Consider the following 72,089-nt stretch of genomic DNA (forward strand, 5'->3'; position numbering starts at 1 on the left):
TATTTCCAGGCTCTAATAATGCCTCTTGCTATCATTGAAATGAGCTTAATGTCAAAATCAGCTATTTTCAAATTTAATGATGTTTTATTTTTAAATATTTATACATTAAATTATTCTATTGCTATCAATACATCATTTTCAAATTGTATTTATTAAAACTGAACTTATTATGTCCATTTCTGCACTCCAGAGAACAGGCACTAGAGGACCCAAAACTATTGGTTTTAGAAACAAAAGAAAAAATGAGACAAAAAGATGAGAACAATACAGGCCTCATATTAGCAACGAATAATTTCACAGTGCTGAATTTTTGCAGTTTCAACATATTGCTTGAAGTTGCTTGAAGCTAATAACTTTTCGTAGAGTCTCTATTATTTGGAAGGAATATGATAGAGTTGCATAAAATGAGAAAACAATCAAAACATATGTACAAATATATTTTCATTAAAATCCTGAAAACATACCCATAACTCTTACATCAGTATTTCTACAATTTGTCACAAGGTTGTAGCTAGTATTTATTACTTTTTCTTTCATTACACATTTTATATACCCTTTGTCTTTAAACAGTACCTTGACTGGTCTTGCTTGGCAGGATGACTCAAATGTATTCTCCTAAAGCACCTGGTCTAGTACAATCCCTCTGTTGAGGGATTTCAGTTGTATATTGGTTTTTATCACATGGCTTGGGTGTATTAACCAGTCTCTCCATGGGATTCCCTGCATTCTTTATATACTTCTCCTTAAATCTATCATTTAGCAGTGATCAGGATCTATCAGCCTAACCAGTACAGAAACTCTCTTATTTGCCTGATGATTTACTGACCTGAAGAGACCAAAGTAGACAGGTGACAGACTCAACATCTTGTTTAATAGAAATATATCAGCGTCCCCTGTTGGCTGCACTCCTTTCTGGAGAATCTGGAGAATTTCGACCTCTAGGCTAAGAAAACCTCTAACTGTGGTCATGGAAAGCAAAAAATTCACTGTTGGGCTCTAGAAGTAACAGTGAGCAAAGCGAAGTCTTTTCTACCTCTATCCTTTGGTTCTTAGATCCACGAATTCAGGCTATGAGACTGTACTGTTTCTTCACTTAGCAACAGCAGCCTGAAATATATTATAGTCAAGGAAGGTATTGCCATCTTGTTGCACTAACACACAATCTTCCAAAGACCATTTAACTATTTTGTCAGGCCATCTTTTTCAATATAATGGCATAATGGTTAATTTTATGTGTCAACCTGACTGGGCCACAGGGTGCCCAAATATTGGATTAAATACTATTCCTTGTGTTTCTCTGAGGGTGTTTCTGGGTGAGATTAACATTTAAATCAACATGAGTAAAGCAGATTGTCTTTCTCAACATGGTTGGGCCTCATCTGATCCATTGAAGGCTTGCATACAATAAACGGGGCTCAATAAGGGAGAATTTACTCTCCTTGCCTGTCTTTAAGTGGGTCATCAGTCTTTTTTCCTATCTTCACACATGAAAGGGGATGTGAACTCAAATTGGATCTTATAACACCTTGAATTCCTAAAAGATGAGCACTATACCATGCTTTATTTGTTCCTGTCTGAACTCCTTCAGAAGCAAGCATGACAGTGAATAAGATATTCTGTACATCGACAATGGTTGTTTCTGTAGAAGCACTGTTATCAGGAAAGGAAAACCAATATGCAGACTAAATATTTACTCCAATGAGAGTACTTTGAACACCACAAAGTACTGCCACTTCGACGATGGAAGTGATCTAACCTGCTATGCGATATCTGATTGACATTTCTACATGATGGTACCGTATCTGGGGTTGAGTGCTGATTTCTGCTGACTCGGCAGGGATTGTAGCCAAAGAGCTTTTGTTATTGGGCTTGGTTTGCCCATGGAAAGCCTCCATCTTAGCCACTAAAGCCACTTCATTAAAACCCTCTGGACAAGGATGGGGTGGCTAGGGAAAGAAGCTGACTGATAACCAAAGACTGTACATATCTTTTCTCTATCTTTTCTATTTGGCTATTAATATTCAAACTAAAAGGTCTTGGATGTCATGCAAAATCTATACTTGCTCTTTGCTTAATCCTGTAGAGTTTCACAACATGTTTGCAGAGCTTAATATTCTGCCAAAGATTCAAGGTGACCCTTGTTCATATTTCTGAAGCTATCTGTAGAGCTTCCTCCTTTTAGTATTCTTATTCACATATTCTCAGACTGCAGCTTACTTGAACTCTGACCTCTGTCATTTTGGTGTGTTACAGAATTCCTGAAAATTTTCACAGGTACGAAAGCTGGGGCAATAGCAGGGTTCACTTTGTTTCCTTTCTGTAAAGGATTAAAGGCTATGGTAGGTACACATATATCTACGTATACGCAATACATGTGTATGTATGTAGTATCCATTGCGCTTGGAAGAAGTCCCAAACAAGCACATTTTATACATTTTTTTTTTTTTAACTCTCAGTGGCACATGAATCAGTCATATTTCTACAGTGGTCAAGGTGATTAAGTTTGTGTAGTATATAGTATAAACTGCGTTTATTCATCTTTAAAAAAGGAAACAATGCCAGGACTTGTAAATTAATTTGATGTTTTCTTTTTCTACTATATTTAATTAAAACTTTTAACATTTAAAAACTTTTCCCTGGAATACACTTCAAAAAAATACAACCATGTCTAAGTTATTGCATGTCACACAATAAATGATATCTTATAACAAAGTTGCAGGGGAGAGATTGAGTTTGATCTTGAGTGAGTATTTATATGAGATGCAAATACACTGTTTCATCATGAATTTTCTAATCATCTTCCTTCCAAGTATTACCATCCAGGAAAATCCTATCCATTACCTAAGAAACCACGTGAATCTGTACCTTTTGCCATCTCTTTTTCCTAGGAAAATTAAAGATTGGGCGAACTATTTAATATTCTTCCCACTGGGAGAAATTTTCTTTTATCACTGTTTTTTAATGTCACCTGGGAGAAGGGCTTTACTAGAACCATGTGTGAAAAAGACCCTTATGAACTTCTTTCTCAGTCAGCTAGTCATAGGGAAATCCATATGAGGTCATAATTCAAGACTGAGAAAAAAAAAGTAATCTACCATAAGTAGGGATTATGGCATCAGGAACCACTTACTTATGTAACTTACCAGCATGTTCAGGTCCTACGTGAGGACAGTTATATGTATCACTAACATGATGAAGTACCTATATTTATGACTCAGTGGGTCAAGCAACATCATTTAGATTACTGGTATTTCATTATTTGCTAGTACATGGTTAAGAACTCATTTTTTACTAAGGCTTGGTGGCTAACCAGAAACTGTTTTGCAAAAGGAGAATATTTCTCTATATACAAAACTATGCCTCAAAAATTCTAAAGGGAGTGCATTATGATTCATCTACATAAATTCACAGAGCAAAAGTTTAATACTATGTGATTTAGTGACCTGGCATTATCTGAAAATGTATGTGATTGTAATGCTAAATTATGCACAGTATAGTTAGTGTCCTATTGTGCAAGCAATAGAATAATTGGGAAGCAAAATAATAGATACAAATCAATGTTTTTATGATCTAATTAAGGAAGTCAAGAGAGTTATGCTGTTAATGGTAACCTAAGTATATTTTAACATATCAAGTTATAAAAATGAATATATTTGTAAAAGTCAGGAGTTCCTTTGGGATAAATGAAAAGGTTGATGTTATTTGAACAACCTTTGTGATGCCTTCTGTGTTAAGGTTATGTTATGCAAACCTCAATAGTAGTTCACCCAGAAAATTATCACTAAAAATAGAAAATAATATTTGCAGGTTAAAACAGGAGATAATACATGTTCAATACATAAATTTCATTTTGGTGTAGAAAGTAAGGGCAAAATTGTCTAAAGAGTATGTCGTTACTATATATCTCTACTTTGCTTAATGTGATGTATATGACAAAATAATCCATATATTTCCATAATAGCAGGGTATATTTGGTTTGATGTTGCAGCTGTCAAAATATATATGATGAAACACTCATTCGGTTAAGCATGGTTTTCTCTGGGAGAATTAAGGAAATACTCTACAATTTCCTTTATTGAAGTAAAGGATATAGAAACAAAAACTGTATAGGCCCACTATATTCAAGTTTAACCTGAAATGTGTATCATGTCTTATACATGCTGTTGTGCATACCTATATTTATGATTTACTTAAGAAATGTAATATTCTATTTTAAAAAACCATTTATTTACCAAGTTTATCTTAGAGGACTAAAGCTAAGGAGAGACTTTCTTAACCTGACAGAGTACCCAAAACCTAAACCAAAAATCATCCTTTATGACAGTGATTTAAAAAGTCTACAGAAGTCAAAAACAATAAAATAAGTTGCTATCAATATTCCTTTTTCTCTAAGGCTATAAAGGAAGAAAACAAGTTGCTTTTTTTTTGTAGCTCGTATATTTTTCTGCATACAATATCTAAGATAAATTGCAGAAAAACTTAGAACAAATGGAGATAGTCGACTTAGCTTACCTGAATTAAATCAGCACATGAAGTCAGAGTTTTCTGGAACTATGTGCCAGCAACAATCATAAGGAAAAAATAATTATTACAAAAAGATTATCCTTTTTGAAATGGTGATGAAATACATTAATTTTCAAGAATAAATCCAATGAAACTTAGCAAAACCATTGAGAAAAAATATTTTAAAAAATCTAGTGAAACATAAAAAGGCTGAATAAATATAAAAATATAAAGTGTTCATAAAAATATGTACATTTTTCTAATTAATCTCTAAATGCATCATTCTAATTATAATTCTCATATGGTTTTGTGATGGTAGTCAAAGTGTACCTAATATTTATTTGAAACAATAAGAGGCCCCAAATAACAATGGCAATTTTGAAGAACAGGAAGAAGAAAATTGTACCTATGAGGCTTATTATAAAGTAGTAATTATTAAAATGTTATGTTATTGGTTTAACTGAGGAAAAATAGATAACTAGAACACCATATGGATCACAGAAGCAGATTTTTGAATGTGTGGGAAAATCAGAGCTGACATAAGTCACTACAAGGGAATAATAAATGTGTGATATTTATTGAGGCTTTCTTTATTGGTGAATACATGTTTACTGTTTTCTAAACATTCAGTAGGTTCATTGGAAAGATAGTTAAACCAACTGATGACCGAAGAATACATGCTAAACATATGAAGCTTTTAACTATGTTGGTCAATCATTGGGTAAGTATGGTGAAATATCTACTTTGTCGGTGGAATGGTCATTTTTTCCTTGTAGTTGAATTTAATTTTGCTGTATTTGCTTTAAATTTTTTCTGTTAAATTTATGCTTTAAAGTCTTAATGAATGAAACACTTTTATAGTGTCTCTTACTCCATACTGGTTTTCTTAAAGAATATTATTTATTTGATGAAGAAAGAATAATATGTATTGTAGTTAATATTTGCCTGATATAACTTTTAATATTCCTTTGCTTTCAACATCTGTGTGTTCTTATGCTATAGTTTTCTTTGAAAATCACATGTAATTTTAAAAAATGTAAACATAGATAAAAATAGAAATGTAGATACAGTATGAAATTCTGTGACTTTTAAGGAATTAGATCTAAGCCATTTATATTTATTGTGATTACTGATCTATTTGCATTGTCTATCATTTTGTATGCTAATTATACATTTTCTTCATTTTCTATCTTTCTTGTGTTCTTGTGATTGAAAATTAATATGATTTTTTGCTTTTTCTGGTCATTTCTTTTGTTCCTTCTTACATATTCCATTATTTTCTTTATTAATTTATAATCACATATATATTCATTCTATTTTTTAGTTAATTTATTTTCCAATTAGTTGACATACAATATTATATTAGTTTCATATATACAACATATTGATTAGACCTGTATATACCTTATAAAGTGAGCACCCCAATAAGTCTAGCATCCATCTGACACCATGCATAATTACAATATTATTGACTATATTCTCTATACTGCTACTTTCCATCCCATGACTATTTTTATAACTGAAAATATGTACTTCTTAATCCCTTTTACTTTTTTCACCCAATCCCAAAGGCCCCACTCATGTCTGGTGACCATCAACTTGTTCTCTGTAACAATGAGTTTGTTTCTGTTTTGTTCATTTATTTTGTTAGATTACATGTATAAGTGTTAGAATATTTTTAACTGAAAAGGGAAGTTAGTATTATGGCATACATATTTTTAGAGGTTAATTGCCTATATTCGACAATATAGAAATACATATAGTGATTTTACTTACAAAATAATGGATAGTGCAGCTTGATGAAATTTTGGCAACTTAATATAGTTATACTATATAATGTTGCTTTTAACATATAATTTTTCTTATCTTTTGATTTATTTTTACTATAGAAAGAAATATCATTGCCATATGAGTTAACATTTGCTTTCGTAAATGTCCTGTGACATTTCCATTTAAGTATAATACTATTGGAGAGTATTATTAGATCTTCACATGAAATAATTATGCTGGCTAAAATATTGAATTTATTAGAATTATAATAGTATTTGGAAATACATTATTTATTGTATATGTGAATGTAAGATACCAACATATAACCATAGCTCTAAATTCATATTATATCACCTTTTTAGGCATCAAGCATTGGAAAATCACCCTTTGATCCATTTTATCAACTGATGGAAATTAGTTATAATATCGCTTGCAATATTTTGACACTCATAATTTTAAGTTCATATTTAAATCTCCCGGACACAAACACAACACCAATAATTACTTTCCAATACAGGAACTTAAATGATACAAATTTCTTCTCAGATAATTTTGAGAAAATTCTATTATATATATACTCCCTCATATTACAGAAAATAAAAACATGCCTATCTAAAAGTATATTTAGTGTAACTATATTATTTATATTTATTACATCATAGAAATTTTATTTTAAAAATAATTTTTCTCTAATATTTAGAAATATATTTACTTCATTTATATTGTACATGATCAACAAATTATTTAAAATCCTCAACTTTCATTAAAATATTATCTCTTATATTATGCCAATGTATTATTCCTTATATTATGTGTGATATATATTAGAATGGAAATTTTACAATTTCCAAGGAGTAGCTAATATGTTGAATTATATTGAATATGTAATGACAGATCCCATTTAAAATGGACATAAAGTAAATTAAGCCTAACTTTTCTCTAGAATCACTTGTGTTCTGATTTTCTTTGACCTGGAATAGTACTAGTCTTCCTATTGCTTTACTTAGTTTCCACCCTTTTTTCTTTCAATTTTATTTGAAACCAAGGTTAGTCTTGCTATATCAGTTCTCTACAGAGTGAAAAATGGCTTATGAGAAAGTAGAGAATCTATTTGGGGTTAAAGATATAGCTTAAAAGGAAACATCTAAAGACAAAATGTTGGAAAGGACCAAAAGCTTTATGTGTAACCCTTAAAAAAAAATAAAGAAAGGTCACACAGATACTAAAACTATATACAAGATGATGTCAATTTTGATGGAAAGTTCTTTTAGAGCCTGAGTTGGAGAATTATGGGTAATGGTAATTTTAAGAGAGTTCTTGCTTATTGTTACATCAGAACTGTGTTATATATTCTACAATATGCAACATTTTCACTTATAATATCCCTATAATATCCCCCATTGCTTTAGCTGTTCAAGTGTCTAAAATCTGATTATTTCAACAACAGCTCTTATAAAATCAATGATAATAATTTAATTTATAAAGTTTTGTGATTTTTATATGTGAATGAATAAGGGAATGAGAAGCAAATAACAGAGCTCTTTGCTCCCAGTGCCTAAACCAAAATGAAATATGTTTGAAATGCATGCACTTTTTTCTACAACACAGTTTTATAGCTGTATAGTTTGCAAGCATGACATTAATAACATGAGAATAGTAAGGTTTGAACATGGATGTCACCTGATATAGGAAAAAAACATAACCGAATATTTTAGTTTCTTTGGGTTGCATAATAATGTGCCACAAAATGGGTAACTTAAAACAACACAAATTTATTCTCTGACAATTCTGGAAGGCAGAAGTCTGAAATTAAGGTGGCAGCAGGGCTGTACTCTCTCGGCAGGCTCTAGGGAAGAATCTCTCCTTGCCTCTTCCTACCTTTTGGTCGTTACTGACAGCTTTTGGCATTCTTTCCCTAGATGTTCCATTACTGCGATTTCTGCCTCTGTCCTCACATGATTGTGTTCCTTCTGTGTGTGTACAAATTTCTCTCATAAAGATATCAGTCATTGGATTTAGGTCTCCTTCTAATCCAGCATGACCTTCTCTTAACTTGATTACAATTGTAAAGACCTTATTTCCAAATAAGGTCACATTCACAGATATTGAAGATTAGGACTTGACTATATCTTTCTGAAGAACGCGATTCAACCCAGTACTGAAAGTTATAAGTATATCTTTGGAATTTGATGTTTTTGACTCTTTGACAAGTGAGTTTTACCTTTCTCAATATTTGGAAGGTTCCGAGTCAAAGTTATATCAGGAATCCAATCTAGTTCATGAGTATTATATTAACATTTCTATATGAAATTATATATTGATACTCATTTTCATATGCCTCTTTGAGGGTAAATTTATGGCCTTTAAGAAATGGGCATGCAAAGAAGAGTGAATCACTCACTTTTCAGACTGGATTGTTAAAAATTAAGCTTTGCCCAAAATCACAAAAATATAATTTTATCTTATTGCATTTTTTCTTGCCATCTTTTCTAATATCCTTCATTCCCTTTCTTCCATCTGTAGACATTTGTCTATTAATACACAGGCTAATAATTGTGTGAAGGTTATGATAAAATAAAAGTGTTTTTACCTTTAACAAAAGTGCAGACTAAGAGTGGAAAAAGGGAGAGGGATGTGATGCATTAAAATGTCAATATAGTTTTTAAGATTTGTGATAGAAAAAATAATTTCATGAGAATATATAGTAAGTACATCTTAGATGGGTGGGATGGAGGTCTTCCTGGAACAGTTGATAACTGAGCTGAGTTTTTAAAAGAAAGGGTAATCAACATCTGAAAAGACAAAAACTTGTGAAACTACTTCGAAAACACAGGAAAATATTTTGCTGGTGTGTAGGAAGTGAGTACTCTTGAGATGAAACAGGCAAGTGCTAGATTCCGAAAGGCCTTATTTATACTGTGAATGCGTATTTTTCTGTTACTTTCATTAATTAAATAACTTAGTCCTAAAGAAAAAAAAATAAAAAAATAAAATGAATTGTAAAAATGTTTTTGTTAAGGAAAAGTTCGATATATTCCCAGAAGTGCCAACTTACAGTCCAGCTGACCTTCGGTATTACTATCTATACACACTATTGGTCTAACTACATCAGCTTTCTTTTGTTGCTTTTATTATCACCTGAAATTTCTTTCTCCTTTATTTTTATTCAAATTTTACCCTTTTCAAAACATTAATGTTTTCAAATAAACTTTATATCTTGTCAGTTTTACATTTATAGAAAAAATGCAAAGATAATGCAGATATTTCCCATATACCCCACTGCCGGTTTCCCTATTATTAATATTTTACATCGTTGTTCTTGCTCTTATTAGGGCATTTGCAAAACAGAGCGAACCCTCTTTGGTCTTCACAGACTGGATTTGTACAGGGTAAAATCTATACACCACTCAGACTGGGTAGAGAACCTGGAGGTTCTCAACCCTTTTCTAGGGATATGTTTCTTTGGGCTTTAGTTTATAGCTTCCCAATTAGAGAGATTTACCCGTTTCTTTTTCAGGAGCTCGTATTCTCTTTTTCCCTCTAGTGTCCATCCACGGTACTGCATCATCTGGTGTGGCTACAAACCGCTCAACTCTCATGGGCTGTGGGCCTCTCAAAGTACTCCAGTTTCCCATCAGCACTCATCAGGGCAATCAGCTTCCCCAAGAGCTGGGACGTTTGACGTCCATCTCTTTGTCTCTCGACGGAGAAGCCAGGAGTCCCTCCCTTTTATCCGAATGAGCTGAGTTTTACCACCTTGAGGTAAGGGCCCTCTTGGGTAAAAGCTAACACCTTTTTGTATCTAGTTCAGTGCGGCATTTCTTGGAGTTGCGCTCGTTTCTGGAGCTCTTATAAAGGCTTTCTGGGTCATATCAGTTGTTACTCAGTTACTCTGGAGGAATGAGGTCTAGAGCTACCTCTCCTACCCTTTAGCTGACTTTAGGAAGAGTTTCTTTCTTTTTATTTCTTTTTTCTTTTTCTTTTTTCTTTTCTTTTTTTTTTTTTTTTTTTTTTTTTTTTTTTTTTTTTGAGGCCTTTCTCCTTGACTTGCAGGGTCTTGCTTATCACTGTGTCCTCACCTGGCCTTCCCTAGGTCAGTGTTGTCTGTGTCCACCCATGACTTGCCTTTACCTTAATGACTTACTTAAAGGCCTTATCTCCAATGTAGTCACATTGTGAGATACTAGCGGTTAGAACTTCAAAGTATGAACTTTGGAGAAACACAGTAGTGCTTAACAAAGCCTGAAAAAATACGTCTTTGGTAAATATAGAAATAAAAGGACTAATCACTTTGGACCTTGTAATTGTCAATAATAAAATAAGACTTCTGTAACAAAAGTAAAATAGAAAGGAAGATCTCATTGTAGTAAGTATTCAGTATGCATTAAGAACAATTTTAATGCATAATAGATCTCTGAGCTGTATAATTAACCAAAATGCTGAAAGATATCAGTAAAACAAGTAAATTGATAAACAAGGAGAGCTATCTGCGAATGAAAACTCAGGGCCTGTAGTTTTGTTTTTGGCCTTTGACCCAGGAAGATGTAGCTCCATAATCTTCGGAGCATGTATTTGCTTTTGATGGCCACTTTAAATCTATAAATGGTCTATAATAGTAATTACTATTCACAAATAGTAATGGTGAAATTGAATAAAACAGAAGCTATATACCTGAATATTTGAGGTGAAAGAATTCCCCAGTGACCTTTAAAAGCCTACACCTCACTGTGTTTAGCCTCTAGCCCATGGTAATTCAGTATCTCCCTTTGCAAAACAGAAAGACTTCATTGTGACTACTAAAATCTCATTGCTCTCTCTATTGAATTTAATCAATCAGTAATAGTCCCATCTTTAAGGGAAGAACACAGAATAGAAGAAATTATTTTAGGGTAGAAGTTTCAACTCTTGTACTTTTCTTTCTTTAAGCCAGTCTTGGATAATATTAATTTCAGTGTTGAAGCAGTTCATTCATGATGAGAAAAGTAATTTGAGTTTTAGTTTGAGAGACACATTTTCTCTGTTGCATATTGGAAGTAGTCACTCACCTTCAAATAACAGCTGCTAAGATCCAGGGAAGAATTTGGAAATACACTTTCACATGGCTAATGTAAACTGTTTTCCTCATTCTTTATTGCAGAGAATATCTGCATAAAAAAAAAAAAAAAGGAATCCTTATTTCTCTAGAATTTATTAGTAATTGCTGTTTTACTACCTGTTATAGTAATTTTTTTCAAAACTGGTAGCTTTGGACAGACTTGGACTTGCAAAAATGCTTTCATTTTGACGCAAATATGTTATCTCAAGCTCTTTTTTGTGTTAGTACTTCAATGACATAAGATTTCTCAGTAATATTTATGTGAGATACCTTTATGCCATTATTTATTTTCAACATTCAGTTGTTTTAGTTTATGCCCATAGTAAGCGATGTTGATGACATATTATTTTATTATTTTAAAAATATTTTTTTTTAAATTGCCATATATCTATCATCTCCTTTGATCTTCTCAGTAACTTAATAAGGTAGTTGTTCTTTTCATTACCGATGAAGAGATTGAGGCATTAACATCCAAATTTTGACCTGCTGATAAAATCTGCTAGACATTGCCTCTTCAGGCATTATAGTTAGAAAATTAAAGAAATGTAATAAAAAGATGAGTAATGCAAAAAAAAAATTGTCATTTTTTTAACATTGGTTGCAATATCCTTGAGGAAGGAGGCTGTTTTCTTGGTTACTATTATACTGCCAGCATCCAGTACACTATTTTCATCAAATATATGTTCTATTTTTTGAAGGCTTACAGAGTATACTGTATAAACTGACATTTTGAGGTGGTACTAAAGAGTGAAGTATTATTAATTAATATTAATAACAAGAAAAAAGAAAGTTATATAAATAATATTTTATTCTAAATTGAATAAAATAATATTAAGAAGTATAAGCTACATTGAGAATTGTGCTAAAAACTGTGAAAAGCAGAGCTCATAAATCTCCAAAAGTAATTCAGTCTAATGCAAATATTATACCCGACTTTTTCATTTTGTGCAACCTGTTAGGTAACTTCAAGAAAACTGCAATTGTTAAATTATAACACCATTTAAAAAACACTTCTGATGGAGATATCCTTAAAAGCACAAAATGGATGCATTATTTTAATTTCTGAAATTAAAAAAAAAAAAGGCGGGATTTAATTATAGCCCCTTCTACACAGCATGACTTGACTGAGCACTAAGAACCAGACACAATAGAGAAGTTGCCAAGTGACTGCACATAAGTCCTTTATGTGTGGTCTTAGAAGTCCCTTTGGGGTAATGACTGAAACAAGGGCTGCTACTGTAGTTCTGCTAATGATATGTTTCTTAATCTGGGTGCAAGGTTCATTGTTATATTAATTTTGTGAAAATTATTGTTGCTGTATGTTTAGGGTTTGTGAACTTATATAGGCTGCACATCAATAAAAATGTGGTATATAAGTATTTTGGTAGAATTTTAAATATTTGCATAGCACTTAAAAATATATCCAATTTTAAAAGCTCAAATAAGTAACATACAAAGAACTAATACCTGTATAAGATCTTTTCCTTAAAACTCTACATTATATCTCTATGACTCTTTAGTTTTCTCCATTTAAAACTTCACCCAGTATCCCCTAGGATAATCAATAATAATATAAAACAAAAGTAAATACAGTTATTTGTAAAATGTATTAATTAAAACATCACCTCCTAATTTTTAATTAAAAGGAAATTCATGAATATTTTCATTTGCTTTAGTTGGTTTCCTTTTCATGTCTTGATCTAAATTCTGAAAAGTAGGACATAAAAGAGCACAGAAATAAAGAGAAAAAATAGAATTAGTTTTTTCTTTCATTGTCTTATGTTGTATAACATGCAAAACAGGAGTGGGGTTGAAGCTTAAATACAATTTATCTTTTCTTGCAAAATGTATTATTGGTCTTCTGTATTAAAGTTACTTTTCAGGCCTAGTATATTTGGTTACATTGAATGCATTGAACTTGATTCATATCGTTATAAAAACTTCAGAAATGTTTGTGAGCTGAATCTTCCCACATGAAACTATTTTTCAGCTTTCAGTACTTAAAAGAAAAAATCTAAATCAGATGCCTGCATTTAAAAGTCAAAGGATTTCACATAAATACTTAGAATTTTTCCTAAACTATCTGAAGTTATTTTTATACAGTTGCAAGATTTGCTTAACTTGAATTGTGTATATTTTTGCCATTAAGTTGTATTGTTTATCACTAGTCCATTATAGCCCCACCCAATCACCAGTGCCTATTTTATTAACATACTATTTTTATCTTTACTCATTTATTTTTATTATTATTTTTACTTAATGTATTGAGGTGACTTTATTAGTACAATTATATAGGTTTCAAATGTGCAGTTCTATAATACATTATCTGTATGTTGCATTGTGTGTTCACCACTCAAAGTCAAATCTCCTTCCGTCCTTTACTCATTTATAGTGCCTCCCTACCTCCAAGCATTTTAAATCGTGTAACGTTATAGACTATATAGATGATGTGTGGTCTGTTAGGGCTGCTATAACAAAATACCACAGACTGGGTGGTTTAAGTAACAAAATTTATATTACCAAAGTTCCGTAGGGTACAAATCCATGAAAAAGGTATTGTCAAAGTCAGTTTCTGGTGAGGTTCCTCTTCCTGCCTTGTAGAAATGTGCCTTCTTACTCTGTCCGGGCTGAGCCTTTCCTGTGTGTGCGTGAAGAGAGATTTCTGGTGACTCTTTTATAAGGACACAAGTTCTATTGTGTCAGGGCCCCACTCTCCATGACCTCATTTATCCTCAGGTACCTTGGCAAAGGCCCCATCTCCAAATGCAGTCACACTGAGTTTTGAACCTTCGACGTATGAATTTGAAGGGGGACACAACCAGTACAGAACAATAATATTATTTATATTCTGTATATATCATAACAGAAGTGATCATCACTGATAGCCATTTAGCATAGTTTTCTCAGTAATATCTTTTAAAAATATATTCAATGTTCACTAGCATCTTTCACCCTAGATTTTATAGCCATCTTTTAGTTCAACAGATATTTGTTGCATTGTTTTGTGTCCAAATAATGCTGTCGTATAAGTTGGAATATCTCATGAATAAAAAGAGAAAAAACCAACAATCAGGGATCTTACATTTTACTGAGGAGGAGAGATCCAATGAACAAAATAAATGAGAAACATGTTAAACATGTTAACATGTTAAAATGTAGTAAGTACTATAGTAATAAGTATAGAAAATACAATAAAAAATATCTATAGAAAAATAAAGGGAGAAGGGTACATAATGATGAAGGTAGAGTTACAGGGTGCAATTTAAAATAAGAGTAGCCAGGTAAATTACCTTTGGAAAGGTATAATTGAAGAGAATTGAAAGAGATGAGGGACTGAGTCATGTGAGTATTTGGAGGAAGAATATTCTAGACAGAGGAACTGTAATTGCAAAGGCTGTAGTGCGGGTGCATACTTGGCATATGAGAATAGCATAGAGTCCAGGGTGGCTAGAGCTGAGTGAATGGCTGAGAGAAAGCTGGGGAGATGACAGAGAAGCATCATCGGGACCTTGTAAGTTTTTCCTGCTAGATTACCTCAGAAAGACCTCGGAAGTGTGATCAGTGGTTTCTTGCATGGTCAAAATTGTCTTTGCATTCATAATTTTGTTGAACCAAAATGTGTCTAGGTAAAAAATTATTTGGTCATACTTTTCTTAAGGATATTTGAAGATGTTCTTCCATTGTGTTCTGTTGTGGAGTTTTTCTATGGAAAAGTTTGATGATAGTCTCATTTTCCTCCCACTTTTTGAATGAAAGTTTATTTTGCCAGATTTCCCAGAGAATTATTCCTTTATTTGTGAAATCAACGAACTTAAAAAAAAAAAAAACTGTAGGATACAATGTACTATTTTATTTAAATTTGGGTAATTAAAATTATGTTTACATTTTAGTTTTCCTCTTTGAACCTTTCATTGTGCATGTATTGGAGGTTCTTTGGCCATTTTACATATTACTATTGTCTTTCTAATCCTTTTTAACTTTTTATTATATATCATTTTTATTATATATCATTAATTTATTCATTCTTGTTTTCTGTATCTCCTCCTCTGTTTTGAGAAGTGTTTATTCTGCCGGGTGCAACTTATTTTACTTTCATTTGTGTAATGACTATATCATTTACCTTTTCTTCTTGGTGCCCTTCTAGTTAACATTTGATTTTCTCTGCCTTTGCCATGGCATTTGTTTACAAGGACTATTGTAACTCTGCTTTATATTCTTGCCTCATCGAGGCAACTGTGTGTATGTGTACATGTGTGGGGTGAGGTGTTTAGGTGTATTTATTTTTACATTCCTGGAGAATTACTTGGCCATGATTTTTCAGGATCCATGAAATGATTTTTCTAGTGATTGTCTTTGCTCTTAAATATTTGCATATATTTTTGGCTTGTTATTAGCTTTTTATAGACTCTATGTTGCTTCCTTTTTCCAGGAAAGTTATTTATAGAATGTTTATTTGTGGGTATCAATAATGTAGTTGGGAGCTACTCAGGATATTCAGAGTCATATAGGAAATTTTCTAAAGACTAAGGGGTTTGAATGTGAGTTTAATTTTACCTTTAAAACTCCTCAGTCAGTCATTCAGAGAACTGTAGGACATTCACAATAAAAAAAAAACAAACAAGCAAACAAACAAACAAAAAAAACCCCTTTTATTACCTTAACTAACAACTAAGAATCAGATCACTTTCTAAAATGTGGCTTGATACAGATATTATATATTGAATTCTGAATCCTGTAGTCTTTTAGCCAAAATATTCATTTCCCTCAGGTACAAACAAGGGATTTTACTTGTATCCCTGCAGAAGCCAGTTAATTTTGAGATAAGTACCTCATATTTTGATATATGATCTTCTTTTTATTGCTTTGGGAATTCTTTCCATTTTATACATCTGTCAGTTTTTCTATTTTCCTCATCCCATTTTTGTCTGTTTGTTTGCTTGTTTTTGTTTCTTGTCTCCTGTTGCTTTTGGGTAATTTTTTGTTTTCTTGTCTCTGCTTATTTTATTTTATTTTATTTTATTTTATTTTATTTTATTTTATTTTATTTAAGAGAAGGTGAATATAGAATGCAACTTATGATTTCAGCTAATTTTTAAAAATATTTCTTACTTTTTTTACTACAGTTTCTTCGTATATCTTTGGGTGACAGGATTTTGTTCACTAGCAGTTTCTTCTGGAGAGTCTCATTATAACAGTATTTTATAAATGTTGTTATATAAAATATATTTATCTGTTGCCTTTATATCTGAATAAAAATTGAAAGGATTTTGAAATCTTGTACCTTCTTGGTTTTTTTCCCTCACTGAGGACATGGTGGAACTTGCTCCAGTATCTTCATATAGTGCACATCACTATAAAGATGTTTTCCTTAGATTGTTACTATATCCTATTCAAGAACATATCGTTTAATGTATTAAATGTCCTATTTTAACCACAATACACTCGATAGCCTAGAAAATATTATATTCAGTTATACATGGGATAAGTGTAGAAAGCAGAGCTTTAAAGAATCTATTGTCAAAACAAAATTCCAAAAATTGACTCCAAATGCTATCATATTTTATATTGTTAACACTAATGATGCTAAGCATTCATTGTGTATGCTTTTAGGAACTTAGCAAGTCTATTATTCAATAAGACATTCAAATTAAATTTTAAAATCTTAAAGTTAAATTATAGTAAGAACAGAAATAAGTACTCAAAGCCCATCAATTGTGACTATTTAACTATATTTACCATTATCTATGTTCTTAAAGTTATGTCTGATTTTCTGTGTTGTGAAAGTATTATAACTATTATGCATCTCTTCTAAATTGTGCATTTAGTGGTATCACATTGGTAGCTTGATCAGTCAAAGTGACAGTATTTGTACCATGAAAATAGGCAAAGACTACACATCAGGGCTTGATTTATTTTGTTGTTTTTGAGTAGATTTAAATAAATAATGAGGGATATGTTAATAATGTAGTTCAAGCCTAAAAGTATATTGTGTCTGTTGCCTACATTGTAAATAGCAATAATCTTCCAGTGTACAAAAATGGATTATCTGGTTCAAGAAAGAAGTCCAAAACATCACTGATGAAAGAGTGAAATTTCTACATACTTAGAACTGAAGCTTAAAGAGATTTAAATTTAATGAATGTAATTTGAGTGATGGCGTGAGGTTTACAGTAGATCACATATCAGTTTTAAATGGCAGTACCTTCGTTGGGAAAGGAATTTGAAGACTGAATAGCAATTCCATTTGTCATGGATAAACTGCAACTTTAGATTGGCTAAGAATACAAGAGGTCAGCAAAACTCTAAGAGACTTCTTGTGAGACAAAGTTAGCTATTGAAATTTGCAATAAAGAATATGAGTTATTTTATTTCTAATAGTCTTTATATTCATATAATTTATAATACATTTACCTACACACACACACACACACACACGCACATTTTTTTAGAAAGCCAGCACACCAGCACACTACTGTCTACACCATATCAACATTCCCCAGGAAATCGACATGTACATCAAAATTTTCAAAGCAGTGGTGGTGATAATGGAATCAAGAATGGAAGGAAAAATTAGGTAAACAGGGCCTCTCACAAAGTGTTTCTTTTATAAGCCCTGTGTTTGTTGGGGTTTTAAATGTCACATGTAACTGTAGTAAATCAGTATATTTCACTTTTTTACCTTTTATATGTAGATACTTACGAGGGGACAGATATCAATTTCTCCTTACTACCTTCCAGGTGATAGTTACTTCTGTTTTGGTAATACTCTCTTTAACTGTATCTAGTGTGTTGCTAAACATATTCTCTCTCTCTCTCTCTCTCTCTCTCTCTCTCTCTCTATATATATATATATATATATATATATAATGTGTTTTATTTTTAGAGATAGTGCACATATTTTTTGTATTGATAGTTTCCTATTCCTTCAAAATAAACAACTCAAACTTTGGTCTTTTCTTAAAGCATAGTAAGTAATTGTTTTATAATCTGTGTTGAATAACATCAGAAGCTTTTATAGGTTAATCACTTGTTTTTGTGATGGTTCCTTTTCATATTAACTAATATCCTTATATGTCAGGTTATCCTTGACAATGTAATAGTTATTATACTTAAAATATTATTTTTAGAAAGAATATGAAACCTATATGTATGTAATTTAATTCAGAGAATATTTGCTTTTGAGACTTTAAGAAGTTAAAAAATTAGGATTACTTGAATCTATTCAAATTTCGAGGTAATCTGTGCCATCCTGCTATGTTAAAATTAGGTTAAAATTCATCAAAATAGTTGTTTTGCATCTTCTCTATCTCCGAATTTTTAGCACTTTATATTCTCATCTCACTTTTGAAGGAAAGAGCTTTTTTATATTTCCATACCTTCAAAGGCCCTATACTTTTTAATTCTAATCCCCTTGCATTGATGAGCCTATCAAAATGAATTTTAATTTACCAGGAATGGCAAATGCACTCAAAGCAAGTACAGTAAATGCTTCATTTAACTCTATGTCTGTTTTCCTTTCATTAGTGCCTAAATATTCTCCTAATATCTTTTCATAGTAATATGCTCAAAAAACATTTTAAGAATGCTCTACTAAGCATTTTTATATTTTCATTAGAGGGCTTCTCGCCTCCCCCCCCCCCCCAATTAACTGAGCTCACTATTACTGGAAACCAGAAATTTTATAGCATCTTTATTGTGGCCTTTTCTTCCCTTTTCTTATATTTAGTGCTTTCTGCAATATTATTAAAAATATATTTTATTTTAAATATATATTTTGAAGAGAATCAGTTTATGCATTTACATAAAAGGACTTATCTGATTTCTCAGTTTGAACATCATCTGAAATGTACTTACATTAGGATTAGATTTTTTTTTTAATTTGAAAACTTCAAATTTTAGTGTCATAACCACATAAAGATTTATTTTCTCTTAAGTTAAAAAATAGTTTGGATAGTGGCAGAGCTGTTAAGGATATTAAGGCTTTTTTTTTTTTTTTCTATTTGACCTCTGTATAATACTATTTAACATTTTTTCTTGGAATAATTTCAGTATTTTGGTATTATGGTATTCCTGCCATCATGTGGGCTTATTAGAAATAAAGTAGAACAAGTGTAGGAAGAGAAAAATGGCAGTATTAATCTCTATTTCTATAACTTCCATGGAAGTCCATGCTATAACATTGAATTGGATTTAGTCATCTAGTCACATGGCCTGTGCCGACTATGAGGGATAACTTAGTTATTAACTAGATTCATCCTTAGTAGTATAGGGTTTCTGTTAGAAAAGAGGAAGGGAAGACTTGAGGTTAGATAGGAAACTAATCATCTCTGCTACTAAGAGACTAATGAAATGTTTCCGTTTTCTCTAAAATGACCTCAGGTATGGTGCAAAGACTTCACTTTGAAATATTTATTAATCTTTAATATGAAATATTTTTAACTATTGTTTATAGAAAGATTTTCCTGAATAATTACAGATACATGACAATCAGTGTTGTCAGTGAGTAATTAAATTTCCCACTACTGAGCACACTCATTTACTAATAATTACAGATTTAAAGAATTGTGAAGTTAGAATATAATTTTAAGAAGAAATTATTATTACCAATTTACCAAAAGCTCAACTTTAAATGACTTGCCTTGATAGGTGATGGATAAAATTTCATTAGAAACAAATCTAATATTTCACCTCTGCATTATACTGATCTGAAACTTCTCTTTTTTTAATCAATGGTAATATTTCCAAAATGAAACACGGATCTTGACAATTTAAAAGGCATTATATGAGAAAACATCATTCTGCAAATGAAAAAGCATAGCTGTCTTGACTGTGGTGACGTTCTCATCAATGAAGTAATGGTCTGAGTCACCAAAGAAGTTGTTCTTTCTGTTTGTATCATTTATACTTGTTTTCTTAAAAACAAAAAGTCAACAAGACTCAGAAACATTTTAAAAGTAACATGTCTCTTTAAAACCTCCGTATTTGTATTTGATCTAATAATGCATCTTAATTGAACATTAGGAGAGGTATAAAAAATTATTCCACTCAGTAATTTCAACTCAGAGAAAATAAAACATTTTGGCAGAATTGATCTAACCTTTTGATGAAGTCATATTTTATTTTTTTTAATATTTTATTTTGTCATTTCTACTGAGATATAATTGGCGTATAGCATTGTATAAGTTTAAGCTGTACAACATAATAGTTTGATATATGTATTTATTGTGAAATAATTGCAATTTTAAGTTTAGTTAACATCATTACCTCTTATAGTTAGTTTTCTTTCCTTGTGATGAAAACTTTCAAGATCTATTACTTCCTTAGCAACTTTAAAATATGTAATATGGTGTTGCTAACTATAGTTACCATTCTGTACATTAAATCTAAGAATTTCCTTATCTTATAACTGGAATTTTATACCTTTTAAACATCAGCAATTTTAACCACTTCCTCAACAACCAATCTTTTTTTCCCTCTATAAGTTCATTTTTTAATAAAAATTCACATATAAGTTAGATCATAAGGTATATGTTTTTCTTTGTTTCACTTATTTCCCTTAGCATAATGCCCTTAAGTTTCATTCATATTATCACAAATAGCAGGATTTAATTTTTATGGCGGAGTAATATTCCATTGTATGTGTATCACATTTTCTTTAAACATTCATCTATTGATCGATACTTAGATTGTTTCCATGTCTTGATATTGTAAATAATTCCACTATGGGGAGTACATGTATCTCTGACATAATGATTTCATTTTCTCTGGATACATACCAAGAAGTGGAAGTGCTAGATCCTATGGTTATTCTAATTTCTATTTTTCGAGGAACCTCCCTACTATTTTTCATAGTAGTTGCACTAATTACACAGTATCCAAGGGTTTTCTTTCTCTACATCTCACCAACACTTGTTATCTAGTGTGTTTTTGATAATGGCCCTTCTAACAGTTGTTAGATGATATCACATTGTGGTTTTGATTTGCATTTTCCTGATAATTAGTGGTGTTGAGCACCTTTTCATGTTCCTTTTGTCTATTTGGATATCTTCTTTTGGAAAATGACTATTCAGGTACTGTGCCAATTTTTTTTATTGGATTATTTAAAAAATATTTTTTGCTATTGTCTGAGTTCCTTAAATGATTTGGATATTCACCCCTTATTAGACATGTAGTTTTCAAATATTTTCTCTCATTCCTTTTCTTTTATTATTATTATTATTATTATTATTATTATTATTATTCTGCTGCTGCAGAGGAGTCATATTTTCTATATGAGATAATCTATGATATGTTAAAACTCTTCTATAATAAAAACAATAATTCAGGTGTGGCGACTGCAATTTTCAGACCTCATTAACTGGAAATATACCATCAGTTATTGACATCTCATTGAAAATTTTAAAGTGAAATAATTTAATTACAGAAAACAGGAACTCTCTAAACTTAAGTAAATGGGAAGACCTGGCCAATGCTAGAGGAAGTAGTAATGCTACTCTTGTAGATGGTAGAATAAAGAGAGTCATTGGTATTTATTCAAGTTACTAAAGATGAGAAGGCAGTGAGATGACTCTAAAGCAGAGTTTTAATGCCATGTCATTTCACTAGACATTCTGGGGATGTATACCTTGCTTTAGATGACTACCGAATTTCATCTCTCTCTTTATATTTTCTATATCAAAGAGACTTTTTAAAAAAAGAGAGAGAGAGAAAACTCTATGCAAGCTTTAGCTTTTTTCCTTTAGTGAAGAATTGATTTTCAGTGACAATTGTGCAACTATGAATCCAACCCAGAGAGCATACAGTCTTTATATTTGACCTTAATGGGGTTAAATCCTTGCATGACTGCTTAAGATGAACAAGCATTAGGCACTATGCTTATATACGGTCCTTGCAATTTTTTAAATGCAATATCTAGTTTAGCATATGAGCAAAGTAAACATCAAAAATATAAAGTAACTTGATTATCGTTACACAGCTGATAATTGTCAGAATCTGGTCTTGAACATATTCTGAATTGCTTTGGAGTTCATCCTGCTATACTAAATTAAAAAATAAAGAAGTCCTTTAATGCCTAAAGAGCTTTTGCTTTAATTGATGTCATCTTAATTATGGTCAAAACCCACTGATGTTTTAAAACATGGTGTGGGGAGGAGAAAGGAGAAGAAAAGGGAAGAAGAGACAGAGAAAAAGTCCATTATAATTAAACATTATTTTATCATGTGACCTGGTCCTCATCACACCTAAATTGATAGATTACTTCTTTGGCACCAAGTGATAACTTCAAAGGTTAAAATATCAAAGGATAAAAAAATTAAAGATGTGGAAAATTGTCCTTTAGGCAAGTACAATAATCTCAAAAAAAAAAAAAAGCCTGAAAACCATTGAAGTAATGTTTTTTTGATGCTTTTGACTGTGCCACATACTTCACCTTATATTACTGAAAGAGGAAAAATTGCTTTAAAGCTCTTTGTTGGAAACATTTTAATTATTAATTTTCTTTAATGTTGACACTTAGAATGACTATATATTTTTGCAGAATATATATATGTTATATACAATTTATATATATTATTTACACATATGGTTTACATATGTATATATTTTTGCTTTATCTTTAAAATGGATCTCATAACTACTTAACACGAATCTTAGATGAAAAATTAGTAAATATATGTTAAAAAACTGAAACTGATCAGGGTACTCAATCTATTTATATAGTAGATAGTGTCATTATATTGATGATGATAATGACATTGTCAGGTGTATGTTATTGGCAATCTGTTGATGATAATGTGAGTATTGAAATAGGTAAATATAGAGTCAGGGAGAAAAAATAGGTAGAGTCAGGAAGAAAAAAAATTACTACTGTAATCAAGATAACATGTTATCCAAATAAATATAGGGACTTCTCTAAAGAAGTGGATGCCAGAGTTGATATGTGGCCTATGGAAGGAGGATGTGGTAAAGTGGACACAGAGTATTATCTGAGAGATATTTGGTGTAGAAAATTATTAATGGATGATCAAGGGAAGAGAGATTTTGGTGTAATTTTGTGTGGTCTGGTGTATGGTCTGTTTGTAATTTGAGGAAGAAACTACTAATCTTAGCCAGGTAAATGGGCTGCATATGGTAGAATTTGGTAAAAAAAAAAAAAAAAAAAAAAAAAGAGACTGTGATTACTTTGATAAATTGGGTGTGTCTGTGGAACTCAATTTCAAGCTGTGTTATGAGATTTAAGATCTGAAGGCACCCTATGCTGATGAGAAGTCTAACATCTATTTAGTGTATTGTGTGTGTGTGTGTGTGTTTTTTTTCCTGTGCATTGGAAAGACAAAATTCACCTTATAGTTGCAATACCAAAGGTTATCAGTCTTGATACAAAAATAAAATGAAATTTCAGTCAGAAATTTCATTCCTTACAATTTTTTAGTGGCTCACCTTTTGATTTCAAAACTATTTTTTTTCAGCTCTAGTCAGTAGTCTAATCTACAACGTACTACATCTCTCTCTTTGCATACTTATAGTGTAATCAGTTATACTCAATGGCTTATACTCATTTATGCTTGCTTCTCTCAATAATTATAAACACACACAACATTGTCCTACTTGCTACACAGTTTTACTTACATTCTTCTTTTTTTTTCTCTTTGAAATTATATAAATTGATAGAAAAATATAGATAGATATAGATTAAAAAATAATTCAAGACTTCTCAACTAGTTATTGAAATATAGGGCAATGAACATTATTAATGGTATTGAAACTCCCTGTACACAATTCATGCTTTTCCTATCCTTCACGTGCACAGAGGATGTTGAAAACAATCGGACCAAAGTATTATCGATACCTTTGTCCCTATCTAGCATGGAACTTTATTCATAGATAATATCTACCATATATTTTTGAGTCGAATGTAAGAGTATTCAGGCAAAAGAGGATAATAAAAGAAGTAAAACTTTCAGGAGCTGAAAAATAAGGTATGTGCATTTTTGCTTTCCAAGTTTAAGTATTTTGTACTACTTATACACTGAATTTCAAATGCTAGTAGGTCAGCAGATAATTTAGAAATACTCTAATGACAGTGCGATAAAAGTACTTAAGCAACAGATAGAACTAATTCCGGCTTTTTCATTTAAAATTTTAAACCATATAGTGCTCTAAAAATGAAGAGGGAAGGAAGTTAAGTATTATAAATATGACTGTTAGATAAAAGTAAACTTGGACAGTAAAAAAAGAGATAAAGAGATGGCACATTGCTAGAAAGTACTCTTTATATTGATGACTTATACAACTTTACTCAATTTATGCACTTTTGTCTACTAGAGAGGAGATGATTAATAAATGTAAGATAGAAAAGCTAGGCATATATAAACATCCTTTTGTGGTGGGATAAGCATAGAATTGCTGCTGGCCCTATTTCATTATTATTCGAGACATAAATAATATTTTAAAATGGCTTTCTATTTTGAAAGTCCGCGCTATTCTTTTTTATCTTTACTACTTTTTTCCCTTCATTCCACCCCTCACCCCCACCCCCACCCCCCTGCCCTTCTGGCATAGCTACTAGGAAGGGAAAAAGGAGGAGCTTGTAGTTATTGTAATAATTAATTATCTTTCACAGTGCATGGAGATATTTTTCTTTTTGTTTTCGTTTTAACTCAGAATGTATAATGTCAGTAGCAAGATTATTTAAAAAGAATGGAATCAGCTTAAGGGAATGGAGAATAATCACATATAATTCATTATAAAAAGTGTCAAATTATTCTTTCATCAAATAAGTTTCATCAGAGATGCTGTATCTTATATTAGGATCCTTGTTTCATTTTTTCAAAAAATTTTAAATATATTTATACAATTAATGTGTTCACATAGATTAAAATAGATAAAACCATTCTGCAATTTTGTAGTAGTAGTAGTAGTAGTAGTAGTAGTAGTAGTAGTAGTAGTAGTAGTAGTAGTAGTAGTAATATAATAATAACAACACCAGTCTCTTGTCTGGCTCACATCACTCCTAAGAAATACAGTCTTTTAACAATTTTAAGCTAGATATTTACTTTTATATTTATAGCTACATAATGTGATATAGTATGCTTGTATGACAGTATTTATAAATTTTATTCTATGGAATTTGAAGATTTTTGCTACTTTACTTTCACTTCTCTTTCTGCACCCATCTTTCTAAGAGTAATATAACATATTATTTGGTTAAATTAGTGGACATTATATTTCATTCTGAACACAAAGTGATAAACTAAATTTGTATTCTTTGTACATTAAATTCTTAATTTTTATCATTATTACATAATGATTACCTTTATAATTTTTACATTTTATTAATTTCTCAAATGTTCACTAGATTTAGCAAATACCTAATGGTAACTTTTCCATTCTTAAAACACTAAGAAAATCTTTTAATTCTATTTTATTTTTCCTGGCAACCTCCCATGCATCCCACCCTTCACTGTTTTTCTCAATTCTGTATTGATTGCTGTCTAGACATGGCACATAATTCTAATACTGTAAAATCTCTTCCCCATGACATGTTTAATGTATACCATTTCTTTCTATTCCTGTGTTAGTTTGCCAGTACCTATCTTCCACTAGTAGAAAAAAAAAGAAAGGTACATAGTTCTGCCTTCACAGCTTGGCAATAAAACTATGTAAATTGAAAATTAAAAATGTATTATCAGACATGTGAAGGCTTGATTTACTGTTTACTTAAGATCAACTGCTGCTGCTGAAGAAGTCTGATATCATATGAATCTCTTTACCTATGAAAGGGGTTAGTATCTACCTATTATCTATGGTATACTGAAATTCTCAAGGATGTACCTTGATGTACATATAAATACATATACACACACTGTGTGTGTGTGTGTGTGTGTGTGTGTGTGTGTGTTCACTTGCCTTTTTATTGCAATAGAATGCTTGGACTTTTTCAGTCTTGAAACAAAATTATTTTTATTCTGAGAAATTTTAATTCTTTGAATAAAAATCAGTAATTCCATACCTTCCCTTCTCTTTTCATTTTGCTATAATCTTTTCATGAATATTGGACCCACTAAATTAATCATTTAATTTCTTTACATTTCTTTTTATATTTTATATTATTTACCATCTCTTCTTCCTTCTGTATGCTTTCTATATTTCACCTTATAGTCCTCATGTTAAATTTTTGAATTTGTAAATCATTTTCTAAAATATTTCTCTTATTTTTATATTATTTCAATTTCATAGAGACCTGATTTTTTTTTTTTTTTTTTTTTTTTGGTGGCACAAGTATTCTCTTTTCTCATAGGTTCTGTGAGAAAGGAAAGGCTAATTATGTGATATAGTTCATCTGTATTGTTTAAGTGGAAGTTTCCTTAATTTCAGTACTAGCATTATTGTTCACCCTCTCATTAGTCAAAGATCAGCTTTAAATAGAAGGTCTTTTATGTTACATTGCCAATAGGAATTTACTTTCTGTAATGTTCTTTGTGAAGTTGTCTTCTATTATGCATCTATTCTAGGAATTATCTGAGCATGGACAATATTATAAAGCTAGTTAATTATTTTTACATACATATTCTTAATTTCAATTATAGGAGAGATGGATGGATGGGTCATATTTTACATTTTATAACTTTCTTTCACATTCCCACTTTCTCTTCTATAAGTGAAAAAAGCAACTTCATAATGAAGCAGCTAGTTCAAAAAATAAAAAGATTGCTATGAGAAATATTTTACTTTTTGCTTTCTAGAAAAAAAAAGGTTTCAAAGTCTAAAAAAACATATTTTTGGTACAAAATAATAGTAATAATGACCTTGTGTCTTGAAGGAGGTATATACTAGCTTTATGAAAATCAGATTAAGTTGTTTTTGTTTTTATTCATTAATGTAGTTTATTATATAAATTCTTTTACAATTGATTTCTCATGTATGTAGTAAAGTATATAACTTGAATTTTGAATTAGGAGAAAATATGATTTTTGACACATAAATTAATATAAATTGAATAAGAACATCATTGTTATGAATAAATAAAACATTTTTCTTTATGGAGTCTCATTTGTTTTTAACCATAAACTTGGGTTCTTTGTTTTATTATTTATTGATTTTAGTTATTTTTAGATAATTTCTAAAGATATTATTCCTTAAGAGTTAGAAAAGAAGGATTTGTAATAATTCTGATCCAATTTTGTAGCTTTTTCATCATTAAATGTGTTTTTAAATTACAAGATTTATTTATTTTTTATGTTGTTGTTACTTTTAAAAAATCTGCAACCTAGAGTTTACTAACTTCTTTATCATAACATCTTTTTTTTTAATTAATTAAAAAAAAATTTCCAGGTCAATACAAAAGACCTTCAAGATCATCCACAATACTTAATTGAATCTAAATTTCTTTTCATAAGAAAACAGACAGAATTCTGGGTCTTCTACTTATTTGCCTTTAATGGTCTACTTTACAATGTCTAGTTCTGGGACAAAAATCCTTGGATATAGTCTTTTTGCCCTACATGAGTCATTGTCTATAAATGATTGACCTTCTTGGACAAATTTTCAGAAATGGCCCTAACATAGATATAGTGACTTAATTCTCATTTTAACTTTTTAAGAGCAAAATCCAAATGGATCTTGGACTGGTGAAAGAAAGAATAGAGATTTATTTGCTCTTGGGATGAAAGTAATTGTGTTAAAGATCTTTTGATTGACATCCTTCTAGTGTTTAAGATAGGACATAAGTCTTTTTTTTCAGAAGTTTTAAAATAGAATTAGTAGTTACTTCACTGAAATGGAATTGAAAGAAAAAGTTGAACATTTGCTACTTAACTGGAAATTACCGATAACTGAAGTACATACATTTGTAGATTGTAAGACTTAGAAGGATGGATGGATACTATGTGGTAAATAAGGATGGAGATTCTAGAAGTGAAAGAAACTTGGGTTTGAAACTTAGCTTCATCAGTACCAGAAATCTGAACTTGACAATTTATGTACTCTAAGCATCTCCTTACTCAATTATCAATAAAAGGGGTTTCTTAATCTATATCATGCATGATCATTTTTGATAAATGTATAGGGATATTTTAAGCCCGGTTCAATAAATTTTAGCTACCAATGTTTTCTTATCAACAAAAATATTATTATGCACAGATGGACACATGAGATTTTATCCCCCATGGAGGAGATTGGCAAATGTTAGATAGAACTTGAAGAATAACATTGAAGGCTATGCACACGTACTTGTGGTTCTCTTCCTAGACTTATTAAAATTAAGGAGACGAATTTCTGGGCCTATGAGACTACTCAGATGTAATCCAGAAATAAATCCTACCTCTCAGAGAGTATACTGTTGCCAATAGAGAGAGTGAAGTTGGGGAAGAATCACTTGACATAACTTCCTAAAGTGTCAGAATTGGTTGACTTTAATTTAAATTGAAACTGCTCATATTTTGATTCAATTTTAAAAGTTAATAGTGTACATATAAATATGAACATTTTGTTCCTCTTATTCTTTTAAATTTGTTGCTTATTCTGTACAGGCAAATTCGAATGACCACTTTTAAGGATCTTTGATTAATAATTAGTCTCACTTTCAAACTTAGGTAAATATTTTCAAGCATTTTAAAACTTCTTCGTCATTTGAATAGTGGTTTGGTTTAGAAGGATTCCAGTGATTGGGCTGATAGAACTTCTAAGCACCTAAAAATTTTGTTATGTCAAATAATTTAAGTTTATAAATACAGGGATTGATTTCCAATCCTGTATATGAGCTTAGTAGAATGGTAACTTAAATATACTTGTACTTTTATAAATTTAAATTTCAAATTGGAATTACCAGGTTTAAATTAATGGCCCATATTTGCTGAATCTTCACAAGTGGTTGTGGAGGTCCAGCTTCTCATTCTGCTGATATAAGGGAGTGCTAGCTAACCCCAACTGGCACCACATTGTTGAATCCTTTTGCTGCTGGTCTCGCTGAGTTTGCCAGCCTTGAGAATCAGAACACTAGCTGATTTGATCAGAGTAGTATGGGAGATCAGCTTGCCACTGGATCCTGCCAATACCACCCAGTCATAGAATCAGGGAATACTGCCTGAATCTATGGGATGGGGGCTGGGAGTGAGGTGAAAAATCAGCAGCTTACATGGACCCATTTAAAAGCCTAGGAGGAACAAAATACTTCCACCGACATTTGGCTGGAGTATGGTAGGTATTGCCATGAAGATTTTATGTTCCATTAGGCTACCCACTTCCATATCCTTTGACTAGGATAGCTGTTTTTCTTGCTGGAGAACTTCTTTTTATCTGTGCTCGTTGGCAGTTTCGATTTGGAGACCTTTATAGAGGCCCATCTGATATATATGGGAGATAATAAAGAAGTCCTCAGATCTATTTTCATGTCATTCCTCAAGTCCTGAAGTCCCTAGGTAGTCCCTCTTCATCTTTTCACCTTTTAGGAGACTTCCAATGCTTGATTTTATTTTTTTTCCCCAGTATATCTAGGTGAATTTTTTGTTGTAAGGGGAGAGACCTTAAGGAATAGAGGCATATCATCTTGGTGGGAGCTGGATCATCACCAAAGATTTTAACTTAGATCATAACCTGATTTTTTTTGGTGACTACTGTGAGACATGTTGATCATCATTTAAAATTAATGACTTCATAGGTTTAAAATGGGCATTTCACTTGGTATATGTCCCTAGATTCAAGCTCTATACATTCATTAACTCCTCAGGCTATGTGTGGAATTCTGCAAACTCTCATCAAGTGTGATCACTCTTTATAATTTGTTTCTTTGACTCTTACTACATTAAAAGTGTTTTAAAAGTCAGTACATCTAAATATCTTATTTTTCCTCCATACATATTTTAGGACTGCTGAACTCTTAATGGGGATTATAATACAATCAAGTTGAATTCTTGATTTCTCACATCTTTGTCTGACTTGCAGTCATACTTTTTAATGTTATTCACCTGATGTTTGAAAAAAAAAAATTTAACCTGCAATGGGAAGGTGATAGTTGATTAAATTGAGAAAAGATGAGGCACACTAGAGCAGAAAGTAGTATTGCCTTAATATTTTATTTTAACAGTAAACTATCATTTTTATTTAAGTTTTTTGTTGCCCTATAAGTGCTAACTTCCAGATATTCAGGGAATAGTAACCTAAGTTAGGAGGCGATTTTCTGCATTCCTAAATTATAGGATAAAATAGTACTATCATTAATTATTTTAATTGGAAATGATAATTCACTAATTACATATCGCACAATATCCTAAATTGTTTAGTTATATAATTTGATGTAAACCTCAAAACAGCAGACTTTTGGGAGACTGGTATGGATATATTTATTAAATTGAATTATGTAATTTGACTCTTTTTTAAAACTAAATCGATTATATAAAACGGCCAAAAAAATGAATTTAATATAGCTAAAAAATGACACAATGTTTTCACGTATCAAAATGTACATTTCACTTATTAAATTTTGATATGACCAAAATTTATATTACAAAGAATATATATGAATAATGTAATGTTAATAAGATTATATAAACATAGCATCAAATTTCAATCCAGGTTTTGGCAATGAGGTTTTTAGATTTAATATTTTCATGTTTATTGTTTACATTTTTTCTTTTTTAAATATTATATTTTTTTCCTCTGTCTAGACTGCATTTGGTGTGAATTTGTCAGGAAAAATATACAATCAATTTTATTGTATATTTTAGAATTTGTACAGTTTATCTTAGAATTTGTACAGTTTATGTCTGATATTTTAAATTTTAATAACTAAAAAATTTTAAATGTTTTGACAAAATCTTTTCATAAGCTCTCCTAATTAATATTTCTGTTTTGTTTTATAATTTTGAATCTCAAATATCCTAAATATATATATTATAAAGTCTTCAGAAGATTATTCAATCAAATCGTTATCAAGAGGTAGTTTTAAAAATGTCCCTGCATATATATCATAGCTTATAAATTCTTAATATGTTTTGAGACTTTAGTCTCATTTTGCATAAGAGCCCCTTCCTGCCTCTCCTTCTCCCCCTTCCTCTCTGTCTCAGTCTCTGTGTCTCTCTCCTCTCTCTCTCTCTCTCCCTCTCTCTCTTTCCTCTCTGTGATGACAAGTTGTTGCTTTGTGGTGGTGTGGTGAAGCTCGGGATGTTGCAGATCCAGTCATGGGAACAACTGGCTGGTGAACTCAGCTCCTGAGTTACGAGGTTGGCATGGCCCTCAACCTTCACAATCCTTTCTTTTCTAAAGACTGTAGAGATTTAATAATTTGCCAAGGGTTTTTCTGAGTTTTATTTTTTGCCAGGAGAGTTTTCAGGGGAGAGTAGAGAGGGATGTCCCAGCCCTGCGTGGCCCATTGAGATGAGACCAGCCTTAGGTTTAAACAGTAGTTGATCACATGCAGAGCTCTACAGAGCCTACTCTTGCTGCAAGTTCCAGTTCTGTAAGAGGACAAGTCCATAGCTTTACCATAGCTCAATTTCTGGTTAAAAAAATAAATTAGATAAATCAATAAATATATAGGTACCTTGTATTTGAGTACAGTTATACATTCATGGTATTTTCTTTATAGATTTTATCCTTTACCTGTGGTAGAGAAGGATCATTTATCAGTGGATAAACTCACTGAACCATCTTAAGCTAGAAAAATATTTCCATTTAAATAAGAAATCAAACAAATACAAAGTTATAAATTTTGAGATCTTTTAAAATTTCATCTACCACAATATTCTCATGTATTCTTAGATAGGCTTTAATTTATTAAACAAAAAATTCATTATTTACTTTATTTGGGTTGTACAATAATTATGTAAATGAATCATAGATCTGATAATAATTACTGTCAACAGCAATTATTTTATAACCACATTAAACATATAAACATAACATACAAATATTTTAAAATAACATCAAATTATATGCTATATCAAAGGATTAGAAAATAGTATTATAAGGAATATATTTTGGCAATGCTGAATATAATCTAAAATTGATAGAATTTTATTTAATTAAAATATATACAGTGGTGCTCTGTTATGCTGAGTGAAATGTCAGACAGAGAAAGGTAAATGCCATATGATTTCACTTATATGTGGAATCTAAGGAATAAAAAGAACAAACTAATCAGAAACAGACTCACAAATATAGAGAACAACCTTTTGATGGCCCGAGGGAATGGGGGCTTAGGAGATTGGGAGACAGGGGTGAAGGGTTAAAGAAGTTGATAGATGCTCATGGTGATGGGAAGCATGGCACAGAGAATGCAGTTAGCATTAATGTAATTGCAAGGTATAGAGCCAGAGGGAAGAGCAGTCGGGGATTGTTTATAAGCTATATAAATGTCTAACCAATGTACTGTATACTTGAAACTAATAATAAAATTTAAAAACAAAGAAAAAATATATATACAATGGTAATATAAAATTGATTTCATCACAAGGTATTTCCATTAACAGTTAAATTCTGTTTACATTAGGAATTTCTTCAGCTATAAATATCAGGGAAACAAATTAGCATTGCTTTAAATGCATTTATGGTTCTTAAGAGGGTCAGATTTACAGAGTCCAGAACTTAGTGATATAATAGAGAATTTGACTTGATGCTCCTGCTGATGATGGTAACAACTTTTGATCCACTCACCTTACTGTGTTGATTTTTCATTTTCCTATTTTTACCCATATGCACATAATGTGACTATTGCATTTTCTAATGTTCAAGTCAAGGTCATGGATGGCAGAAATTGGGGGGGGGGGAGCTCTTCAGTTCCTGTTATCTTGTTTGTCCCATTTATTAAGGACTGAAAGTGAAATTTGTTATAGAAGTCCCCTAATTCTTCACCAGAATTCAGTCAAGTGTCTATGTTTGGCTACAAGGATGGCTGAGTTGACAGATAGCTGGCAATTTTAGCTTCTATGCTAGGAGGCTGGTGGGATTAGGATTGGGATTATTTTCTCTTTAGTCAACCCAAAATTGATGCCCTATTTCCTATATGTGGTTATATGAGTCCACTCTTGAAGTAAACATAAAATGATTATAAGCATATTCAGGATGAAAATATAACTGCATTTTTTCACTTCACCCTATGGTATCTGGAAGAATGTTGTATTTCATCAAAGGCAGATATAATGGAATTTGAATACATAGCCATGGGCTGTTATCTTTTAAATCCTTATGTCAGTTTTCCAATTCGATATCACATTATTATGATAAACTCAGAGTTTTCAGAAGCTGAGAACTAGTATATTCTGGGCTTTCTTCTCACCTCCCTTTACTCCCAGATATACCTACCTCTGATTATCATCTACCAGTAACCGTCTCAGTAAATTATATCAAAATACATACAGTTTCTCAAACCAGAAAATTGGGCACCATTCTTAAATTCTCTTTTCTTTGCTTTGACTGCATTCAATCAAATATAAAGCTTCATTGATTTGCCTTTTAAAAATCTCACAAATGAGAAATTCCAAGTCTAAAGATGCCCACTGGGATGTGGAGGCCTCAGGACTAAACCCCCAGAGTAAGATCTAGAGTGAAGGATAAAGGTAATGTCATTGAAGGTGGCCAGGAAATCATTTTTAAAAGACACCCACATGCTGCATGAAAAAAAAAAAAAAATATCTCTGTTGTCAGCTACCACCAAAAGAGAACTACAGTGTCTTTGGCAAGAAGACCTTCATTGTAGTGATCTGATGTCCATAAGCCACAATGAGGGTGAACAGGAAGAAGACATCTTTGACAGCACATTCTGATATCAGTGTTTCAATATTATCTTTGGAAACTAACAGCTGCTTTGTTAATGCACTGTGTTAGGCTTTGGAGAGCTAAAAATCTCTGATAAATGTTTCTTGTTCTAAGGTAAAATGTTTGCAGTTTGTTTTGACAAGGAAAAAAGAAGTGCGCTTTTTAAAAGGCAACCTTTATGGAAGCAGTAGGATTTAGAAATTGTATGTACAATGTCAGGAGAAATTGAGAATATTTTAGATGGTTGACTTTTAGTCAGTTGTTTATTGGGCATGTCATTACAGCAACTTATATATAATTGGATTTTTCAAAAAACTTTGGTGGATATTCATTTCTTTGTACCACCGGTAGCAGAATCTTAGAAATATCAGCAATATTGGTTTTGAAACTACAGTACGTAGCTATTGTCATATTTAAGGCATATTTGAATCTACCTAGCTCATGTAAACATTGCCTTGTTTTCAAGTTTCATGTTTGGAAAAACTAGGCAAACTACCTACTGAACTTTTAAATAACAAATTAATAAATTCCACTTAAGTATGACCTTGAGAAACATTCCACAATGTGCACAAAGGATATGAATCGCTTATAATTAGATTTCTGTAGCTGTAAAATATAAATTTATTGTGAGAATCAGACTTATATTCAATAGAAATGGTTCCTATAATTAATTATTATCACAGTTTTGTGGATAGTTTGACAGGCCTATATCTTTTCTGTGTAGAAATTATACACACTGAAAAAAAAAAAACTTTTAACTCTGGTTTGTGATTTTAACATATTTGGGGGATTGAAAAAAACAAAGTTTCCAAGGAGGCGCTATTAAAAACCCCTCAAAGAACTGTCAATAATTGTTATTATATCTGAAAAAAAATTATATTTGATCAATAATTTTTTTTTCAAACAATAGTAAGAGCGTATCAATATTATTACTCGGGTCATTAAAATTTAATAAGCCTAATGAAATATAAAACTATTTCTTTATAAACATGAGTTAAAATTGAGTTTCTGAAAGAAAATTTTTAAAAAAACTAGCAATATTTACATAAGGATATAACCCTGTATAAGCATTGAAAATTAATAGAGTTATGATTTTACCACACGAGCGTAATTCAGATGGAACACTGAAGATAAAAATCAAATTGAGAGCAAGTAAATTTCAAAAAAAAGTATTTTATGAACACATATCCAGTGGGATGCTGGCAATTGTTTAAAAACAAGTACTCAGAAAAATAAAGAAAGAAAACATTTTTTAAAGCACTCCAGTACTTCACTGTACATAATTCATTTGTGCTTACAGAATTGTTGCAAGTCCTATATAAACAAATCAATAAAGAATATCACCCCAAATCACAAAACTACAGGAGACTACTGATGAACCCAAACTGTCTACATTTCCAAATCTAGAGAATGAGAACGAGACATGAAGAGTCTGTGGCAGATGTGGTTTTCTGGGGTTAGTCTGCAATCAGTGTCTTCCAGATCTCACCTAAGTACTTCTTAATAGTAGAATGTAAAGCAGAACTCTATGGGAAGAGATTTCAAAAAATTTATTTTGCAGTCTTTTCATTATCGGAATACAGTTGAGGATTGGGATGGGGTTAGGTTACCCTGCATGGCAGTGGGCCATAAGTGGTACAGAATTATATCATATTTAAATTTACCAAGATAGTCTATAACTTAAAGATCTGTTATTTTATATTTCATAGAGATAATTCTATTTTGAACTGTCCTATATCTTATATGTTCAGAGTTATAATGTGATATAGAATAGCAAATAAAGTGAGTCGAAATAGCATAAAAAGTATACATTTTCTTAAAACATATAGCTTCTTACTATTATAATTTTAAATTTATAACACTGAACTGAAGTAGGATTCATATATGGGAAAATATACCTTAAGCTGGGTTTTAGACACTTGAACATATCCCTTTTTCCACAGATTTATTGAGGAATAATTGACAAAGCAAATTCTAATACATTTAAAGTGTACAGTTTTGACAGTCAAAATTGCATAATTTGTGGTAAGCCATTGAAGTTAACATTTCTTCATCTTTAAAGAGGGTAATTTTATCTTCTGTAGATATATTTGAGATACTATTTAAATTGTATAACTAAAAGACTGGATACATCATAGGCACTTAATAAATATGGTTTCCCTTACCTTTTGTTATTTTTTAACACATATATTTACTTATGTATTTAAACAGATGTTTTTTAGAGCAATTTCAGATTCATAGCTAAATTGAAAGGAAGATACAGAGATTTTCATTGTCTGAAAGATCTGAAGTGGCTTATATTTCTCTTATAACTCCATTCCTAAGTTATAACTTCTGTAGTTTGGATGAAAATATTACCAAATGTTTTTAAACCATTAAAATCACTCATTATGTAATAGAAATAAGGAAAGTTCTAATTATATTGGCTACCGAGACACTGTTAATCAGCAGGTTTGACTAGATATCTCTGCCAGAGGAGGCAGTTGTGGTGTAACAACTGGGTCACCTTCTTAACAGCTTTATTATACAGTAGTTTGTGTATTTTCTTGTTGACAGATTTAGAGCATTTTGTGAAAGCAATAATTGTACTGGGACTACAGCTGGCAGGCTTCCTTAGTAAAAAAAAAAATGTAGAATGAGGTTGCTATAATACTTTTTACTGTTAAAAGGCAAATGAAGCAGCCTGTGTAGTTTCATTAAGGAATTACACTCTCTCTAACATTGGACTAATTAAAATTGCTTTGAATAGACAATAGTGAGTTGCTTTGCAATGTCTGCCCAAGTAAAACTTAGCAGATACCTCATGAAAATGTTTTTTGGATTACCAAAGGGATTCTGTGTATACAACAAATAAAGAGCCATAAAATGAATCATTTGGGTGTATTCACTGAAGTTAATCTTTCAAATAAAACAGGGGAGTATTTCTAATCCCTTAATAAAGGACTTAAAGGGAATGTAGACTTGGTGGTACATTTCTCTTTATTTCTTACTATATTGTAAATAAGTCCTTTTAGTTAAATAAACATCATGTGTACAGAAGTACAATAACTCTTCCTACACAAATAAATGCAGCTGACTACGTTTTGTGATGGAATAACACCTTATTCTGTACAAAAATTCTTTCTCACCTCATCACTAAGTATTTATCATTCTCTCCTTTGGGGAGAATCTTATCCTGTATAATTCAACATTTAATTGTAAATGACTACTTCATTTGGAGGGGAAAGCTTGGGTCAAATATGCTAACCTATAAATGTTTCAAATCATATTATTTTCTCAGTGGTATTAATGGAGAAAGTTTCTGTATCCTCTAAATGTGTGGGAGAGAGTACAAAAATGACAGGTTTGGCACAGAAAATTTGACTAATTTCAGGAGGCCAGCAGTTATAAATTTTCTAAATATTGAAATGTCATAATATTTATTTCCAAAATGCAATAGATATCATTTAATATTTATTGTGCATATACTAACTCTGTCAAAATGTCAGGAGTCACCATTTTAAGTACTATATCATTGTAAAATCCTCAGAGTGGAACATTTATTCATTTATTTATTTACTTACTTACTTATTTATTTGGTGAGGTAACCCTTGGTTGACTTCACAGATTGCCAGGATCTTGTCAGCTTAAAATCCTTTATTTTTTATTTTTTATGCCTACAGCACCTGGTCTTCCTAGGTGGTCTTCTATCCAAGTACTAACCAGGCCCAACTCTGCTTAGCTTCCGAGATCAGACAGGATCAGGCTTGTTCAGGGTGGTGTGGCTGTAGACCAGAGTGAAACATCTTTAAAAGGAATATAGTGGGAACATGATATTCTATAAGATTTATTATAAATATATAAATTAAAGATACAATTAAAAAATTCAACACAAATTTATAATTTTATTGAACGTTAGCATTTAGTTAATTTATTTTATGTGTGTGGGTTGTTCCTTTTATATTGCTGCATCATTTCATATGTTTAATATCCTTTCAATTTTAAGATTCCTTAAGCATTAAGGACATTAGATATTTCTCCAAAGTTAAATTATGAAATATTGAATTATTCATATTATTATGTTAATATAATGCCCAACCACTTTTAAACCCCCTTCTTATATGTCTCAGAAATCTAATGTCATTAATGTAATTTTAAAATTACAGTTCAAATCTCAAATTCTTTTGTCTCATAGTTTCTATCATGATAATATAATAAATAGAAAAACAAGTCTCTGGTAAACTTGTCAAAATTAGTATACATGTTATTGATAATTGATGCACAAAATTTCACACTTAACCATAACTCTAGAGTTTACTACTATATTGCAATTAATCGTAAAAATTTATTCCTAATATATGATTATGGTTTATGAAAAAGGATGAAATAGAAATTTATCTGTAATATTAATGTGACTCGATATATTAATATTGATTTCACTAATTTAGAATCCATAATAATTCATATCAATTTGTACAACTTGATTTTTATATGAAATTGCAATAAAAATCTCAGCAGATTTTTTGAAGGAATCAAAAAATCTGATTTTAAACTTTATAAAGAAATACACAACCATTGTTGAATAACCAGTGTTGAAAAAAACACATTTTGCAGATTAACACCATAAAATTTTAAGGCTTATTGTAATGAAAACTCTAGGAAAATAGATCAGTGCAATAGAACAGAGAGTTGAGAAACAGACCCACACATATATGGGCAATGAATTCTTGACAAAGTTACCAAGGCAATTTGGTGGAGAAAAGATAGTTTTTCAACAATTAATGTTTTAACAATTGGATATTCATATGCAAATAAATGAATTATCCATACCTTATACTATAAAATAAAAATTAATTTTAAATGTATCATGTAACTATATATGACACCTATACCTACAAAACTTCCAAAAAAAATGGGGTAATAATTTTTGTGGCTTTGGTTTAAGCAAAGATATCTTAGACACATTAACAGAGTGATCAATAAAAGAAAAATGATAAATTAGGGAACACCAAAATTAAAAACTTTATCTTTTCAGAAGACACTTTTAAGAGAAGAGCCACAAGCTATGAGAACTTAATTGCAAAGCATATATTTGATATAAGAGTTGTATCTACCATATATGAAGAACTAGTAAATTAAATAAAAGAGGAAGGGGAGAAAGCCACCATATAAAATAGACAAATTTTAACAAGGACTTTGCCATAGAAAATATATGAATGGTAAATAAACTTGAGTAGATCTTTGATACCATAGAAAATATATGAATGGTAAATAAACTTGAGTAGATCTTTGATTCCAATAGTAGGGAAATAAAAGCTAAAACTACAATGATATATCCCTATACGCCTAATAGAATGGCTAAAATTAAAATGATGGACCAAATCAAATGTTGAGGATGTAAGAAAACTGAAATTCTTATACACTTTTGGTGGTAGGAATGTTAAGTCATTTATCTACTTCAAAAAAATTTTGGTACTTTTCGAAAAGTGTAAACATAAATCACTTAGATTATCTAGTTGCTCCACCCATAGGTATTTTCCCAAGAGAAAAGAAAGTTTATATCCTTAAAAATATTTGTATAGATATTCACAGCAGCTTTAATTTATAATGGCTCCAAACTGCAAACCACCCAAAAGAGACAGAAATTGTCGTGTGTACATACAATGGAATACTACTCAGTAACAAAGAGAAATGAACTATTGATGTGTACAACAGAATGGACAGTTATAAAAAAAATAACCTAAGTGAAAGAAGATAGACAAAAGAATACATATGACATTCCTATTCATTTAAAACTCTAGAAAATTCAAACTATAGTAATGAAGAGCAAAACAGTTGTTACTTGAGGAAATAGTAGGGAAAGGGCAAAGGGAGATTACACAGGGGCATGAGGAAACTTTTAGCGGGTAAGAAGAGATGGGGTCAGTATATGTGATTTTGGTGATGGTTTTACTGCTGCATGTATGTGTCAAAACTTATAAAATTGTATTATAAAACGTATATGTAGTTTTTTCATGTTAATTATACCTCAGTAAACCTGTTAGTTGATAAACAAGAGAAGGAAAGGAAGAATTTACCTCTATAAGAGGCTTAACTGCTGATTTCAATCATTTCAGAAGTACTTGTTCATATTAAGGAATTTACCCTGTAAAGAGATATTAACCTATCCTTAGATTATTAGGTAGTGTCATTTGGTAGCTATGCAGAATATAGGTGGCATTTAATCAGGTGTCATTTTGTCAGTTTACTTATGTGGTATAACAAATATATTTAAAGGTTATAATTCTAGATATATTTATGTAGCTTATTGTTAAAATTTAATGATACATACAGTAATTAAGGCAGTCTGATATTGGTGAAAAAAAAAATAGACAAATAGATCAATGAATCAGATTAGATAGCCCAGAAATAGACCTATCAAAATAATAAACTGTTCTTTGACAAAGGAGTAAAGGCAATACAGTGAAACAAAGTCTACCTTTTCAACAAATGGTGCTAGAACAACTGGACTTCCAATGCAAAAAAAAATTAATCTAGACACAGACCTTACTCGTTTTGCAAAAATGAACTGAAAATGGATGACAGACATAAATGTAAAATGCAAACACTAAAAAACTCCTAGAAGATAACCTAGAGAAAACCTAGATGACCTCATGTATGGCGATACCTTTTATTTTTGATACTATGCCTAAGGCATGATCCACAAAAGAAATAATAGATGAACTGAGCTTCATTAAAATTAAAAAGTTTTGCACTGTGAAAGAAAGTGTCAAGAGAATGAGAAGACAAGCCATAGACTTGGAGAAAATATTTTCAAAATACATATCTGATAAAGAATTGTTATCCAAACATAAAAGAATCTTAAAACTCAACATTAAGAAAACAATCTATTTAAAAAAATAGGCTGAAATTCTTAACAAACACCTCATCAAAGGAGATATTCAGATGATAAAACATGAAAAATTGCTCCACATCCTGTCTTCATGGAAATGCATATTATAGCAGCAAAGAGGTACCACTATATGATCATTAGAGGGGCCAAACCCCAGAATGCTGATAACATTAAGTGCTGGTGAGGATGTGGAGCTACGGGAATTCTTATACATTGCTGTTGGGAATGAAAACTGACTTTGGAAGGCAATTTGACAGTTTCATACAAACTAAACATGTTTACCATATGATCCAGTAATTGTGCTCCTTATTTACCCAAAGGTGTTGAAGACTTCTATCCACAGAGAAACTTGCATATAGTAGCTTTATTCATAATTGCCAAAACTGGTAAGCCACTTAGATGTGTTTCAGTAGGTGGATGGGTAAATAAGTGGTACATGCAGGCAGTGGAATATTATTCAGTGATAAAAATAAATGAGATATCAAGCCATAAAAATACGTGTAGGACCTTTAAATGCATGTTACTAATTTAAGTTAATATGAAAAGGCCACACTATATACTTCCAACTACATGCCATTTTAAAAAATGCAAACTGTAAAAAGATTTGTGGTTGCTAGGGATTAAAGGGGAGAGAAGGATGAATAGGCAGTTCATAGAGGATTTTTAGGGCAGTGAAACTATTTTGTATGATAATATAATAGTGATTATATATCATTATACCTTTGTCCAAACTCAAAGAATTTACAACCCCAAAAATGAAACCTAATATAAACTATGGACTTTGGGTTATAATGATATATCAATGTATGTTCATTTCTCTCCACCCTGGTAGAGAAAGTTGATAATGGGGGAGGTTACATATGAGTAGGACAGAAGATATATGTGAAATCATTAACTGTGAACCTAAAACTGTTCTAAAAATGTCTATTAAAATTTAATGATAGTTCAGATAAGTCTTCCTTAATTTCATTTTTATTGTCCTCCAATTTTATCATCTAAAATATATTGATAATATGATGTGCTCGATAGTGTGCTAAACACTTTCCAAACATTATTAAATACATGCAAAGTATGAAATTTTATGTAGATAGGCAATGGGAAAAATTAACCAGTCATTTATTACATAAATCAATACTATTTGAGTTCTCACAGTTTAGTGTAATCAAAATTCAGAACCTACATTGATATTCCTGAAGAAAAAAAAATGAAAAACATGAAATTGTAGTACACATATTTTTCCTTTTTTAATTGTCTATAGATCAGAGTTTTTTAAACAATATATATGTTGTTGAAATTATCAATTTTATTAACTAAGGTAGAATTTAGTCTGTTACAATTTTAAGAAAAATTTATTGAGATAAGGAAGACTGTAAGGGAAATAGGTTTGGGGGAAAATTAATAGTTCAGTTTGGGATATGTTATGTTTGAGATGTTTATGCATCATCCAAGCAGAGGTGTGGAGTGGACAGTTTGGTATTTAAGCCCAGAGTTCAATGCAGGGCTTAGGCAGGAGATAGAAACTTTTGAGTGATCAGCATAGAGAAGGACCTTAAAAGCATGAGGCACCTTAGGTGTCTAAGCATGGACAGAGAAGAGAGAGGCCTAAGAACTAAACTCTGGGACCTTCTCCAAGTGTTAAGTCAGGAAGGTGAAGAGGAACCTGTAAAATAATTTGAGGAGGAGCATCCAGTGACAGAGATAGAGAACCAAAGCAGATCGTAGAGTCATGGAGGCCAGATTTTTCCTTTGTAAAATGGTGGCAATTATACTATCACACTTACGAGTTGAGGAGCAAGAGTTAATGCAAATGTGATGTTCAGCACATAATTTGTGCTCAGTAAATATGAACTAATTACTTTAAATGTTTATAGGGAAAAAACCTCTACTTCATTATTGTTGAAATGTATTATCAAATGCTTGGGTCTGAGAGCCCTTCTGTTAAAAACCAAGCCACGAAAAATACAAGGAAAACATAAAGTCCTCAAACAATGACTTCAGTAAGATTTAGTGCTTTTTAAAGTCAGACAAACTTGGTTTTGAACCCTGTTGATCTGTTGATCTTGGACACGTTACTTAGCCTCGCCGAGACTCAACTATCCCATAAAGTTAACAGTACTTTTTCAAAGGATTGATAAAAAGATTAAATCAGTAAATATATGTAAAGTGCCTACCTTTCATAACTAAACTAAACTGTTAATGAATTCCAGAAAATTAAAGTCGAGTATTTCCATGCTTTATTTCCTTAAAATGAACCTCAGTTATCCCATTACCCTGAATTAAGAGACAGCTGGAGCTTTAATCTGTGACAACATTGGGTCCTTAGTAAAAAGAGTATTTGGAAAATGTGTTCTAGATCATCTTATTTTTTTAAATTTATTTTTAAATTTTATTATTCATTTCAAGCATACAGTACATTGGTTAGACATTTATATAGTTTATGAGATGATCCCCTTAATCGCTCGTTCTCTCGTCTAGTTTTCCACCTAGCCAATATATTAATGCTAACTGGATTCCCTATGCTGTGCTCCCCATCCCTGTGACCATCTATCAACTACTGATTTGTACTGCTTTAATCCTTCACCCCATTCCCCCAGCCCCTCAACCTTCCTTCCCTCTGGCCATCACCAGATTGTCCTCTTTATTTGTGAGTTGTGTTGGCAAGGATGCCAAGGATAGGGAACTCTCATATACTGTTGGTAGGCATGCAAATTGATACAGCCACTATGGAAAACAGTCTGGAGATGTCTCAAAAAATTAAAAATGGATATACCTTTTGACTTAGTAATTGCACTTCTGTGTATTTACCCAAAGAAAACCAAAATGAAAATCAAAACAATACTTCGTAAAGACCTATGCACTCCTATGTTCATGGCAGTATTATTTACAATAGCAAAGGTATGGAAGCAGCCTAAACGCCCATCAGTAGATGATCAGATAAAGGAGTTATGGTTCATATCTATAATGGAATATTACTCAACCATTAAAAAATATGAAATCCTACCATTTGTAATGACATGGATGGACGTAGAGGTTATTATGCTGAGTGAAATAAGTCAGACAGAGAAAATAAATATCACATGATTTCACTGATATGCAGAATCTAAGCAATAAAAAGAACAAGCTAATCAAAAACAATATTTTTTTACATTTTATTTTTGAAATATTACTTATAATTATCGTGTGTTTAAAGGTAAATATGCTATGGAAAAGATACATTCTTATTTATTATTGATGAATGTGTAAATTTTTCAAACTCTTTGAAAGGTAATCTGGTATTATCTACTTAAATATGATAAGCATACCTTCTAATTATATGTTATACACATGTGTATAATATAATGTTAGATACATATGTATATGTATATATGGAAACAAAATTATTAATCTTTATTGATTTATGTTATGTAATAGCAATCTATATGTCCTTAGATAGATAATATGTTAAATAATATAGTCATAAAGTGGATGCTAAATGGTTGTTAAATATAATTAGGTACATTTCTCTCTCTAGCTAGCTACCTCTGTTACTTTATACCTGTATTTTGTTATGTAATTAACTCCTTCATAGGTAAGGGTAAGAAAAAAGAAATATGTAAAACAGTGTCAAAGTATGCTACCACTTGTGTTATAAAAAATTAAAAAGAGCACAAACATACATAATATAGAAATATATAAAGTAAGATAGTGACAGTGGTTGCTGGTGGGGAGATGAACTATAGCATTGGTAGAATTGGAGGTAGAAGACTTATTTTTAAATCCATACCCTTTTTTATTCATTGAAATTATTTTGCCATGCATGTATATCCTAATAAGTCTCCTATAACTTACAGGTCATTAGAGGGACATAAAGATATTTTAAAAAAGAGGTTACAGAAACTCAAAGGCAAAGAAATAAAATACCACTATGAATTGCTACTCTAAAAATATTTCTCCTTAGCAGTTTTGTCAAGCAAGTTCACTCACCATTAAGGATAAATTAGTTTTCAGCAGCTGTAGACAACTATTTAAGTCAAAAGTCTGAATCACTCCGGTGGGAAATATAGTAAAAGATAACATGCTGCTGTCACTTTGGGATTTATGTCTGTCTAAGTGAAGGAAACACGTACATCCTTGCATTCCAGATCTCAGGGGCCAGAATAACTCCCCACGCTGGGATTGAAATGCTCTTAAATAACCGGTTAAAAATTGATAGTTCATTCCTTTGAAAGCACTGAATTCATTCAAAAGTTATACTGCGATATATCTTTTTAACCACCAAAGGAAACTTCTTAACTGAATTTGGTGTTATTTAATTTCACATATTTTTAAACCAACTTTGAAAATACATCCAAAATAATATGACCAAGCAGGACTATAAGAATGTTTTTATAAGTTATGTCTCAGTCACTAACTCCATCTGGCCTTGGACATATTACTTACCTTCTTCATGTCTGCAGATGTTTATCTCTCATAGATTATATTTCTGCATAACCAGTAATTGGACCTATTTTCTGATGAACAGTAAGAATTTGTGATAATCTAAAAAAAGAAGGCAAGGATGAAGATCAGCTTACCAGCAGCTTAAATCTACCTGAATGCCTTATTCTACTCTATGAAACCTGCCACAGTTTTATCAATAACACATCATTTGTGCCTCGAATCTTGATGAAAGAAGAAAAAAAAAACCCATGGGTTTAAATAATGGCTAACTCTCTATACTTAGCCAGTCATTTTACCTTTTACAATTGGTTTTTGCTAGGTTGAACAAAAATTAAATACTCCATTCCTAGGGAAATTCATACTTGAATAGTTTTATCACCATAATGAACCAAAATACCCATATGAAGCTAGAAATGAGCCCAAAGGGTTTCATTGTCCCTTTGGTCTTCATTTGAATTAATGCATCGATATTATTAGCTATGCTTGTGCATCAATATTATCCACCCATCTTCTTGATGGTAAAATGTTTAATAATCTGAATAGCCCAGGGCCTCATTGCCAGTGCAGCTTATATGGCAAAGTGAGCATTAACAAAGGAATTGTCCATTATCTTCTAATCAGAACTAATCTCAAATCCAAAGAAAAAGCTATTTTATCACATTTATTCTTTGTCACAGAACATTTGGTTAATTGAAATATCCAATTACAATTCCCTTATCTCATGTAACATAAAGAGATTTATATTATTATTACTAATGTTATTTTAGATATGTGAAAAATTAATGTTCACAATTTCTAATCATGTATGGATTGTGATTATGAAATTTATAGACATTCCATTTTTCTTCCTTTTGGCTTATGTCCTGGGAATATGCATCCATAATTTGGTCTATTTTTCTTGAAAACAAAAGATGATATCACAGTGTTTTGATTCCATCTTATCTCAGATAAGATATATTTGGTAGTGAATTGGGCCAGAGGCTTTAGACTTCTTTTTCATTTTTAAATCACAATTCCATGGGGTGAGTTAGTACATATATACTAAGAGTTGCTCATATCATTAAGTGAGATGATATCCATGAACATTGTCTGAAACAAACAGTTGTACCACAAATGGATGCCCTGAGAAATGGAACTGTTATTTGATGTAGTGACTATGATCCCTAATTTCAGGTGGCACTGCTCTCTTTAAGTGTATCATACCCATGAATGTATATCTAAAACATTCAAGAGTGATATCATTTTTATTATTTACTACTAACATATTTAGGTTCGGGTTTTTGTGCTTTAATAAGCCAATGTCTTGTTGCAGAGATACAACAGCATTTTCTTCGTTAAAGAATAGCAATATATAAGCACTTTACTGCATTGATCAGTATTCATGAACTATTTTAAATTAAAAATTATTGGAGTGACATTGATTAATAAAATCAGTTAACCTTCAAGTGTATAATTCAACAGTATGCCATATATATACTGCATTGTATATTCACCTCCCAAAGTTAGATTTCCTTCGGCCACCAAATACTTGACCCCTTTTATTCCTATCTACCTCTCTCCTCCCCATCTTCCCTCTTGTAACCATTAATCTGCAGTCTGTGTCCATGAGTCTCTGTTTGTCATGTTTGTTCGTTGCTTTGAGTTTTATATCCCACATATGAGTGAAATCTACAGTTTTCAACTTTTTCTGTCTGATTTATTTCACTTACCAAGATTATTGCAAGATCTGTGCATGTTGTCACAAATGGGAGTGTTTTATCTTTTCTTATGGCTGAGAAATATTCCATTATACATATGTACAACCTCTTCTTTATCCAGTTATCTATCAAAGGATAGATACTTAAGTTGTTTCTACGTCCTGGCCACTGTGAATAAATCTGTTGTGAACATCAGGGTTCATATATCCCTGTGGATAAATGTTTTCAGGTTATTTTGGGGTAAATACTCAGAAGAGGGATTGCTGGATCAAATGGTAATTCATTCTTATCTTTTTAAGGAAACTCCATACTGTTTTCCATAGTGGCTGTACCAACTTGAATTCCCATCAATAGTGTATGGAGGTTCCTTTTTGCCTACAACCTCTCTAACACTTGTTATTACTTGTCTTGTTGATGATAGCCATTTTAACAGGTGTGAGATGATATCTCATTGTAGTTTTTATTTGTATATCCCTAACAGCTAGAGAGGTTGAGCACCTTTATATATGTATGTTGGCCATGTGTTTGTCTTTTTGGGAGGAGTGTCTGTTCAGGTCCTCTGCCCATTTTTTAATCAGATTTTTTTTTTAATTGTTGAGTTGTATAAGTTTTTTATATATTTTGTATATTAGGCCCTTATCAGAGGCATTGTTTGCAAATATATTCTCCCATTTGGATGATTCCCTCTTTGCCTTCTTGAAGATTTCTTTTGCTGTACAAAAGCTTTCTTTTTGATACGGTCCAATTCATTTATTTTTGCTTTTACTTCCCTTGCCTTTGAGTAAAATTCATAAAACCCTCTCTAAATCCAAAGTGCATGAGTTCTTTTTCTATGCAATTTATTGTTTCAGGTCTTATACTCGGGTCCTTAATCCATTTGAATTAATTTTGGTGTGTAGTGATAGACAACAGTCTAGTTTCGTTGGTTTGCAAGTGGCTTTTCAGTGTTCCCAGCACCATTTTGAAGAGGCTTTCCTTTCTCCACTGTATACTTTTGGGTTTTTTGTTGAAAATTATTTGCCCATATAAACATGGGTTTACTTCTGGACTTTACTCCTCTGGTCTGTTTTGCTGCCAATATCATGCTGTTTTGATTACTGTCACTTTGTAGTATAATTAGGAGTTGAGCAGAGTAATGCCTCCAGCCTCGTTCTTTTTTTCTCAGGATAGCTTTGGCAATTCGGGGTCTTTTGTGCTTCCATTGAATCTGATGATTTTTTCTTCTGTTTCTTTAAAAAATGCTGATGAGATTTTGATGGGGATTGCATTAAATCTGTATAATGCTTTAGGTAATATGGTCATTTTAACTATGTTGATTCTTCCAGTACAAGAACACGGAATATCTTTCCATTTCTTTGTATCTTCTTAGATTTATTTTAATAGGGTCTTGTAGTTTTCATTTTATAGGGCCTTCACATGTTTCATTAGATTTATTCCTAGGTATTTTATTCTTTTTTGTTGCAATTGAAAAAGGAATAATTTTTTCCACTTCTCTTTGTGACACTTCATTATTAGAGTATAGGACAACGATGGATTTTTTAATGTGGATTTTGTATCCAGAGACTTTACTGTATTTGCTTATTGTTTCTAGTAATGTTCTTGTGGAGTCATTAGGGTTTTCTATATAGAGAATCATGTTATCCGCAAATAGTGACAGTTTAACTTCTTCATTTCCTATTTGGATGCCTTTTATATCTTTCTCTTGTCTGATTGCACTCACTAGGACCTCTAATGTTATATTGAATAACAGTGGTGATAGTGGACAGCCTTGCCTTTTTCCTCATCTTAGAGGGAAGGTTTTTAGTTTTTCACCATTAAGTATAAGGTTGATTGAGGGTTTATCATATATGGCCTTTATTATGTTAAGGTATTTTCCTTCTTATACCAATTTTGTTAACTGTTTTGATCATATCTTGTCGAAAGCTTTTACTGCATGTATTGATATGTTCATATGATTCTTATTTTTTAATTTGTTTATGTGGCGTATCACATTAATCAATTTGTGTATGTTGAATCATCCCTGTGCCTCTGGGATGAAGCCCACTTGATCGTGCTGTATAATCTTTTTAATATGTTGCTGTATTCGGTTCACTAGTATCTTATTTAGGATTTGTGCATCTGTGTTCATGAGAGATATTGGTCTGCAGTTTTCTTTTTTTTGTGTTATCATGACCAGTTTTTGGTATCAGAGTAATATTGGCCTCATAAAATGAGCTGGGAAGTATTGCTTACTCTTCAACTTTTTGGAAGAGTTTGAGGAGAATAACATTCTTTGAATGTTAGGTAGAATTCACTAGTGAAGCCATCTAGTCATGGACTTTTACTTTTTGGTAGGTTTTTGATGATTGTTTCAATTTCCATATTGCTAATCGATCTATTTAGATTTTCCAGTTCTTAATTCAGTCTAGGAAGGTTGTATTTTTCTAAGTACTGGTCCATTTCTTCTGGGTTATTAAATTTGTTGTTATGTACTTTTTCATAATATTCTTGTATGAACCTTTGTATTTCTATGATATCAGTCATAATTTTCCCTCTTTCATCCCTGATTTTGTTTGTGTCCTTTCTTTTTTTTCTTTAGTGAATCTAGGCAAGGATTTGTCAATGTTATTATTACCCTTCTCAAAGAACCAGCTCTGTGATGCATTTATTTTTTCTATTGTTTTTTTGTTTGTTTTTGTTTTGTTTTCAATTTCATTTATTTCTGTTCTAATTTTGATTATTTCTTTATTCTGCTGACTTTAGGCCTCATTTCTAGTTTTTTAAGGAGGAAATGTTAGATTGTTTATTTGGGCTAAGTCTTATTTTTAGAGGTAGGCCTGTAATGATATGAACTTTCCTTTTATGACCGCTTTTGCCGTGTCCCAGAAGTTTTATACTGCCATTATCGTTCATTTCTATGTATCTCTTGATCTGTCTTTTTAATTCTTCTTTGACCCAATTATTCTTCAGTAGCGTGTTGTTTAATCTCAATGTATTTGTGGTTCTTCCTGATTTCTTTTTGCAGTTGATCTCTAATTTCAGAGCATTATGGTTAGTATGATTTCAACCCTCTTATACTTGTTGAGGCTATCTCTGTGTCGCAGTACGTGGTCAGTTCTTTAGAAGGTTCCATGTGTACTAGAGAAGAATGTATAAGCAGCTGTTTCTGGATGAAGAGCTCTGTAAATGTCAATTATGTCTAGTTGGTCTAATATATCATTTAAGGATATTTTCTTATTGATTTTCTGTTTGAGTAATCTATCCATCACTGAAAGTGGGGTATTCATGTTCCCTACTATAATTGTGTTTTTGTCAGGTTCTCCCTTTAGTTCTATTAGTAGTGGATTTATATATTTTGGTACTCTCTGGTTGGGAGCATAAATATTAATAGGTGTTAGGTCTTCTTGATATATGGTTCCCTTTATCATTATGAAGTATCCATCATTGTCTCTCTTTACCTTTTTTATCTGCTGCACCCACTTTTCTCTCGATGCCACTTGCCTAGATTATCATTTTCTACCTTTTCACTTTGAGTCCGTATTTGTCCTTACAGCTGAGATGTGTCTTGAAGGCGGCATATGGTTGGGTTTTGTTTTTTGACCCAGTCTGCTACTCTCTGCCTTTTTATTGGTGAGTTCAGTCCATTTGTATTTAAGGTGATTATTGATATATAAGTTTCTCCTATAGGCATTTTATCTTTTGTTTTCTGGTAGCTTGGTGTCTTCATTGTTTCTTTGTACTTTCATATCCATCTGCTATTTTAATTTGATGGTTTTATGGATTTTCCCTATGTTCTCTCATTTTTTATATTATGTGTCTTAGTTCTGGGTTTTTGGTGTATTGTTGCCATTAAGTTTATGTAAAGGATAGTGTTATACACACACACACACACACACATCCACACACACACATACGTACAGTAGTTCATTTTCTTCTGCGTGCGCCTTATCTCCATTCACTTTTGTGGACTTTACTCTCTTCCCTGTTCTGTTTTTGTTGGCTCAGATTATCACTATTTACGCTGAATATTCATATAAGTTGCAGTAGCTCTTATCTTCCCTTTTTAGAGTTTTTTTTCCTTGTACTTTTTTGTAACAATGAAAGTAGTCATTTTAGAGCTAGATGTTGTGTGGGGGAAATAAATCATTTGGTGCTATAATCTCAAATGGTGCTTTGAAATCTAGACGATTGCTGCCAAGGATGCAGGGCAACAAGAACTCTAATTCATTGTTGGTGGGAATGCATCATGCTACAACCACTTTAGAAGACAGTTTGACTCTTTCTTAAAGAGGTTACTATAATCCTACTGTACAATCCAGCAGTCACACTCCTAGATATTTACCCAACTGATTTGAAAATGTATGTTCACACCGAAACCTTCACATGAATGTTTTTAACAGGTTGATTCGTAGTCATGAAAACTGGAAGCAATCAAGGTGTCCTTCAAAATGACAAGATAAACAGCTTTTGGTATACACATATAATGGAATTCAATTCAGCAGAAAAATAGAATAAGATGCAACCTATGCAAAGACATGGTTTGATCTTAAGTGAATATTGGTAAGTGAAAGAACTCAGTCTGAAAAGGCTACAGTGTCTATGATTCCATTTATATGACATTGTGGAAAATGCAATTCTATACAGATGCTAAATTGATCTAAATTGTCAGTGGTTCAGGGTAGGCAAAACTGAGAGTCGAATATGTAAAGCATAGGGGCATTTCTTTAAGCCCACAAAACCAGTCTCTATGGTACTGTAATGGTGTATACATGGCATTATATATTTGTGAAAACCCATAGAACTTTACAGCATAAAGATTGAATTTTATGAAAAAAAATTAAAAGTAAATTAGAAGATTGAGGATCTTAGAATAGAATTCAAAGTGTGACAGAGAACTCTAACTTCATTTAAATGATGCAGGCACATGTACTGATGGGTGAAGGAGAAGAGTGATAACCTAAGTAACTACAGAACTGAGTAGAATCTATAATCAGAAGGCAAAAGGAACTGAACATAAGCATTCTTCTCAAACTGATAACGTGTTTTGCGTGGGATTATGGATTAACAATTCTCAAACTACTCTACATATATTCTGGGATTGAGCATTAAATAAATGGATGGCAGGTACTGGGGGACATGTTCCTCACTGTTAGAGTGAAAGGTTACAGATGAAACAAAGAAGAAAAAAGGTGAATCAGCAATAGTAATGAATTAGAATGGGAGACATCAGTTTGAATTCATATTTAGCTTAATATAGATACACATGATTACATATAGGAGTATTTGTAGATATGTCTGCATATATGGATTAGTATATACTCAAATATTTCCTTCTTCTGTCAGCCAAGAAGACCTTGATGTAATGACACCCCAGTAACAATGAGTGTGCCTAGTTCTCAGATCTTAGTTTCTATTAACAATTTCTACTAAAAGGAAGCATGGCTCCTTAGAGAAATGGCTAATCCTAAGGAAGACCAAGGTTTATACACATGAATCTGAGAATCTTACAGCGCAAGAAGATAAGAAGATTCTCAAAAAAGGAAAAAGAAAACTAAATTACAATTATGGCGGCATATTTATGGAACGTAGGAGAAAACTGAAGTAACCCTCAATTGCCAAAGCTGGAGCAATTTGCACAGAAAATAAAGTAGCACTAGATTATGACTACATATAAAATAAATGTTCATGAATCCATACTTATATAACTGAGTAAATAAACAAAAAATTTGAGACTAGACAAATCTCTCATGCAAAAGAATTCCAAATAATGTATGTAGTTGCCCTACCTTCTAATAGATGGATGATAACCCCCCACTCCTTGGGTTTGAGCTGTGTATCATGACTTTCAAAGACTGTGTGTGTGTGTGTGTGTGTGTGTGTGTGTGTGTGTGTGTGTGTGTTTTGCGGGGCCTGGAGGGGAGACGGGGGCAGGGAAAGAGTGAAAGAGAGACTCACAATGGATAAACGTGAGAAATACCACTTCAACTGGTTGATAGAGGTCAATATTAACAGTCATAAAATGCTGTTAACAGTATTTCCCATTGATACGATGTGATGAGAATGGCACCTTCCCACTGCAGTTTTCCTCTCAATTTTAGCTTGCTTTCTCTTCCTTTCTCAGCCTTTCCATTTTTCTCCCTTTCCATACATTCATTCCTATCCATACCTTATTCTCTACTCTTGAAGAGGCAACTGTTGTCATCTATTTTAATGTATTCTTTTTCATTTGTATACCTGCAAATGTATATTTTTATATTGTATAATATAATTTTAATCATACGTGAATCATATCGTCTCATGTATCTAATTCCGTTTCTCATTTTTCTCCATTAAGTATTGTGAATTTACTATCTACTCATGTTTCTATGGCTGGTATATTCTGTTAGAGAGTACCTTCCTGTGTTTTTTCTATTCATTCTAATATTGATATACATGAAGGTGGGTTCTGATACTGCACCACCACAAATAATGCTGCAGTAAACATTCTGTACATGGATTCTTATAGAAATGCATTTGTTCAATTTCTTTTGGATGTATAATAGAAATAGAATTGTTAGGTTATAGATAAGGTGACCATATACTTTATTTTCTAAAATAGGACCCATTGGTGAGTAAAAGTAAGCTACACTTTACTGTCATCCTGCTAATAAAATATGAGGGCTAGCTTCATGGTGAAATGAAGTCTCACAAGGCTCTTCACTTGAGGTTTAATGCTCTGCGGTTGACATCTCGAATTCTTAATCATTTTATCTTTGAATTTATGATTTGTAAATTAAGTCCATTGGAGATGAAGCATCTGCAGGGGTTAAGTAGAGGGGGTGAGGAGTGACTTGGAACCTAGATTCATCTGCCTTCCTGCATCCCACCACCTCCCCACCTCCCTGGGATGGGTTCCTGGTTGCCTGCTCCCCACCTCCTATGCCTCTGCCCTTCCCACTCACATTTTTTAGGCCCAGCCAGATCTCACACTCCAGGCCCTGCCATAAAAGGACTGTCATCCTCTTCCAGCGGCAGCCACCAGATGGCACCAGTAAGGGGAGGCCTGAGCGCTACGGTTGCCCGATACCCGCAGCGGGAGCCTGGACTGGGCACAGAGGAGGGTGGCAGTCTTAGGGCAAGTGGTCAGTGTCACAGTGACACGCTGCCAGTGTCACAGTTTTGGTGGATGATTCTGCTAGAGCCAGCCTTTCACCCCTGATCCAGGAACAGAGAGCATTCTGATGCAGAGGTTGCAGTCCTTTTAGCGTCATCCATCCTCCATGGTTAAGGATGGCAGGCCCATGAAAAGAAGAGATGACTTTCTCTGCCCTCAAGCCACAGTATGGTATGTGGTTCTGGTTGCTGGCAGGTGGGGGACCTAGGGTTCTCCCTGTAAGTCGCTTTCGGCTCTTCTTTGGCTTAGTGTAGTACCTTATTCTTTCATTTGCATGTTTGAGATATTCATATGTTTTTACTTGTTGAATTTTTAATGTAGAAATTACATTGACCTGTTTTCTAATGCTGAGCATTCCTTATATGGCTTAGGTAAACCTCATTTTATCAACAGTATTTTAAGAGCATCAAGTTTATGAACGTGTTCAGCATAAAGCCTATATAAAATCTCAGGTAGGCAAAAGAAGTAGAGCACTTTGGGTTATCACAGTGTAGCTAAACATTATAATAAAATTCAACAAAAAGAAAAGTAGCAATTTTCAAAGTTAGAATAGAGGAAGTGAAGTGCATTTAAGTAGCAGAAAGAATAGCTCAATGTTAGAAAATTTACTACAAATATGTTAGATTAATAGGGCAATAGAAAAAGGTAAAATGTCAAATAATTACATATAAATAAAATTAATGGATGATAAAAATTAATGAGTTAATTCACAGCTGTGCTTAAAACTCTAATTATAATGGTAAGATGTTTAGTACATCCTAATACAGTAGTATCAAAAACTACTCTCAAACTTAATTGTTAAACATTAAAGTCATCGTCATTAAAATTCAGAAGATAATATACAGGGACATTTTGCTGTGTTCAAATCGATGCAATAAAAACAAATATAGAAATGTAACAATTATCTATTGAAACAAGGTGACAATATTTTAATCATGTATAGGTTGTTTAATTTTATAACAATAAAAATCTAAGTAAGTCAACTAGAAAAAGTAATTATTAATAAGAGTGTTCAGTAAAGTAGCATTTCACAAACCATTAACTTTATTTAGGAAAAAAACTATTAAAACATTCTGAACAAGTGTTAGGCAACATGAAAATGTGAATAATTGGAAGAATGTAACTAGTTTCTGAATAGATGAAACAATATTTTAATAATTTTAAATTAATTAGATTAATACTATCCTAAAGGCTCAGAAAAGATAATATATCAAATTAATAAAACAGGGTTGAAAGATTAACATGGGAAAAAATATTTGTAGCTATAATCGTAGATATGTTTCAGTGTGTGCCTATAGATTGATGTGAAGAATATACTTATTTAGCCATAGTTTTGCCTGTCTTCTTGTTAATTTGTATAATTGTGGTATGCCATATGTAGAAAAGGTAGATTTATTTGTCAATTGATGACTTACACAATCTGCTAACTCTTTGGAAACAAAAAGACATACTAGAAATGCCATATTTGGCTGCTTTAAAATATACTTAAAATCTATTTTCCTAAAAACATGTAAAAAAAGAATAGGAATTCTATTTTATTATAAATACATATTGTCTGCAGCACAGAGCAATTCATTAAACAGGTATTCAGAAAAAAAAGATATGTGTAAAATTGGAAATAAACAAGGAGCATGAACAGAAATTTATAAAAATAATTAATATAAAATACTATGCAAAGTCCAACATCACAAGAAATCAGAAATATACAAGTTAAAATAATTATATAATTATTATTTTCTCATACATTGATAATAACATAAAAATGAATAATTATACTAAGAGGCACCGTGAAATGGTTCTTTTATGTACCACCTTTGTGAGTGTGAACAGACACACAGCTTCTGCTTCTCTATCTGTCAATGTGTTGACCAAAAACCAAACAAACAAAATAAAATAAAATTGTCTGTTGACCCAGTAATGCTCCTTCTAAAATTTATTTCAGGTAAACTCTTAAGAATTTGAGTTATGATTAAGCTACTGGAATTTCACTACAGTATTGTTTAAATAGAAAGTTGGCTTCACATAATAATAAGATCATAAACTATGGCTTATCACTTTGATGAAAAATATAAAATCAGTAATTAAAACAAAAGATCGTGGAAAATACTTCCTGCAGTATGGTCCAATTTAGATAAGAAAGATTCTATCATTTCGAAAGGCAATTTGGAAATAATGTGGTAGAATTGCTTAAATATAGAGGTTTTATTTTATTCACTTAACATAGATGTAGTTGTTGGCTTGTTCACTTCCAAACATTCTGACATTCTCCAGTCCATCTATTTATTTCTTCTACATTTTAGTTTCACTATGAATAACCACTCATTACAAAAAAAATAATACTTTTAGGCCTTCCATCATATGCAACCTGTACCACTGTTTGCCTTATCTAGTACAATGTACAATTATGGTTGCTGTATTGTCGCCTGTACTTCAACCAGTGTCTTTAGGGTTTCGGTAGACTATGTCATTTCCTACTCATGTCCCATGCTCTTGTGTACCTTGTACAAGTAAGCAGGCATACCTTGTCAGTGAGCCATTACTCTGCAAGCCTAAGATGCTTCTACTGATTATGGACTCAATATAAGTTGCTAAATTTTTGCCTGATATCTCTTTTTTGTCAGCTTAAATGTAAACAGACAAACAAAAATTATGTGTGTACTAAGAAGCTAAAACACACAAAACATATATATATATATAATATGTAAGTATATAGATACAGTTCATTTAATCTCAATATAAACAAGAGCACTTGAGAATCTATGCAACTTTGATAATTAAAAAAATCTTTAATCACAATTCATGAAATGCCACATAAAGCACCCAGAATAATTTGATATATTTTAAATCTACTCCTTTTTTTCATACACGGAAAGGATAACTGGGTTTTCATTAGCATATCTCTAGATAGGCACGCATGAAATAATGCCAATAAAAATGCCAATTTGAAATAAAACAGACATACTGTATCTTAACATTATTGTACAATATCATACATTTTTCTTGCCAGTTCTTACCAGTTTACAATGGCTGTCACTTTGTCTTGCAGAATTAACAGGCCTGTGCTACAGAGTTCTTTTTGAAATAAACTTGTATTTTAATGAACAGCATGAATCTCATGATATAGTTCATTCTCTTCGGAAAAGTTATGTTTTGCAGTGAATACAAACTCAAAAGGAGCATATTGAAGAAACCACAAGATATGAATTAAGGTCTTTGACTTAGTGTTCTAAAGAAGTGTTCAGCAATCAAAATATCTGTATTTGATAAACACTTTACTAACACTATGTGGGTAATTCTGTTCCTTGTATAAGATGACTTGGTGGTGAGTCAGGTTACTTCCAATAAGTGCAACTGTTACATTTTGCATTTTATTGAGGTCATGATTCAACACAAGCTCTACTATCAACTACTTAAGGAGTTTTCCAATTTAGACTCACAACAATCTCTTGGGAAACTTTCAAAATATACAATTCAGCAATAGCTAATTGATCTCAAATACCATTCAGAATTGTTTCATCCTAAATCAATTTGATTTCTGTTTGAAAAACCTTTACTATATTCCCTGATAAACTGAGCAATTAACAGAAGTTAACCATCAGGGACATGAAAGTTTGCCTGGAAAATATTTATCACCCTTTCTCAGAGTGTATAAAAGGAATGTCTATTGTGACATTAGAATATATTTAAGAGAGAAACATACTTTTTATATTGGTACTAAGTAATACTGAATTGTGAAAAGGAAGATTGAAAGATTTCTGTAGAAAGATGCAATGTAATTGAGCACCATCTATAATATTAATTACCTGCTGCCTCTGCAGATGTGTATTAAGTAGAGACACCAGGCCAGAAGAGTTTGACTAAAGCAAGACAAACCCTTGAATCATACGGCCATGAAGGGCACGCTATATCATGACCAGTTAAAGCTGCCTTTGGTAGACATGCTACCAAATTAAAATGTGTATCATGCCACCAATGTTGCATTGCCAAACAACACTATGCACAGAACCAGAGAGATGTTCTATGTGCAAATAAGCAAACCTCCAGCCCATGGAATGCTCCAATCATTTTGGAAACACATGCAGAGTATAACACTGTTAATAAATATTTTCTACTTTATCTTCTGAATTGTATATCTAACAGATTTCCAATGACTTGTAACATTTCTTCATAACTTATTTGCTATACAAATCAACCATTTTTTTAAGTTCAGTGAGAATACAAAGAGATAACATACTGTATTGATTCAGAGAGATGTATCAAGTTTAGTAAGTAAAGATTATTAGCTAAAAGTATCAGAATTAAAAAAAAAAAGTATATCTCTTCCCTCATGCAAAAACATAGCAAACAAAAACAATATAATAAAACATGATAGCATCACATTTTGGAAGCTACAAAGAAGGATAATTGGTTACTGCATAAAAAAACCAACAAGAGTGATATCTCTCTTCCTCAGTTTCCTCATCTGTAAAATAGGAGTAATAATTGTACCTACATAAAGGGTTATTGGGAGAATTAAAGGAGTTAATAAGCATAAAGCTGTTGAAACAGTGGCATGTAGTTATTGATATATGTGTTTGTTGATATTATTATTACTAATAAAAGGTTGCATAAAAAAGCAGTTAGTTAAACATTAAATTTTGTTCTTTACTTCTGCCCCAGCAATGCAACTGCATCACATGGTATAAAGAGGATATAATCTTGCCGGAAGTAAACCAGAACAGATAATGAAAATGTTACATTTTGGGTGGAGAGATGAGTTAATGAAAAGATAGGAATGGAGTGAAAATCTGCACACTGAATGTGAGGTCCTTAGCCATTTCAAATATTGGCTCTCTAGATGCTAGCAATGATTTTTATAGCTCATAGGCAGAATATTGGGCAGTTTCTCCCTAGTTAAAATGACTCATCAAAAAAAAAAAAAAAAAAAAGTCTACCAAAACTAATTTTGGGAGAAGTTTGAACAAAAAATCATTAATGGCTTTATGATACAACAGTGAGACGGTACAAGAAGTTTGATCCTTCAACTCTTTTTCCCCAAACATATAAGTTCTAAATATCCATTGCTTAAAATGGAAATGGAGAGCCAAGGACCAGCCGATATTTGTAGAAACTTCCAATACACAAAAAGGGAAGTTATATGAACAATCTGTAGCTAAATAAAGCTATGTAATAGATCACCTTAAAATGAAAAGGAAAACAGCATGCAGCATGTCTTTCTCATGCGCCCATTGGCAGATTGGGTGAAGTTCACCCTATCTAAGCTGGCTTGGCTGGGATCCCCCCCAAGTTGTGGATGGAGTACAGGTCTGCTCTGATATCTCATTTTTTTTTTATATGAACAGAGTACACATGGCCGGTTCTTATCATGAAAGTATTAGCAGTATAAGAGGGACAAAATGCATGATGCCTCCTAAGATCTAGGGACAGAATTAGCATATCGTCATTACCACCCACATTCCACTGGTGAAAGCAAGTCACATAGCCAAGATTGAAATGAGTAAATTGGGGAAATAGCTATTTTCAATTTACTTCTTACTCATTAAAATGAGGATTTGTTTCTCATATACTCCCACCTTTTACTACTTAACTAATGAAGTTGTACGTGGTTCTGTTGTTGAATCTGTATTCGGTTTCGACATTTTTCTATTATACACTTATAAATAGTATAATCAAGCCATTAACTATACTATCAGTGTAATTTTTATGTATTACTCTTTGTTTTATCAGCAGTAGATCATTGCTGGCTGCTTAATTTTTCTATTTGTGTATCACTGTTTTACACCCCTTTTCTGCCAGATCTGTAAAACTCCTCTCCATAAGGTAAAACACATCATATAGTTAACCAGTCATTGAAAATAGCTAAAATTGAAAAAAGAAGCAGGAGATAACAGTATGGTACTTAGAAACATTGAGGGTAGGTAGTAGAAACATCACAAAAATAGATTCCTCTAAAGAAAGAAAACTGGAGATGAGGAAGAACAGCACATAAAATGCTCTTTGACTTTTAAAGTTGAATTTGACTGTTTATGTACAAGTATTACCTGTACAAATTATCATCTAATTAAAAAAAATATGTGAATTAATAGAAATAAAATTAATTAAATCAGTAAATTTAAGGAGAAAAATGCCAGTCCCAGAAGATAGAACATAAGATAGAACATAAGGAGAAAAGACTTGCAGTTGGCTTTTATTTGTAACTCATCAAGAAAGGAGGAAGGTAGACATACATGTGCAATGTGACCCAACTGGCCAGAGACCACCTCAATATGGAATCGAGTATGTGCCAGACTTAATGGTCTCGGCAAACTCGTGTCATGATATTATTTGGTCTTTCCCGTTGATTTTTGGAAAACAAATAGATACTATAGATATTGATTAAATAATTATTATTATCCAGATTTTTTAATGTCCTTTACCTTTTGACATTTACTAAGAAACAATGTTGTTATTGTCCTCTAACTAAATGGCTAAGGATGGCGATACTGTAGCTGCGTGAAGCTTACAGTGCACTTCTATCGGCCAGGCTCATTGAGTTTTTCCTGAAGGGAGAGTGGAAATCCAAGAGTCCTTCAATTATATGTTTTGTTTTCTCTTAATAATGTCTATGATCTTATTTCCCTTTTCCATTTTTATTTCCTTTTCCATTCCTGATTTCTTTTACCCTTTTCTATGTCTGTTTGTCATGACACTCATGAATGCTTATTAATCATTTTCATGACAACGACCTGAAGTAAATTATATGTAATCTTTTTCTATTGAATATATTTGCTTTTTTCAATTATTAAACTACTCAACCAAATTTAATTTTTTTTGTAACTAAGAAAAAAGTTTTTTACAGATTTATCTTTGTGAGAGAAGAATGAAATAATTTGGAGTTTTCCAAATATAAGGTTACCTTTAAGAAAAATTATAATTGACTTATTTTTTAGAACAGTTTTAGATTTACAGAAAAATTGAGTAGATAATAAAGAGTTCCCATATACCATCAGTAATGTCCTCTCAAATTGACTTCTTTCACATAGTAATATACTTTGAAGATTCCTCCATTTCTGTTTGCAGTTTGATAGCTTGTGCTTTTTTACTAGTGAATAATGCTCTGTTGTATGGATATACCACAGTTTGTTTACCTTTTTACCTATTGAAGGATATCTTGGTTGCTTCTAGTTTGGGGCAATTATAAATAAAGTTTATATATATTTATGTGCAATATTTTGTGTGGACATTAAGTTTTTAGTTCAATCAGGTATATACCTAAAAGTGTGATTACTGGACTATATTTAAAGACTACATCTGGCTTTGCGAGAAATTGCTAAAGGGCCCTTCAAAAGAGCTGTATCATTTTAGATCCTACAATCAGTGAACTCGAATTCTACTTTATATCTTAGCTAGCAGTTGGTGTGGTCAGCGTTTTGGATTTTAGCCATTGTGATAGAGTGTAGTGGCATCATATTGTTTTAATTCGCATTTCCCTAATGACATATGATGCCGAGCACCATTTCAGATGCTTATTTGCCATCTTTGTATTACCATTGGTGAGAAGTCCATTGAAATTATTTACCCATTATTTAATGCGTTTGTTTGTTCTCTTAATGTTGTGTTTAAAAAGTTCTTTGTATATTTTGATACAAATTTATATTAGTTAGGGGTTTCCAGAGAAGTAGAACCGATAGGATGTATGAGGTGTATTATAAGAATTGGCTCAGGAAGTCCTGTGATCTGTTGTTTGCAAGCCGAAGGACCATGAAAGCCAGTGGCATATTCAGTCCAAATCTGAAGGCCTGAGGCCTAGGGGAGCTAATGGTCTAAGTTGTAGTTCAAGTACAGAAGCCTGAGAACCAGGGTGTTCAATGCCCAAAGCAAGCAGGATATAGATGTCTCTGCTCAAGCAGAGAGAGAATTCACTTTTCTTCCACCTTTTTGTTGTATTCAGGCCCTAAAGCGATTAGAGGATTCTCACTGCCTTAGTGAAGAGCAATCTTCTTTACACAGTAAATCAAGTTCTAGTCTCTTCCAGAAACATCCAGAAATATTGTTTTACCAGCGATTTGGACATCCTTTGCTGCGGTCAAGTTGACATAACATTAACCATCATAAAGTCCTTTATCAGATAGATGTTTAGCAAATATTTTTTCCAGTCTGATCACAGCTGTGATTCTCTGTATTAACCAATTTCTTTGTTTTGGGGGGTGGGAGTTTGCCTTGTGATATCAATTCTATCAATTCTAAGAATAGTTGTTGATTTTCAGTTTGTTCGGCTCTCTGTTTTTATGAGGATATGACTGATGACTTTGAAGCTCTTTATTTGTCATAACTCAAATTCGATGTGGATTATCTTTTCAAAAGTTTCTCAAGACTACTTTTAAAAGACAGACTTCTTAATCCAAAACCATTTGAAATAGATCCTCAAAATAAGATAGTAAAACTAGGAAAAAAATATACTCACAGGGTAATTCAAAAGAGCAATATTTTTCTAAGTAATATACTTTATTTTTTTTAAAAAAACAGTGTCTGATTTACAGAATATTTGAGTAGGTAGTATAGCGTTCCCACATACCCACTTCCACTACACGTATACAGCCTTTTCTACCATCCATATTCTGCCACAGTGTGGCACATTTGTTCCAGTGAACTTACACTGATTCATCCTTATTAACCAAAGTCAGTGGTTTCCATTAGAGTTAACTCTGTGTTGTGTATTCTATGTGTTTTAACAAATGGATAATGACAAATAGCCGCTATTATACTATCATACAGAATAGTTTTACTTCTTTGAAAATCTTCTTTCCTCCGCTTATTCCTCCCTCCCTCTTCCCAAAACAGTAGAAACCTTTGATCTTTTCACTGTATCAATAGTTTTGCTTTCCCAGAACGTCATATAGCTAGAATTATACAGTATGCAATCTTTTCAGACTGGCTTCTTTAATTTAGTAAAACTTACTAATATGAATTTAACGTTTCTCTATTTCATTTCCTAGCTTGATATAGCTCCTTTTAAAAAAAATCACTGATTAACATTTCATCATCTGGATGTCTCACAATTTAGACATTCACCTACCAACAGACGTTTTGCTTGTTTCAAAGTTTTGACAATCATTAATAAAGCTGCTATAAAATTGTGAGAAGGTGTTTTTGAATACATTCATTTTCAACTCATTTGAGTAGATAACAAACAAGGAACACAATTTCTGGATCATATGGTAAGAGTATGTTTAATTTGCAAGAAATACATACATTTTCCTTAAAAGTGGCTAGTATTTTACATTCCCACCAACAGTGAATAAGAATTCTTGTTGCTCCACATTCTCATGAGCATTTAGTGTTGGCAGCACTTTGAATTTTAGCCATTTTAATAAGTGTGTCGTGATGTTTTAATTTGCATTTCTCTGATAACATATGACGTGGAGCATCTTTTCATATGCTTATTTTTCATCCGCATATCCTTTTTGGTGAGGCATCTGTTCTGATCTTTTGCCTATTCATTACTTTCGTTTTCCAATATCAATAATTTTAAATGAAATTTATTGGGGTGACATTGGTTAATAAAATTACATAGATTTTAAGTATACAGTTCAATAAGTCATCATTTGTATATTGTATTGTGTGTTCACCTCCCAAACTCAATTTTGATTATTCGTTTTCTTTTAAGAGTTTTGCAGTATTTTGGATACCAGGACCTTATCCAAGATGTGTTTTGTAGATATTTTTTTCAAGTCTTTGTGGCTTATCTTTCATTTTCTTAACAGCATCTTTCACAGATGAGAAACTTTTAGTTTTAATGAAGTCTAGCTTATTAATTTTTTCATCCTTCTATCATGCTTTTGGTGTTGTATCAAAAAAAAAAAAAAAAGGCACCCTACCCAAAGTCACTTAGGTTTTCTTCTGTATTATCTTTTAGAAGTTTTATAGTTTTGCATTTTACATTTAGATCTCCTTCATTTTGAGTTAATATTTGTGAAGGGTATAAGTAAGTGTGTCTAAATTTTTTTTTCAAGTAGATATCCAGCTTTTCTAGTACTATATGTAGAAAACACAAAAACAAAGAAACAAAAAACTATCTCCATTCTATTGTCTTGGATGCTTTGTCAAAGATCAATTGACTGGATTGATATGGATTTATTTCTGAGTTTTTTATTCTGTTCCAATGATCTGTCTGTTATTTAGTCAATACTATAGTATTTTCATTACTCTAACTGTATAGTAAGTCTTGAATGTTAAAATGAACTTTAAAACATAGTGTACTAGTATTTAAAGTAGCAAAAGATTATGAAGCGTAAATGTAGTTCAGTTAGAGATTGGTTGAATGAACTATGGTATTTTAACTTCTTGAAGTATTTTGTGCTCCAAAAATTGAATGAGGCATACACACACACACACACACACACACACACACACACACACACACATTTAAAATTCAGTGGTCTCCACGGCATTTTGTTAAGCAAAAAAAAAAAAAAAAAAAAAATCAAAGTGAAACAATGGTAGGAAAAGAATGAGGAAGAGCATGGGCATCATTGGGAAGAATAATACAGAGAGCTGTGAGGTGGGTGTTATGTGAGACCTACCAACAACAATGCCCTTCAGACTTTCTGTAGGTATTCTTTTTTTTAAACTTATTGGAGTGACGTTGGTTAATAGAATTATATAGGTTTCAAGTGTACAATTCAATATGTAATCCGTATATTGCATTGTGTGTTCACCACTCAAAGTTAAATTTCCTTTTGACCCCTTTCTTCCCCCACTCCCCACTCCATGTTCCCTCTGAAATCACTCTAAACTGTTTGTCTTGTTCGTTTGTTGCATTCCATTTTATATCCCGCATGTGAATGAAATCATAGGACTTTCAACTTTTTCTGTCTGACTTACTTCGCTTATCATGATTATCTCAAGATCCATTATGTTGTTGCATGTGTAGATATTTCATCTTTTTCTAATGGCTCTGTGTGTGTGTGTGTGTGTGTGTGTGTGTGTGTGTGTGTTTTCATCTTTTTTGTACAGTCTTCTATCGAAGGGCACTTCAGTTGTTTTCACATTTTCACTACCATGAATAATGCTGCAATGAACATCAGGGTGCATAGGTCTTTATGGATAAATATTTTCAAATATTTTGGGTAGATACCAAGAAGAGGAATTGCTGGGTCATATGGTAATTCTATTCTTAATTTTTTGAGGAACCTCCATACTGAGAGTCTCATAGTAGCTGTGATAATTTACATTCCCACTAGCAGTATATGAGGGTTCCTTTCCCCTTACAATCTCTCCAATACTTGTTGTTACTTATCTTCTTTATAACAGCCATTCCTACAGGTGTGAAGTTGTATGTCATCACGGATTTGATTTGCATTTCCCTAATAACTAATGAAGTTGAGCATCTTTTCATATGTTTGTTGGCCATTTGTATTTCTTCTTGGGAGAAGTGTCTGCTCAGGTCCTCTGCCCATTTTTTAATTGTATTGTTTTTTTTTTTTTATTGTTGAGTTGTATTAGTTCTTTATATATTTTGAATATTAACCCCTTATCAGAGGTGCTGTTGGAATTCCTAGCTAGAGAAATCAGGCAAGAGAAAGAAAAAAAGATATCCAAATAGGGAATGAACAAGTCACATTGTCACTCTGTGCAGATGACATGCTTCTTTATATAGAAAACCCTAAAGATTCCAAAAATGACTTTTAGAAACAATTAACAAATACAGTAAAGGTGCAGGATACAAAATCGTTACACAAAAACTTATTGCATTCCTATATACTAACAGTGAAATTTCAGAAAAAGAAATGGAAAAAAATTATTTTCTAGTTTCAACAAAAACAATACAATATCTAGGAATAAACAACAAAGAATATGAAGGACCTATTATAACATCATTAAAAGAAATTGAAGAAGTTATAAAGAAATGGAAAGATATTCCATGCTCATGGATTGGAAGAATCAACATGGTTAAAATGCCATATTACCAAAAGCAATATATAGATTTAATGTAATCCCCATCAAAATCCCCATCACAAAAGGCCTTGAATAGCCAAAGCAATCTTGAGAAAAATGGATAAGCCTGGATGTATCAGTCTGCCTGACTTCAAATTATGCTACAAAGTGACAACAATTAAAACAGCATGATACTAGCAGGAAAACAGACACAGAGACCAAAGGAATAGAATTGAGATTGCAGAAGTATACTCACATATATATGAGCAAATAATTTTCAACAAAGGAGCCAAAAACTAACAATAGAGAAAAGAAAGCCTCTTCAATAATGGTGGAAAGTTGGAAAGCCACGTGCAGAAGAATGAAACTAGATGGCTATCCATCTCAAACACCAGCATTTCTTCTTAGTTGGTTCATATTGCTAGACTTTTTCTATGTGTTTCTCCCTCTAGCATACTTTCTTTTTCTTTCTGTCTTTCTTCTTTTCTCTCTTTCCCTCTTTCTTTTTCTATCTCTTTCTTCTCTTTTGTTCTCTTTCCTTCTCTCTCTCTCCCTCTGTCTTCCTCTCTCTTCCCTCCCCCCACCTTGTCTTTTTTTCTTCCTTCCTCCCCCTATTCAGGCTTCTATAGAGTGACCACACTCATTAGAGAGGTTTGTGCCTATTTAGACTTATTAGTGAACTTGCACTTTCTCAAACACACAAAAAAACTTAATAAAAATAAAAGATAGAGTATATCAGAAGAAAGGAATTGGAGGTATGGATCTCCAGAGCCATTTTTATTTACCAGGACATACATAGACTTGATTATGAACTGCCAAATGCCACAGGGGCAATCTTGGTTTCAGAGGGGCAGATATTTCCAGTGAAGGTTTTGTTGTTGTTGTTGTTGTTGTTAATAGTCCAGTTATCATGTGGTCAATCTCTGTAATAGGTTAAATTGTGTGTACATCACCAGTTTATATATTCTCAAACAATGTAAACAAGTGGGCCCTGGGAGCTACAGGATATTGAAACATTAAATAGCGCAGTACGAATTACTCAGAAGCCTATCTAATCCTTATTTTCCTTGGTCAGGGGTTGACATCGGACATATCATTGTTTCCTGAGATAAGCTTAAAGCCATCCCAGTGCATCTGTAAGGTAATTCTCTATTACTCATCATTGATATTGACATCTTGTTGTAGAACACTTTTCTCTAATGTAACAAACCAGTCAAATATATTGCTTCTTATGAAGTCAACTAAAGTACCGTTAATTGTGTAGAAATTCTTTCAACATTCTCTGAGAATACACAACTTTTCCCTCATTCTTTGTAACTTTATATAATTCCTAATTTCCCTAATGTGAACATTTATTACTTTCACGTGTAAAAAAAATATATATATATACTTTAAAACATTAAATGTACAAAGTAATTATACACTCCAGTTGCAGCAGACACAACAAAAGCCCAACCTTTGTTTCTAATATAATTTTCCAGTAAAAGGGACCATAACACAGTAGAGAAATAGCTGATTGTAAGCCTCGGGCAGGAAAAATGTAGTATGAGTCTGGAGCATTATGGAGTGTCAGAAAGTAAGGACATATTTAAAAATGAAAGAATAGGGGCATGTAAAAGGACATAGGATCAAATTTAAAAAGCACCCAGTAGCCATAAATGAAACAATGTGAGCAAAATCCAAAAACAGTATTAGATTATAAACCAAAATATAAAATATCTAAGAGTCCATGGTGAATAAATAAATGATTAAATAAATAGATAAATAAAGTCAAGACAGAGTTTTGTAGAATTCCAAATGTTTCCTTTTCTTAAGTGTGGTCTGTACTCGGCTTACTTCTAGAGTACTGAAAAAGGTAAATTTATAGTCGAGAAATCAGACAAACAGTACTTTGTCCAGGTAATCGAGGTTTAGATCAGTAATGCAGAGCTTGTACCCCACATTCTGTGTATGCTGTGTTGTTTCATTGATTTATTTTGTTTTTTAAATTTACTGCGGTGACATTAGTTAATAAAATCATACAGGTTTCAAGTGTATAATTAAGTAACATGTCATAGGTGTATTGCATTGTGCTTACCAACCCAAATCAAATGTCCTTCCGTTACGATATCTTTGGCTCCTTCCACCACATCTACCTCCATCCTAGCCCCCTGCATTTAGCTTATGACTAATCGAGTAAGCACCTTTTAAAAATTTAACTGGCTGTTTATCCTCTTTTTAATTTTTTCATTTAATTTTTTTGCCTTTTTTATTGGTTTATAAAAATTCTTTATGTATTCTAGACGTGAACTTGGATGTATGCATTCAAAATATTTTCTCTCAATCTATACATTGCCTTTTTACACTCGTAGTTGTGGTTTTTCAGATAGCATTTGTAATCTTCATGTTCAATGTGTATATCTTTATTTTTCTTCCTAATTTGGCTTTTTTTGGTTCCTATTCTTAAAAGAACCAAAGGGTCGTGAAGATATTCTGTATTTTCTTCTAAACCCTGTATTGTTTATGCATTCTCATTTGTATCTGCATTTTATCTGGAATTAACTTCTAGTTATGCTGTAAAAGAGAGGTTAGGATTGTTGCTTTTGTATTTTTGAATGTGTATTTAACAAAGTGCTACTATTGCAAGGGTCATTCTTTCTCCATCAAATTGCAAGATTATCTTTGTCAAAAATTATTTCATGGCATGTATATGGTCAGTTTTTGAATCTATATGCTGTTCTAAATGTATTTTAAATGACACTGCTTTAGAAATCTTACTGATTATGAAATTTTTATTTGTTAAGTGCGTATATCATATATACTATAAATATGTAATATTTAAAATTATGTATACTCCTAATACTCAGTATTAACTATTATAATATTTTAATGAGTATTCTTCCAGTCATTAAAACACAAATGCACACAGACACCTACACAGTTTCCCCAAATCATCTCTAAGCTTTAATTCAGAAATAATTTTTCATAACTTGATGTTTTCTGGTAATATATCTGTTTTTCTAACTTCTTATTTCAACCTAACTTTGATTTGAAAGAACTATTATATTTTTAAATAAATGCTCTTCCTAGCTTTTTATTTTTGTTAATAAATCTTAATTATAAACCCTAATTCAAGGAAATTTTATGTGACTGAATTTGTGTTTGATATATCAACTAGGCTGCATTAGGAACTCCAAGCTGGAAGTTTAGTAGTGAAGACAACAAACTGTATTTATATAGAAAGTCTTATAAAGCAGGATATCTCAACACTGATACTATTGGTATTTTGGTATGGATAATACTTTGCTGTGAAAGACAGTGTTGTACACCTTATGGTGTTTAACAGAATTCCTGGCATTTAGCTCCTAGGTGCCAATAGCATTCCTCAGGGACAAAACAAAACAAAACAAAACAAAACAAAAAACATCTTCAGTCATTGCCAGATATATCCTGGAGGAAGAGGGTTATTGCCCTAAGATAAAAAGCCTTGTTGTAGGGAAAGGGTACAAATTTCTTTAACTATAGGCTCATGTAATCAATCTTCCTCCTATATTAATTTCTATAAGACAATTGAAGGTTTCAAGCAGACAAATCGAAAAGACACTTGAGGTTTTCTGAAGGAGAGGAAGTGAGGCCCGTATTGCATTCTCCTGAAATTTGAAGAATGTCTTTGATAAACTCATTCTTCTCTGACTACATAATCTTATAAGATATAGCAGAACCTGAAGGTATGTTGGTAGTATTTAGCTAATATACCTTACAGGATAGATTTTATGACCAAGTTCATTTCTGATGCTAGAATGTCCCATATCCTACCATTTTTGAAAAATGCCCTCTAAAATTTATGTCAAAAGCCTGTGTCAAAAATTGCTCATCCAGGAAAGTCTAGTTTACGTAGGGATGGAAGGGAGATGGAGTGCTTATATGGTCATAATGCTGGGGATATCTGAGAAGACTGAATTGTAGATGGCCTCACCTCACTTCAGCACACAAATACCCTCAGGAATTACTGATAAACCTGATGGTGTGATAGCAGTAATTGGTTTGCACCTTATCTCTTACAATATTTATGGCCTGTTGAGAGCTCCCAGTGATGGAGAAGCTCAGGGCTTTTCTACAGTACTATGCAAAGACTAGAGCCCACATGAACAGGCTGCAAGCTTCAACTATCAAAACTCTTAGTACAAGGGAAAGGCCTTATACCAATGAATGAATATCATAATTCTGGTGGTGACATTGAGTGATGGAAACATTCAATGAAATACGATATAGGACCTTTCAGGGAACAGATGCAGTAAAATGAACTCTATAATGTAGCAAAGATACTATAAATGAGGCAATTTAGCTCATTACTCAGCCTTTTCAGTGTTTGCTTAATGAAACAAGGCCTTCAGACCTGACCTGACTGGCTGAGTCATGCCTTAGAGTGCTTGAGATTTTTCTAGGTGTGGTGGGTTGTGCATGAAGGGTTTGTTGGAGATAAAATACAAATTTCCTATGATTTATAGACAAGGATCTCAGAATCATTTAATTAAGACACTAAATGAAATAAAAACACATATATGATTACTGAGCTAATTGGTAGGGTTGGACAAGAGTTACACTAATCCACACCAAACAAGAATGATAAGCTATTCAAACATTTGTAGTCCACTCTCTTTTTAGATCTGGAAATTCAAGTGGAGAGATTTATGAATTTATTTATGGTGAGGTTAGGAAATGAGGTAAAAAAATAATTAAAGCATTTCCACTTAGCATAATCTTTATCCTTTCTCTTTTCCAAGGTTGATTTATTTCTCGTAAGAGCTTAAGAGATTTCAAATCAAACTCTCATCTGTTTTTTTAACTCTCACTATGACTTAGCCAATGGCTTTATTTGGAATTCTCTGGTAATTAAACCAAAGTCCTACTATCTTGGAATTGCTCACACATTTTTGATTACGACTTCAATAGTTTTACAGAGCTTTTCCTAAATTGAATTATAACCTCTGGCTTAATAGTACAGAATTTATTTTGGGGGGTATGTGTGTGTGCATGCACACGCTTGGTTCAGTGATCATAAACCAATATGAACTTTGAAAAGATGAAAATAAATATTATTATTCCACGACCTCGAATATCTCTAAAACAACAGTAGTGTCGGTGTTAAACTAGGATTAGGCTTATGTGTTCTTTCTTCAGTTGCATTTTTTGTAGTTATTTATAAAAATCTTCATTGTAATATAATTAACCACTAATTAATTAACTACTTGAACATTGTCAACTAGACATTTGGAAAATACTTTAAAGTACTTTTATTGTGGTATTATTTTTTTCTGTTAGTCTAGGTCAAACACACATTAATTGAATATGTTGGTCAACCTTCATAAAAATTTGTTCTTACTCTTATTAACAAAATCACAGATATTTTGCATTATCATTCTTCCCTTTTGTCAACATAGATCATTTATAAACAAGATATTTTACCTACGCTTGACTTTGTTCTTCCTTTAAGCCCTTTAAACACATTTTGAACACATGGGATATGGGTGAAAGAATAAACTGCAATTTTTTTTTTTTTTTTTTTTTACCTATCTGGTGGAGGATTTTTATCAAGGTGAACAAGGATAGCCTTACCTTCTAATTTTGATTTGCCTAATAAACAGTAAACTTGTACTTCAAAGCATTTAAGCTTTGTAAGGAACTGTGGAAATATAACTTTAAGGCAATTATGCAATAGAAATGCCAAACTATAGATCATTTAACCTTGAGGAAATTTAATTATACTCTAATGCCATTTGCTTATTTGCATAATGTAAGAAGTATTACAGTTTTGAACTGCACGATGATTTAGACATATATTCTTTATGGTGTGCTTCTGAAATCAGTGCCAGAAATCGAACATAATGTTATTTATTTAAACAAACAAACAAGAAAAGTAAATTGTTAAGCCAGAATTTAGAAAATTAAACTGTATCC

General features: G+C 32.0%; 1 pseudogene; it reads right to left on the minus strand.

Annotated features, from left to right (window-relative positions):
* Window positions 1–37,770: 37,770 nt before the first annotated feature.
* On the minus strand, window positions 37,771–37,889 carry LOC118602323 (annotated as a pseudogene).
* Between the last annotated feature and the right edge of the window lie 34,200 nt (window positions 37,890–72,089).

This window comes from Rousettus aegyptiacus, unplaced genomic scaffold (genome assembly GCF_014176215.1).
Source record: "Rousettus aegyptiacus isolate mRouAeg1 unplaced genomic scaffold, mRouAeg1.p scaffold_m13_p_4, whole genome shotgun sequence".
Lineage (NCBI taxonomy): Eukaryota > Metazoa > Chordata > Mammalia > Chiroptera > Pteropodidae > Rousettus > Rousettus aegyptiacus.